Below are 72,089 nucleotides of genomic sequence, written 5' to 3'. Positions count from 1 at the left end.
CCAGTTTCAAAGGGATTTTCAACAAAACACTTCTCCAACTCCAGCTCTCAGGCTCACCAGGAATCTTTTGGCTGTAAGGAACAGAGGTCTCTCCACTCACCTCCATGAGGCTCCAGGACAGGGTGGGGTTTTGTGCTGTAGCACTGCAGTGGGCGCTGGTGAAATCCAAGGACAGACCCGGTCCTTCAACTGCAGTGGAGGCCTAGCCTCTGTTGAGTGTCCACTTCGCTGGGGCCTGTACCACATCATGGCCTCTGCCAAGTGGCCCTCCTCCACCTGACTCACTGCTTTGTTGTGTTCCTGGCTTCTGGCTTATAGAAGCTGTGTCTCAGTTCAAAGTATCCTATCCCGTTCACATTCACACGTAACAAAACACTGCCACTATCCTCAGCCTCTCCATGTCCAATCCCCACGCTCCCGAAAGAGAAATGTGTTTAGCCCCTCTCATCTTTTAGAGCCAGGCCACTGGCCTCACTGACCAGCCTACAGATGGACCACATCTAGGACCAGAGAAATAGTGTGACCTTGCATAAAATATGCTTGTGCCTTTCTGCAGCACCTTGAGCCAGACAGTGGGGTGTTTGGCTCAAGACTCAGGTAGAAGGTGCAGAGGGTGAAGGCCGCACCCCTTTCTTGGATGCTAATGTTGTAAGCTTTTTATTTTGATTTTCAATGAATTTCAGGAGCTACAAAGGCACCCTGAGAGCAAAGCTTCATGACTGTGAAAGATGGGGCTCCGCTGCACCTCACGAAAGTTCTGTGAGCCTCGGAGAGACCGACACCTTCCCGGGAACAGAAGGCGCGGTGGGCAGCGGGGAAGCTTTGATAGCGGGGAGCGGGGCGGGCCTGCCTTCCGGCGCCCCCTAGCGGAGCAGCGCCTCGGAGCGCTCAGCCAGGTGCATTCTCAACCCCGCCAGGGAGGTGAGAGGACAGACGGAGCTTCTCAGCCCCCCAGAACCAGACCTGAACCCTCGGCCCCTTGCAGTTTGCATGTATTCACCGCGGAGAAAAGATTCCGATTCATCAAGAACTTTTTCTAAATCCCATTCTTTCCATATCGTTTCCGCTCACACACACACATAAAGAAAATCAACAAGCTCTTCTGTGCCCAAACAGTGGCTGGCCTTTACTTCCAACTAGATGTGAAAGAAGCACCTGGAGCAGAGGCCGGTGAGGCCACGACTGAGAGTGGGGACTCCTTACACGCTGTACCCTGGGCGCCTCCCTTGCCCCGCTCTAGTCCCAGTCCTGCTTCTCAACCCCCTTGACTAGCAGAAATCTCCAGGGGACTTACACGGCACGGGCCCTCTTCTCTGCGGTGCCTGTCATAGCTGTAATTCTACCTTAGTTTCTGTAGTGATTTGGTTGTCTGTCTCCCCTGTTGGACCATCAGCTCCAGGACAACTTACACTGGATCTCCAGTGCCTTGCTTACTGCCAGGTATATACTAGACACAATAAATACTTGTTGATTGAATGAAAAAAAGAAAAGAAAAACTCAGCAAGATGACAAATCCTCCCGAGTAAGGTCAGAGTCACGACACTGCGACTCCCAGGAGGGCAGACCCCCTTCGGTGACTCTAATGGCCCCCAAACGAATGTTACCCAAAATGTCCTTGCCAAGAGAGAAAGAGCAGGCAGTTTCCTCAGATATATTCCTCCACCCAGCACATGTTTATGGAGCACATGCTGTGGGAACACAAAGTCTTGTGTATATAAAAAAGTTGAGTGGACTCAGTTTCTGCTCTTGAGGGGAAAAAAGCCAAGTGTATAAATGTCTAGAGTAGAAAAAAGGAAAGAGATGGCATTTGTTGGCTGCCTGTGATGAGCCAGGTACTGGAGGCTTCAACTGGCTGCATTATTTACAACAATCCAACTGCCACATCCTCTTATCTTCATTTTGCAGATAACTGAGTATGAGAAACTAAATACTATTTAAAATTCACACGTACCTACCTCTAAACCTTATATTTTTGTGTGTGGCATCATATGGAAGAGGTGTCAAGTGATAAGAAGGTTCTGAGTGAGAAGAGAGATAGAATTTGAGATAGGCTTTGATGTTAGGATTTCTACTGGCATAGATGTTAGCGATGTCCGAGGAGAAAACAGCAGGGTCTTAGAGTAGCTTACAGCTCATGTGTAATGTGATGTTTCATCATGTCTCAGCCTGAGACACTCTATGTCCAAACCCTCCCCACCTCCTCCCAGCTGATGGGGTCCCTAGAATCATTGCTTGGATCTGTAGTGGCCGAAGAATGGTCTCAGGTGGTAGAGGGCCTGCTGCTTCACAATTGCTGGGGGAAGAAGGGGTTAGTAAAAAACTCAGATCCTGCAAGAATGTGAAGCGGCTGGACTTTCACACGTTGATGGTGGGACTATAAAATGGTGTAGCCACTTTGGAAAACAGTTGGGAAGTTTCTTAAAAAATTAAACATATACCTAACATATGATCCACCCCTCTGCTCCTAGGCTACCCAAACCTACCCAAGAGAAATGAAAATATATGTCCATACAGAGACTTGAACATAAATGGTCATAACACCTACATTTGTAATAGCCCCGAACTGGAAACAACCCAAATGCCCATCAACAGGTGAATGAATAAATAAAATGTTGTACAATGAATCCCTGGAATACTACTCAGCAGCAAAAACGAATGATCTATACACATAGCAACGTGGATGAATTTCAAAATAGTTGAGTGGAAGAAGCCAGACCAAAAAAGAATATATACTGTATGATTCCATCTATATAAATTTCTAGGAAATGCAAATTAATCTATAGTGACAAGGCAGATCAATGGTTTCCTGGGGTTGGATGGGGCAGGAGGGATGGATTACAAAGGGCACAAGGAAGTTTGAGGGCCCTAGTTTGTTAGAGCGGCCATAACAAAATACCACAGACTGGGTGGCCTAAAACAACAGTTTAACAGGTGGCAATCAATACTGTGGTGGTTGCAGTTGATTGTGGTGACAGTTTCAAATTACACACTTTTAATATTAACAAGTTTATTGTACGTCAATTTTAACTCAATAAAGCTATTTTAAAGAACAGCAACAAACGTCATATCCCTGGACTCTACCCCTTAGAAACAGGCTAATTCGGGCAGTCAGGAGTAGAGCCTGCAAATCTCACTTTTCCAACTTGTCCTAATGACTCTAGTGCAGAGTCAGGTTTGGAAACAAATGATTTAGGTGGACCAAAGAGGACAGGGCAGATCCCAATGTTGACACCCAGCACTGTCATCCAAACCCAGGAATTCTCAGAAATGTTTGGGGACAATCAACAGTCACATTCCCTGACAAGCAACACCAAACAGGGAAACAGTAGAAGGCAGTTTGTGAAAGTGAGCCTTTCAAAAACGCCATCTCTCCACATCCTGAACCACCCCAGGGACATACAATCTAAGTATAATGGTGCATCCAGTGCCTCTCTCTTAAATAGAAATTCTCAGCCACAAAGTCCTTTCTCCTCTTTAGGAATCAACTCATGCCTTGGCCACTGATTGACACTCCTACCGATACTCACTGCACAGTGGTTCATGACCATAAGTCATCTGGGAAATAAAACATCCTTCCCCAGCTAGTTCATGTTGGGACCCTGCCCATATTATCTCTTAGTCTTGTTGAACATGCACCCATTGGCCAGCAGGTCGGGTAACGACTAGATCTCTACAGATCCTTCTCAACTATAGTAAACTTCCCAGCATGCACATGTGATCCTACTGGGGCTGTTCAGTAAAGCGCCTTCATATTGAAGACCATGCTGTAATAGTTCCGGTCTCGGTTCTAACACTTAGGGTAGAACATTGGCCGTCTGCTTAACTTCTGTTGCTTCAGTTTTCTTATCTATAAATTTAATATGAGACCTTTTGGGCTGGCTGCCCTAAAGTGCTAATGCTATTAGTGTGGCATGAGCCCATACCGCTAGGGAAACTCAATAGGAAAGAGCAGCATTGTTCCCATGAGGTGAGTTCCAGGGCCACGCTCTCTGCTGGAGATGTGGTATGGGTTTGCCTTCCAGAGGAAGGTCTCCCACCTCGTTGCCCTCTGTTATAGGGAAAGCACAAGAGGAACCAGCTCAACGAAGGGATGTGCAAACCACTTGGGCACCAGTATGGATTTGGGTGCCAGAGTTATATGGGAAAGCCAACTGCCCAACACCTAGGGACCTTGGGAAGTTGTAGCCATTCCAACCAGTAGAGGGGAAGAGACTAAGGATCCTGTGGGAGATTGAGTTTGATGCAGCACCTCCTGCCAGGAGAGGAGAGATCCCAGAGAGCTCATTGTCCAGGCAAAGCAGAGCAGAGTCTTAGGGTCACTTTGAACAATTCTGCAACTTGTGTCAGGTGGAAGAGGAGAGAAGAAGACCACGGAGATGCTTCAACTGTCTTACTTCCCTTAATTCTACAGTCTGTGTGGGGCAAATTCACGGCTTAACCTTGCAAATGTCCTCATTCTCCTTATAGAACAACATCCTCTAGACCTATCTGAAATAAAATAAATTAGAATTAAAAGAATAGGGCCTATTAAATGTAAAAAAAATAAATAAAATCTTCTAATCTAGTAGTCCACGCTTTAAGTCACTATTGAACAAGCAGGGAACAATCGGGCAAAAGAAAAAGAGGAAAATGTTGATGAGTCAATAGCTATAGAACAAGCTGAGTGTTATTAGCTAAGAATCATCTCCAAAAAGAATATGCTGGCCCAGACAGTTTCAGAGGCAAGTTCTTTCAAACCTTCAAGGAATTGAAAATGCCTTTGGTTTTTAAACTGTTCTGTAGGATAAAAACAAATGAAAATTTTCCAAGTTCATTTTACTAAATTAACACAATCCTGATGCCATGGCTGGTGGGAGGATTAATTAGCAGACATGTGCTGGAGCAACCAGTGAGGTGAAAGAAAAGTAGGGTGCGGTGTCATGAAGTCACATAAAGAAAGTGTTCCGAGAAGAGTATATGGGTGACAATCACAATAAGAACCAGAAACTGAACACTGGATTAGCAACATAAGGGTCAATACTGTCCTGACAAGCATAGTCTCATTGAAGAGGTGAGAACAAAGGCTAATTGGAATGGGTTGAAGGGAAACTGTGAGGTGAGGAAGTGGAGACAGTGACAAAGGAAAACTCTTTTGAGAAGTTCTGTGAAAGGGGACAGAGAGAGGAGGCAACAGCCAAAGATTGACATAGAGACAAGGAAGAAATATTTTTTAATAGCACATGCTAGAGCTTGTTTGTATACTGATGAGGGTGATCCAGGAGTAGGAGATTAGCTGATGGTAAAGAAAGGAGCGGAGATAATTATAGGAAAGGTGGGATGGAAACCAGGGGACCAGTGGTCTTGGATAAGAGCAGGGACCTTTCATCCATAGTAAAAGGAGGAAAATAGAGAGTGTGGACATTTAGGGGTGTGCAACTATGAAATGCATAAAGCTTTTGCAGTAAGAATATTTATTGAAATATTGTTTATAATAGCAAAAAATAAAAAACAAGCTAAATGCCAAAAGAAGCATTGGCTAAATGTACCAGAATATTATGCAGACATTAGAAGAGATGTTATATACCCACAGCTAACATTTTACTTAATGATAAAGACTGAATGTTTCCACCTAAGATCAGGAACAAGGCAAGGATGTCTGCTTTCATCACTCCCATTCAGTATAGTATCAGAAGTCCTAGACAGTACAATAATGCAAGAAAAAGAAAGCCATACAGACTACAAAAGAAGAAATAAAACTGTTATTTCCAAATGACATGACTGTCTTTGTAGAAAATACTAAAGAATCTACAAAAACATTATTAGTACCAATAAGTGGCTTTAGCAAATCCACAGGATACAAGATCGGCACACAAAAATTAATTGCATTTCTCTATACTAGCAATGGATGATTGGAAACAAATTAAAACATAATACCATTTATAATTGGTGGAGGGAAAAGGGAAAGAAGGAGAGAGTTAGGTATAAATCTTTAAAAAATGTACAGGATCTGTATGCTGAAAACTGCAAAACCGTAATGAAAGAAATCAAAGAAGATCTAAATAATTGGAAAGACATAACATGTTCATAGATTATTAAGACTCAACTCAGTAAAGATGTCAACTCTTAAACTGATCTACAAGTTTAACACAATTCTTATTAAAAAATCCTGATAGGATTCTTTGTAGATACAAACAAGCTAAATCTAAAGCTTATATGAAAAGGCAAAGTAACTAAATCACTAAAATGATTTTTTTAAGTATTACCTGAGTTTAAGACTTCCTATGGGGACTTCCCTGGTAGTCCAATGGTAAAGAATCCGCTTTCCAATGCAGGGGACGTGGGTTCGATCCCTGGTCAGGGAACTAAGATCCCACATGCCTCGGGGCAACTAAGCTCACACACCACAACTACTGAGCTCGCATGCCTCAAGGAGAGAGCCTGTGTGCTGCAAACTACAGAGCCCATGCACCCTGGAGCCTGCGTGCCACATCTAGAGAGAGAAAAATCTGCAAGCCACAACTAGAGAGAAGCCCACACGCCACAGACAAAAAAATAAAAGAAAAAGAAAAAGACTTACTATGGCTCTAGCAACAAAGATAATGTGGTATGGGCAGAGGCATAGACACATAAATCAATGAAACAGAACAGAATTTTCAGAAATAGATCCACACAAGGATGACAAACTTATTTTTGACAAAGATGCAATAGCAACTCAATGGAAAAGGGTCTTTTCAACAAATGGTATTTGAACAATTGGACATTCATAGGCAAAAACATGAATTTCAACCTAAACTTCATACATCGTACAAAAATTAACTGAAAATAGATCATAAATTGAGATGTAAAACTGCAAAACTTCTAAAGGAAAACAGGATAAAATGTTTGTGACCTAGGATTAGGCATAAAATTTTTAGATATGACACCAAAGGCACAATTCACAAAAGAAAGTTTTGATCCATTGGACTTCACCAAAATTAAAAATACTTGCTCTGCAAAAGACCCTGTTAAGAGGATTAAAAGACAAGACACAGACTTGGGGAATGGGGTTGCAAGTCACAGCTGCAAATATCAGACTTGCACGCAGACTACATAGAAAACTCTCTAGATTCTATAATAAGAAAAAAATCCAATTAGAAAATGGGTAAGAGACTGGAACAGACACTTCAGCAAAGAAGATATATAGATGGCCAAAAAAGTCCATAAAGAGGCGTTCAATATCATCTATTTGTAATGAACAAAAGTAACTCTACACTAGATCAAAAAACACAAAAACAAAAAACAATGCATTTTCTACAAATTCACTGGGACACTGTCTGTTGAAACCCTAAGTTGCCAAGCAAGATCTCTGTGCTGTGAGGAAGCTCAAGCCACATGAGGAGGCTTCAATTTACAGCCCCAGCTGAGGTCCCAGCCAATAGTTCACATCAATTGCTAGACACTGTCACTTCCATCCATCACACCTTCCAGGTGAGGCTTCATGCATCTTGAAGCAGATACAAGTCTTTTCCACTATATCCTGTCTGAATTCAAAACCTGCAAAATCCACGAGCATAATAGTTTTATGCTAAGTTTTGGGGTATTCATTACACAGCAATAGTAACCAGAGCAAACGGGTACTCTTAGTTCTCTCTGAAAAACATACTGACTGCAAATCAGTGAGTATGCTTACTAAACATTTACTACCAAGTATAAAGCTCCTCTCTGTTATGTACCCTTTCATTTCTTCCTACCAGTTGAGTTTAGTGCTTATGAAGACGCATTGTGTTGTTCCCAAACCTGTTTATGTCAGTTGTATTTATTATAATTATGCAATTGAATTAAAAATTATATAAACCAACAAAATCTTGGTATGAAAAGAAAAAGAATTATTATTATGAAACTAAGGTTAATGCTTTGAAAAGACTCAATAAGAGGAAATCAGTAAAAATTACTACAGTAGAATTTGTTGTGGACAAGATAACTGTAAAATATCGTTGGGGGGATTTTGAAACTCCAAAAGGATTCTGCATTCAGATTGCTTTTAAATGTCAAGTTCTCATTTCCCTTTAAAGAAATAAAATATATATGCTGTAATTGATACATTATATTGTGTGATTTATGTAAGAAAGTAAAGTTGCAATTCCAATCAGTGGACCCATATTTAAAAGAAAGGACTTGGCCCTACATCAAAAGATTGGCAAAGAAATACACTTTTATATGGTTTAAGTTAAAATAAAATGTTTAATACGCCAACCCTTTGACCCAATAAATTCACTCCTGGATATAAACCTAAGAGAAATGAAAACATATGTTCACAAAAATACTTAGGCAAAGATGTTCATAGCAGCATTTGTCATGATAACCCAAACTGGAAAACCAAATGTCCGTCAAGAGAAGAGTGGATAAACAAATTGTGATATGTTCCTACATGAAATAATACTCAAAAGTAAAAAGGAGTGAGTGAGATAACACGGGTGAACCTCACAGACATGATACTGAGTTAAAGAAGCCAGACACAAAAGAACCCAGACTGTATGATTTCATTTATATAAAATTCTAGCACAGGCAAAACTAATCTATAGTGATGGAATTCAGGAAACTTTCTGGGGTAATGAAAATGTTTGATATCTTGATAAGATTGTGGATCACACACCTGCCATTTTCAAAACTGTACAGTTAAGATTTGTATATTTTAATTATGTAAATTTAACCTAAAGAAAATGGAATTTTAAAACTCAAGTAGGGGATGGGAAGAAAATGAAGTTATAGATGAAGCAAGAATAGCAAAATGTTGATAACTGTTGAAAAGTATAATGAGGGTGCCTTAGACTATTGTGATTGCTTTTCTGTGTGTTTGGAATTTTCCATAATAATTTTTTAAGTCAAAATGTTTAAGGTATGTGTTATCCTCCAGGATTCCCAGGTTTAACCAACTTTTTCGATGAGCTGCCCAACTCCCTGCCCCAGACAGGGGCCTCTGCTGCACAGATTCCTATGTGCTCTCTCCAAAGGCTGAGTCACAGCACTGGCATGAGGTTGGCACAAGGGAGCTTTTAAAACCACAGCCAGAACTGGGGGCCTACTGCTCTCTGACACATATTCTAACACCTTAAAAATGTCTGCCTTGTTTTATAATTGATTCATGTCTTGATACATCATTAAAACTTTAAGTGAAAGGTGATGTGATATAACAGAAAAAAAAAAAAAAAACAGAACATGAATTTTGTTATCAGACAGAGCTAGGGTCAAATCTCAGGTCTGACATTTATGTATGTCCCTGAGCTTCCTTATCCTTACCTGTAAAAAGAGGGCAAAAACTGTGCACAGACTGCTGTTGTCTCTCCATTTCTGTTACCCTTTTTTCACAGTAATACAAGTCTTGAGATTTGCATGTGGTGTCACATGCCAGCCTTTCTTGCAGATAAGTGTGGCCCTGAAACTAAGGTCTGCCCATGAGAAAGAAAAGAATATATCATGTGACAGCTTCTAGGAATCTTCCTTAAAACAAAACTGGCATACACTTGTTCATTTTTTGTCATCCCTTTCTTCCATTTTGCTACCTAAGTGTGGTTGTGATGGCTGGAGATTCAGCCACCATCTTGGACACCTTAGAAATAGAGTAGTAATAAGCTGGCAGGAACCTGGGTACATTGAGACAGACACCCTCATAAACCAAAGATCAGAGTTCCTCAACATCAGCACTATTGACATTTGGGGCCAGGTAATTCTGTCTTGGGTGGAGGGAAGGGGCTATACTGTGCACTGTTAGGATGCTTAGAAGCACCCCTGGCTTCTGCTCATGAGATATAGCAGGGGTATCCTCCTTCCCTGACTTCAGGCAACCAAAAATGTCTCCAAATATTGCAAAAAGTCCCTGGGGGAGAAAATCACACCCACGGTTGTGAACCACTGCTAAAGATGGAGGTATAAATTTATACAACTTTTCTAGAAACGACTTGGTAATAAGCACTAGGAGTTTTTTTTTTTTTAATGTTTAGACCTTTTCCTCCAGAAACCCTACTTCAAAAATATAATCAGTAAAGTTATACACACATGAATAAAAAAGACAACCTCATTTAAAAATGGGCAAACAGAAAAAGGAGCTTCAAGATGGCAGAAGAGTAAGACATGGAAATCACGTTCTTCCCCACAAATACACCAGAAATACATCTACATGTGGAACAACTCCTACAGAACACCTACTGAACGCTGGCAGAAGACCTCAGACCTCCCAAAAGGCAAGAAACTCCCCACGTACATGGGTAGGAGAGAGTTTCTCTTGCCTCTTGCGTGAGGAGAGGGGGTTCAGAGCGCTGCTTAAAGGAGCTCCAGAGACAGGCGGGAGCTGTGGCTATCAGCGCGGACCCCAGAGACGAGCATGAGACGCTAAGGCTGCTGCTGCCGCCACCAAGAAGCCTGTGTGCGAGCACAGGTCACTACCCACACTGCCCCTCCCGGGAACCTGTGCAGCCCGCCACTGCCAGCGTCCCGTGATCCAGGGACAACTTCCCCAGGAGAACGCACAGCACGCCTCAGGCTGCTGCAACATCATGCCGGCCTCTGCCGCCGCAGGCTCGCCCCGCATCCGTACCCCTCCCTCCCCCCGGCGTGAGTGAGCCAGAGCCCCCGAATCAGCCGCTCCTTTAACTCCATCCTGTCTAAGTGAAGAACAGACGCCCTCAGGCGACCTACACACAGAGGTGGGTCCAAATGCAAAGATGAACCCTGGGAGCTGTGCGAACAAAGAAGAGAAAGGGAAATCTCTCCCAGCAGCCTCAGGAGCAGCGGACTAAATCCCCACAGTCAACTTGAGGTAACCTGCATCTGTGGAAAACCTGAATAGACAACAAATCTTCGCAAATTGAGGCGGTGGACTCTGGGAGCAATGATATATATTTTTTTTCCCTTTTTCTCTTTGTGAGTGTGTATGTGTATGCTTCTGTGTGTGATTTTGTCTGTATAGCTTTGTTTTTACTATTTGTCCTAGGGTCCTGTCTGTCCATTTTTTTTTTCTTTCATTTTTTGTTAGTATAGTTTTCAGCGCTTGTTATCATTCGTGGATTTATTTTTGGTTTGGTTGCTCTCTTCTTTCTTTTTTCTTTTTTAATTACTTTCAACTTTTTTAATAATTATTTTTTATTTTAATAACTTTATTTTATTTCATTTCATTTCATTTCATTTCATTTTATCTTTTTCATTCTTTCTTTCATTTTTTTCTCCCTTTTATTCTGAGCCATGTGGATGACAGGCTCTTGGTGCTCCCCCAGGTGTCAGGGCTGTGCCTCTGAGGTGGGAGAGCAAAGTTCAGAACACTGGTCCACCAGAGACCTCCCAGATTCATGTTATATCAAACAACGAAAATCTACAGGAGATCTCCATCTCAAAGCTAAGACCCAGCTCCACTCAATGACCAGGAAGCTACAGTGCTGGACACCCTATGACAAACAACTAGCAAGACAGGAACACAACCCCACCCAATAGCAGAGAGGCTGCCCAAAATCATTACAAGGTCACAGACACCCCAAAACACACCACCAGACGTGGACGTGCCCACCAGAAAGACAAGATCCAAATTCATCCACCAGAACACAGGCACTAGTCCCCTCCACCAGGAAGCCTACACAACCCACTGAGCCAACCTTAGCCACTGAGGGTAGACACCAAAAACAACAGGAACTACGAACCTGCAGCCTGTGAAAAGGAGACCCCAAACTCAGTAAGTTAAGCAAAGTGAGAAGACAGAGAAACACACAGCAGATGAAGGAGCAAGGTAAAAACCCACCAGACCTAACAAATGAAGAGGAAATAGGCAGTCTACCCGAAAAAGAAATCAGAATAAGGATAGTAAAGATGATCCAAATCTTAGAAACAGAATGGAGAAAATACAAGAAACGTTTAACAAGGACCTAGAAGAACTAAAAAGCAAACAAACAATGATGAACAACGCAATAAATGAAATTAAAAATTCTCTAGAAGGGATCAATAGCAGAATAAATGAGGCAGAAGAAAGGATAAGTGACCTGGAAGATAAAATAGTGGAAATAACTATTGCGGAGCAGAATAAAGAAAAAAGAATGAAAGGAATTGAGGACAGTCTCAGACACCTCTGGGACAACATTAAATGCACCAACATTCGAATTATAGGGGTCCCAGGAGAAGAGAAAAAGAAAGGGACTGAGAAAACATTTGAAGAGATTATAGTTGAAAACTTCCCTAATATAGGAAAGGAAATCGTTAATCAAGTCCAGGAAGCACAGAGAATCCCATACAGGGTAAATCCAAGGAGAAACACAACAAGACACATACTAATCAAACTATCAAAAATTAAATACAAAGAAAAAACATTAAAAGCAGCAAGGGAAAAACAACAAATAACATACAAGGGAATCCCCCTTGTTAACCCCCCTAAGGTTAACAGGTGATCTCTCAGCAGAAACTCTGCAAGCCAGAAGGGAGTGGCAGGAAATATTTAAAGTGATGAAAGGGAAAAATCAACAACGAAGATTACTCTACCCAGCAAGGATCTCATTCAGATTTGATGGAAAAATTAAAACCTTTACAGACAAGCAAAAGCTAAGAGAATTCAGCACCACCAAACCAGCTTTACAACAAATGCTAAAGGAACTTCTCTAGGCAGGAAGCACAAGAGAAGGAAAAGACCTACAATAACAAACCCAAAACAATTAAGAAAATGGGAATAGGAACATACATATCGATAATTACCTTAAATGTAAATGGATTAAATGCTCCAACCAAAAGACATAGACTGGCTGAATGGATACAAAAATAAGACCCATATATATGCTGTCTACGAGAGACCCATTTCAGACCTAGGGACACATACAGACTGAAAGTGAGGGGATGGAAAAAGATATTCCATGCAAATGGAAATCAAAAGAAAGCTGGAGTAGCAATTCACATATCAGACAAAACAGACTTTAAAACAAAGACTATTACAAGAGACAAAGAAGGACACTACATAATGATCAAGGGATCAATCCAAGAAGAAGATATAACAATTGTAAATATTTATGCACCCAACATAGGAGCACCTCAATACATAAGGCAAATACTAACAGCCATAAAAGGGGAAATCAACAGTAACACAATCATAGTAGGGGACTTTAACACCCCACTTTCACCAATGGACAGATCATCCAAAATGAAAATAAATAAGGAAACACAAGCTTTAAATGACACATTAAACAAGATGGACTTAATTGATACTTACAGGACATTCCATCCAAAAACAACAGAATACACTTTCTTCTCATGGAACATGGAGACAATGCTCATGGAACAATCTACAGGATAGATCATATCTTGGGTCACAAATCAAGCCTTGGTAAATTTAAGAAAATTGAAAGTGTATCAAGTATCTTTTCTGACCACCATGCTATGAGACTAGATATCAATTAAATGAAAAAACCTGTAAAGAATACAAACACATGGAGGCTACACAATACCCTACTAAATAACAAAGAGATCACTGAAGAAATCAAAGAGGAAATCAAAAAATACTGAGAAACAAATGACAATGAAAACATGATGATCCAAAACCTATGGGATGCAGCAAAAGCAGTTCTAAGAGGGAAGTTTATAGCAATACAATCCTACCTTAAGAAATAAGAAACATCTCAAATAAACAACCTAACGTTACACCTAAAGCAATCAGAGAAAGAACAAAAAAACCCCAAAGTTAGCAGAAGGAAAGAAATCATAAAGATCAGATCAGAAATAAATGAAAAAGAAATGAAGGAAACAATAGCAAAGATCAATAAAACTAAAAGCTGGTTCTTTGAGAAGATAAACAAAACTGATAAACCATTAGCCAGACTCATCAAGAGAAAAAGGGAGAAGACTCAAATCAATAGAATTAGAAATGAAAAAGGAGAAGTAACCACTGACACTGCAGAAATACAAAGGATCATGAGAGATTACTACAAGCAACTATATGCCAATAAAATGGATGACCTGGAAGAAATGGACCAATTCTTAGAAATACACAACCTTCCAAGACTGAACCAGGAAGAAATAGAAAATATGAACAGACCAATCACAAGCCCTGAAATTGAAACTGTGATTAAAAATCTTCCAACAAACAAAAGCCCAGGACAAGATGGCTTCACAGGTGAATTCTATCAAACATTTAGAGAAGAGCTAACACCTATTCTTCTCAAACTCTTCCAAAATATAGCAGAGGGAGGAACACTCCCAAACTCATTCTACGGGGCCACCATCACCGTGATACCAAAACCAGACAAAGAAGTCACAAGGAAACAAAACTACAGGCCAATATCACTGATGAACATAGATGCAAAAATCCTCAACAAAATACTAGCAAACAGAATCCAACAGCACATTAAAAGGATCATACACCATGATCAAGTGGGGTTTATCCCAGCAATGCAAGGATTCTTCAATATACGCAAATCAATCAATGTGATACACTATATTAACAAATTGAAGGAGAAAAACCATATGATCATCTCAATAGATGCAGAGAAAGCTTTTGACAAAATACAACACCCATGTGTGATAAGAAACCCTCTAGAAAGTAGGCATAGAGGGAACTTACCTCAACATAATAAAGGCCATATATGACAAATCCACAGCCAACATCATCCTCAATGGTGAAAAACTGAAACCATTTCCACTAAGTTCAGGAACAAGACAAGGTTGCCCACTCTCACCACTATTATTCAACATAGTTTTGGAAGTGTTAGTCACAGCAATCAGAGAAGAAAAAGAAATAAAAGGAATCCAAATCGGAAAAGAAGAAGTAAAGCTGTCACTGTTTGCAGATGACAGGATACTATACATAGAGAATCCTAAAGATGCAACCAGAAAGCTACTAGAGCTAATCAATGAATTTGGTAAAGTAGCAGGATACAAAATTAATGCACAGAAATCTCTTGCATTCCTATACACTAATGATGAAAAATCTGAAAGTGAAATTAAGAAAACACTCCCATTTACCATTGCAACGAAAAGAAGAAAATACCTAGGAATAAACCTACCTAAGGAGGCAAAAGACTTGTACGCAGAAAACTATAAGACACTGATGAAAGAAATTAAAGATGATACCAACAGATGGAGAGATATACCATGTTCTTGGATTGGAAAAATCAACATTTTGAAAATGACTCTACTACCCAAAGCAATCTACAGATTCAATGCAATCCCTATCAAACTACCACTGGCATTTTTCACAGAACTAGAACAAAAAATTTCAAATTTGTATGGAAACACAGAAGACCCTGAATAGCCAAAACAATTGTGAGAAAGAAAAATGGAGCTGGGGGAATCAGGCTCCCTGACTTCAGACTATACTACAAAGCTACAGTAATCAAGACAGTATGATACTGGCACAAAAACAGAAATATAGATCAATGAAACAGGATAGAAAGCCCAGAGATAAACCCACACACATATGGTCAACGTATCTTTGATAAAGGAAGCAAAATATACAGTGGAGAAAAGACAGCCTCTTTAATAAGTGGTGTTGGGAAAACTGGAGAGCTACATGTAAAAGAATGAAATTAGAACACTCCCTAACACCATACACAAAAATAAACTCAAAATGGATTAAAGACCTAAATGTAAGGCCAGACGCTATCAAACTCTTGGAGGAAGACATAGGCAGGACACTCTATGACATAAATCACAGCAAGATCCTTTTTGACCCACCTCCTAGAGAAGTGGAAATAAAAACAAAAATAAACAAATGGGACGTAATGAAACTTAAAAGCTTTTGCACAGCAAAGGAAACCATAAATAAGATGAAAAGACAACCCTCAGAATGGGAGAAAATATTTGCAATCGAGCAACAGACAAAGGATTAATGTCCAAAATTTACAAGCAGCTCATGCAGTTCAATATCAAAAAAACAAACAACCCAATCAAAAAATGGGCAGAAGACCTAAATAGACATTTCTCCAAAGAAGATATACAGATTGCCAACAATCACATGAAAGAATCCTCAACATCATTAATCCTTAAAGAAATGCAAATCAAAACTACAATGAGATATCATCTCACACCAGTCAGAAGGGCCATCATCAAAAATCTACAAACAATAAATGCTGGAGAGGGTGTGGAGAAAAGGGAACCCTCTTGCACTGTTGGTGGGAATGTAAATTGATAGAGCCACTATGGAGAACGGTATGGAGGTTCCTTAAAGAACTAAAAATACAACTATCATAAGACCCAGCAATCCCACTATTGGGCATATACCCTGAGAAAACCATAATTCAAAAAAGAGTCATGTACCACAATGTTCATTGCAGGTCTATTTACCATAGCCCAGGACATGGAAGCAACCTAGGTGTCCATCAACAGATGAATGGATAAAGAAGATGTGGCACATATATACAATGGAATATACTCAGCCATAAAAAGAAACAAAATTTGAGTTATTTTTAGTGAGTTGGATGGACCTAGAGTCTGTCATATAGAGTGAAGTAAGTCAGAAAGAGAAAAACAAATACAGTAGGCTAACACTTATATATGGAATCTTAAAAAAAAAAGGTCATGAAGAACCTAGGGGCAAGACGGGAATAAAAACACAGACCTACTAGAGAATGAACTTGAGGACACGGGGAGGTGGAAGGGGGACAAAGCTGGGACAAAGTGAGAGAGTGGCATGGACATATATATACTACCAGACGTAAAATAGATAGCCAGTGGGAGGCAACCACATAGCACAGGGAGATCAGCTCTGTGCTTTGTGACCACCTAGAGGGGTGGGATAGAGAGGGTGGGAGGGAGGGAGATGCAAGAGGGAAGAGATATGGGAACATATGTATATGTATAACTGATTCACTTCGTTATAAAGAAGAAACTAACACACCGTTGTAAAGCAATTATACTCCAATAAAGATGTTAAATTAACAAAAAAAAATGGGCAAACAATCTGAGTATATTTTTCTCCAAAGAAAATAAATGGTCAATAAGGACTCAAAAAGATTCTCAACATCATTAGCCACCAAGGAAATGAAAATCAAAACCACAGTGAGGTATCACTTCATATCCACTAGGATGGCTATAATTTAAAAGATAGAAAATAACAAGTGCTGGTGAGGATGTAGAGGAATTGGAACCCTCATACACTGCTGGTGGTAATGTAAAAATGGTATCACCACTTTGGAAAACAGTGTGGCAGTTCCTCAAAAGGTCAAACATAGAGTTACCACACCACCCAGCAATTCCACTCCTAGGTATATATCCAACAGAAATGAAAATATATGTCCACACAAAAACTTGTACACAAATGTTCATAGTAGCATTATTTATAATAGCTAAAAAGTAGAAATAACCTAAATGTGCATCAACTGATGAACTGACAAAATGTGATATTAGTCATACAATAGAATATTATTCAGCAATAAAAAGGAATGAAGTACTGATATCTGTTACAACATGGATAAACCTTGAAAACATTATGCTAAGTGAAAGAAGCCAACAAAAAAAACCCACAGATTATATGACTCCAGTTATACTAAAAGTCCAAAATAGGCAAATCCATAGAGACAGAAAGTAGATTAGTGGTTGCGTGGGGCTGGGGAGGGGGCATGTGGAATGGGGAGTGACTGCTGATGGGCATGGCGTTCCTATGTGGGGTGATGAAATATAAAAAATTTATTCTAATATTAATTGTGCCAATGTCTGCACAACTTTTTGAATATACTAAAAACGACCAAAGTGTACTCTTTAAATAGGTGAATTGTATAGTATGTGAATTAATAAAGCCATTATAAAGGTACTCAAAACATCAACATCAACAACTGTAAAAACGATGCATATAAAGGATGTATATTGGTGTAAGTTATTTATAAGATTTTAAAAATAAGGAAATACCTAAATGCAAAGCAAAAAAAAAGATGGTAAAATAAACGATGTTGAGTCATTTAAGTAACCATTGTAAATCATTTTTTGAATACTGATTAACACAAAGAAATCTCATGCTATAATCTTAAGGCAAGAGGCAGAATATAAAATCTGACACACACAAAGAGAAAATTTATAAAAGAAAATCCATAATCAATGAAGAATGGTTAATATTGGGTGGTGGGATAAATGGTGGTTTTTATTTTCTTCTCTTCTATATTTTCTATATTTCCTACACTGTTTTTTATAATCAGGAAAATTATTTTTTAAGGATTGAGAAAGAAAGTTTATTCGCAAAACTTACTTGAGACGCATAGACTATAAGAGCTGAATGGAAAATTATAGATCATGTGATAAAATCTTCTAACTTTACTGCTGAGGTGATTTTACTGAAGAAGCTAAGTGCCTTGGCCTATTGTCGGCCATCTTGTCAGAGTGTGTGAAAGTGAAACAGTTCCTCTCCTCTTCTCTCCTCCTCTTTCTCTCTTGATGATGCCGTACACAGATACACAAACACACACTCTCACAAAAGTAGCTCAGAAAAAGAGAGAATTGAAGGCTGGACCTTGAGGGCGTTATGCTAAGACAAACAAGTCAGACAGAAAAGACAAATACAGTATGATCTCATATATATGTGGAATCTTTTTAAAAACCCTAATTCATAAATACAGAGAGCAGATTGATGGTTAGCAGAGGCATGGTGTGGGGTGTGGGGGTGAGGGTGGTCAAAAGGTTATGAAATAAGCAAGTCCTGGTGATATAATGTGCAGCATGGTGACTAAAGGTAACAATACCGTGTTGTATATTTGAAAGCGGTTAAGAGAGTAGATCTTAAAAGTTCTCATCACAAGAAAAAATTTTTGTAAACATGTGTGATGATGGATGTTAACTAATCTTATTGTGCTGATCATTTTGCAATGTATACATGTATCGAATTATGTTGCACACTTGAAACTAATATTATGTTATATGTCAAGTATACCTTAATTAAAAAAAAAAAAAAAGAACTAAAAATAATTTGAGAGATTTCTTTCCCCAAATTGGATTCTGTTCTAAAACTCCTATAGGATTATAAAAAAAAAAAACCAACAGTCTCTGTCCTAGACCATTAGAGGGCAGTCACAAGTTAAAACAGACTGCGTCCTAAGCACAGTGGATAGACTACAATGAGAATAATCATCTTCTTTGGCATCGGAAGCAGACAAACATGATTAAAATCATGCTGACCTTGGGATGACCGTCTTCAGCTTTCTCTGGCAAGCTCTGGCTAAAAAAGTCTTTTTGAAGTAGGGCTTTCTGTTTCCCATCCCACAAGAACAAGAAATGGATGATGCCTCAGGGAACTGCCCCAGCAACAGCTCCCAACTTTTTCGGAGCAGCAGCCCATAATCACCTCATTTTCCTGCTCCAAGTGTTGTCAGAGGGATTCTTCCGCCTTTGGCATCCAGGGAGGTAATACAGATGGAAGGCTGGAAGAAGGACCAGCTGCTGATGCTGTTCCTCAGGCTCCCAAGACCTCCAAACAAAAAGAAGAGAATCAGGCAAGAAACAAGAGCTCAGTACTCCTCAGCGGAAAGAAAAGCTCTGTGAAGTTTGGCAAGCCTCGCTGTTCCCAAATGATTCCCAGATGATGGTAAATTTGGAAAATGGTCAGTGTTGAAATCAAGACACGTGGGCCTGGTTGCAAAGCCCAATTCCTCCCCTCTCTCCAGGACATGTGAAAGTGAAAAATACAGAGTTGGGGGCAATAGTGTTCACCCCTTGCCATTACTCCCAATTAAAGAACCTTATCCAGACAGTTAGGGCTATACTATAGTGCTTTAGCCTATATGCTGGAAGAGGATGCACGTTCATATCCCAGCTCTGTCACTCACTGGTCAGGTGAATCGGTATGAGTTACTCAACTTTTCTGTGCCTCAGTTTCCTCATCTGTAAAATGAAGGTAATAATAATATGATTTCCTACCTACTTCCTAAGTTATTATATAGGAAGGATTTACATAGTCCCTGACACATTATTAGTACTCAACAAATGTTAGTTATTATCTAGTGCTAGTGGTGATGGGACTAAAGATCTTAAAATACAGCATTTTTCTACCCTCATTTCATCCAGTCCAACATCTTAGGGCTTTTCCTATGAGGAAATGCTCTCTTAAAGATCCTCAAAAAGCTTGTTAGATAATCAATCATTCAAATCTACCCAGGATTAATACATTGGAAAAACCCCTATATCACACAACTAAAAATTTATCTCTAACATCTGCCCAAGGTTTTATTAGCTGAACTGCATTCCTTTTCTCACCTAAGCTGCTGGTTGTAGAAGTTCTTCCCCAAAGGCAAATTTACCAGGGATTGAAGTAAAGGTTTTGAAACACAATATCTACACTTTTACAAGTTGCTCCATCAATAGTTGAAATGCCAAGTAACTCTCCATAATTGATATAGGCCAGGACAAAAAAGATTAATTAGTGTGGCTCATTGTATTTTCCAGAGGTGGTCACAACAATATTTCCTATTATATGTGATACTTCTCCCATCAAGAGGTGGGGTTTGTGTCCCCTCCCATTGAATCTGGGAGGGCTTTCAAATGATGCCATGTGACTTCCAAGGTTAAGTCATATAAACAGTATGGCTTCCGCCTAGTTTTCTTTGGGATGCTCATTCTTGGAACCCAGCCACCATGCCGTGAGGAAAACCAAGCTGCATTTAGAGAAGCCATGTGTAGGTTTCCACCCTGCAGCCCCATCTGGGGTCCCAGGCAGCAACTCCCATCAATTGCCAGACATGTAACTAAGCAACCTTTCAGATGATTCTAGCTCCGGAAGCTGAATGATTTCCAGTCATTGAGTCTTCCCAGCTGAGCCCCCAGATATCATGGAGCAAAACAAACCTGCCCACTGGGCCCTTTCTGACCCACAAAATCTGTAAGGACAAGAAAATTGTTGTCATTTTATGCTACTAAGTTGGGCATCACTTATTACACAGCAATAATAACTGGTACAGCAAGCAAGCATGATTGTCTCACGTTTAAGTAGATTAGCCTTTAATGTCTGTAAAATACCTCCCACTTTGCTGATATCATAAATTCCACAATGAGATACTTACTCTTTTGGCTTAAAGTTTTACCCCTTTTGAAACATAGAGTGAAGTGTAGTAAGAAAGAAGCCCAATGTCCTAATCCAGGAGCTACCAACTATTAATGGTATGACTTGGACAAATCACCTAATATGTGGGGCTTATGTTGCATCCCTTTTCTCCAGATCCAGCCTCTACCCTTCCCCCTCCCCACCCCCAACTTTGTACCTCAGGAGATTAACCTTATGGTTTACATCAGTGAGCTTCCAGTTTGTTGTGACCAATGGGAGGCACCAAGAGAGGCCCAGAAGACAGCAGGAGAATGAAGTTTGGGTATCATTTCAGTAAAGGTAAAACACCCCTGTTTTTCCACTCAACCCTCTCTCTACTCTCAAGTAATTCTGATCACCAACTGTGTGGGGAGATTTTCCCACAGCAAGCAATTCTTGGACACCCGCTGGATGTCCTACAATTCAACTCAATTCTGACACTATCTACCTGAACATAGCATCAGATCCCACAGGTTAAGGGCTCAGTCCCTCAAGACTGCTCCCACTTCATATATCAATTGCAAGTCCAGGCTGTTATCTGGGCTTCTGACCAATTGGCTGTAAATCAGAAGTTCCCACAACGCCTCCTCAGGTTTGATCATTTGCTAGAATGGCTCACAGGACTGAGGAAACCAGTTTACTTACTAGATTTCCAGTTTATGTATAAAGGAATACAACTCAGGAACAGCCAGAGGAAAGAGCTGCATAGGTTAAAGTATGTGGGAAGGGGTGTGGAGCTTCCATGCCCTCTGTGGGCATGACACCTTCCCAGCACCTCCACATGTTCACTAACCCGGAAGTTCTCTAAACCCCATAGTTATAGTTCATATTATATGGAGGCTTCATTACATAGGCATGATTGATTAAATCATCGGCCATTGGTGATTGAACTCAGTCTCCGCCCTTCTTCCCTCCCCAAAGGTTGAAGAGTGGGGCTAAAATTTCCAACTCTAATCACATGATTGGTTCCCCTGGCAACCAACTGTCATCTTTAGGGCTTTCTAAAAGCCACCTCATTAACTTAAACTCAAGTGCAGTTGAAAGGGGCTCATTATGAATAACAATTGACACATTTATTGCTCTTATCACTTAGGAAATTCCAAAGAATGGGAATGAAAGTGAAATATATATTTCTCATTCTAAACCACAGTATCACAATTCCCCTCTGCCTCTCTATGGAGTGGCCAACGCCTGGCAGCATCTCTCAGCCAAAGGTTGCAGTTCCTCTGAGGCAGTGCTTCTTACACAGTTCCCTTTCTCTCTCTCTCCTAGTATTTGGTCCTTTCCCAGCCCCTTCAGGCCTTGGGGTAGTAAAAGCACCCCTCTATCACTAGCTCTGATGACTTACCTACACCCTTCCCACACATTTGCAATTAATTCCTCAAATTGCTCAAACATGCCTTTTGTTTCCTCTTGGGATACTGACTGATAAGGAGTTTTTGATTCTTCTTTGTAAAAAAGAGATTCCACCCATCCAGGCTGCTTCAGAGATCGAGCAAGATAATCAATGTGACAGATTATGTCAGGTCCAGGCTCAGTTACCTCCAATCACAAAAAACAAAAACAAAACAAAAGCACACTGAGTATTTCAAACAGAGGGAATTTAAGAGAGGGAATTGGTAACACCAAAGTTGAAAGGCTGAAAGAGCAAAAAGAGGATACTAAGTAACCCAGATATCAGTAACTGCAGGGCTGGTGGAACAAAAAGGAGGAGGTGGAGTTTCTGGGAACTGGATGCTTAGAGGGGGACCCCTGCATGGTTAAGGCTCAGATACCTAAAGAGGGCTTTGTGGGGCTGGTGCTCAGATCCTTACAGGCTGCCTCTTGATTGGTGCTGAGTCTGGCTAAAGCTGATCTCTCTGCAGAGTGATGGCAACAGAAGTACAAACACGAAGAAATTTCCCTAGCCCTTTCTACCTCCCTTTACTCTCCCAAATTTGCCTCCCCTAGGCAGAATCTAACCCAAAGCCAGCTGGTGTGAGTGTCTTAGGACTCGAGTTTGAAGCTTCCCCAGCCCATCACCATAGATCAGAGTATAAACGGTGGAGCTTAGGACTGAAAGACACCAGGTTAATAATCAGTACATAAAAGCGTCCTGTATTATAGTTGTTATTGTTACCCATAACTGAGAAAATATAAGTAGATATCTATACTTTAAAATGGATAAATTTTCCCAGTCTTTTCCTCAGAGAAGGTCTAATAAGAGCTATGATATTATAGTCCACTTTCTAAGCTTACCAAGGTTTTAAATGTTCTATCCTCTGCTTTCTTCCAGAACATCAAAATGTCCCATAAATTTCAACCAAATCTCCCAGAATCCTTTTAAAACTGGAGCAGCAGCACATAATCTTTGCTCACACCATAAATGCAAATGACATTCTCAGAAAAGATAAGTGCCACCAAGCATTGGCAGTGCCTAGAACACGATGATGTCTTGGGGAAGCACTCTTGACCAATGCCAGACAATGCAGGGTCACCAGCTGGCATGATCCTCCCCCAACTCCCTCAAGAGTTGAAGGATAGTAGTTCCCTAACACACCACCTCATATGCATTGACAATTAAAGCCCTCAGTCCAGCAACCCAAGGGCTGGAGACCTGTAAAAACTCATTTCTAGAGATACCAACTCCTGTATTAGAGCAAAGGTTTTTTAAACTACTTTTAGCAACATATTTTCTGTTTTTATTTTTATAAACACAGTCTTCCATAGAACCCCAAATAAAATTGAAATAGATAAATCTGGTGCTGCATTAGTTGAAATAAGGGGTCCCCAGAAACTGTCCTGATGTAGCTGTTGTCCCCACCCCTTCTCCTAGACAGTTTTCTGGGTCTCTGAGGAAGCCAGTTTGAGAACCAGTGAGGGCTCTAGGACTACAGCAGTCTTGATAAAGTTTAGTAATTTCAGAAATTCTTTAATATAGCTATAAAAGTAGATTACTAGGTATAATTGTTACCAATATTCAAAGAATTGGAGGCTTTCTTCGCACTACATTATATTATAATCCCATACAGAAAATTTTCCAGTTTTACCTATAGACACCCTCACCTTCTGTAACTATTAAAACCCCATCGCACAACACATGTTTTTACATCACAGCTCTCCCAAAGATCTCCAGACTTGAGTAAAATTGCAAAACAAAGTTGAATTTTAAGTACTGGATCTGTGTCATGGGCCCTCCAGCTTCAGGGAGGTGACAAGTACGGGTCTGTTCCTGGGTCCTCTGTGGCCAACGCAGAACTTGGTGAAGAAAGCAATGCTGGGTGGCACATCAGCCCACCAGGACTATCTGATGTTGGCATTCTGCTTGAGGTAGTCCATGTAGCGAGTCAGGAGCATCTTCTGAAACACGCTGCTGTAGAAGGCCCATGACGGGATCACGCTCAGAATGCTTGCCTTTAATAGACAAAAACATAAGTGTCTGGGAGAAAAGAAGAGCAAGGAAGTTGCAAGAAAACATCTCAATTTATATTCATCATCTTTAAAAATGTATATCTGATGACTGAATTTAAGTCCCAAATCTTTCAAGTAGTTGTTAAAGTTTAAATGTCTTGTGACATTTTCTCAGCAAACAGGGTTTTCTCAGGAACGTCAGAACAGTCAAAGCAGTCACTTGGCAGAACAGTCGTGAGGTATTTCTAAATTAATAGAACTCTGTACATAGTAACACCCTCCCTTTCTTCTTTCTCTTAGTGAGCACTTTCTCTTTCTGGTGCTTGATCTCCCAGTGTCTTCATATTCTTTCTAGCAAGATTCTACTAAAATGAGATTCCAGGAAAAAAATCAGAAATGCTTTCCATCACCTGGCACAATGCCTGAGGCACAGTAGGCACTAAGCAAATACCTGAATGCATAAAAGAGTGAATGAACAGGAGAGTGGCCAAGATGGTGGAGCAGGAAGATGCTGAGCTCCCCTCCTCTCACAGGAACACCAAAATTACAACTATTTACAGAACAACTACTGATGAGAGAGACCTGAAGTCTAGCAGAAAAGATCTCCTACAACTAAAGATATAAAGAAGGAACCACAAAGAGATGAGTAAGAGGGGTGGAATGTGGTATAATCAAGACCTATTCCCCCAGGCAGGAGACCCACAAATGGGAAGATAATTACAATTGCAGAGGTTCTCCCCAAGGAGCGAGGGGTCTGAGCCCCACATTGGCCTCCCCAGCCTGAGGGTCCTGCTCCAGGAAGATGAGGCCCCAGAATGTTTGGCTTTGAAAGTCAGTAGGCTTATTTTCAGTAGAGCCAGAGGGCATTAGGATATAGAAACTCCACTTTTAAAGGGCACACAAAATCTCACACACTCTGGGAACCAGGGCAAAAGCCCAACCACCAGTGCACTGGCACTGGCCCCAGGACCCCCAAGGCCCCACAGCCAGCTGTCAGGTCCAAACCTGTCCACCAGCAGGCCAACACCAACTCCAGGACCCCCAGGGCCTTGCAGCCAGAGACACTGGGACCAGGCTCTGCTCACCAGGGGGCTGTCACTATCTCCAGGACACCCTGGGCCTCAGCCCTGAACACAAGCAAGCCAACACCAGTTCCAGGACCCATGGGCCCTGCAGCCAAAGACCCCAAGACCTGGTTCTGCCCACCAGTGGGATGTCACTAGACCTAGAACTCAGTCTTACCTACCAGCAGACAGACACAAGTTCCAAGAACATGACAGCCCCACAGCCTGACATGTCAGGACCTAGCCCACCCATCAGCAGACTAACACCAGCTCTGAGACACCTTGGGCCTCACAGCTGCCCTGGGATCAGGCCCCACTCACCAGAGGGTTGACACCAGCTTTGGGACACCACAGACTCAGCAGCCAGCCATGTGAGGAACCAGCCCCACCCTCTAGTAGGCCAACACTAGATTTGGGATCCCAAGCCCTGTAACCAGCCACCCTGAAGTCTGACCCACACACCAGTGAGGCAGCACTAGCCCCAGGACACCCTGGGGCTCCACAGCCAGCCACCTAAAGACCCAGTCCCACCCACCAGTGGCCAGTAGCCTCCGCAAAAGACAGAACTGGAGGCCAAGCTAGCCTACCAGACCACCCACAGTAATCAGCCTGCCATGACAGAAGAGCCTGCACAGTCCACATGGGGGCACTCCTAGAGCATATATCTTTGTTGACCAGAGGGGAGTACACTTCTGGGATACATAGGACATCTCCCACAAAAGACCACTTCTCCAAGATCAGGAAATGTAACCATCCTACCAGATACATAGAAATAAAAACAGTAAATTAGGCACAATAAGGCAACAGAGGAATATGTTCCAAATGAAGGAACAAGATAAAACCCCAGAAAAAGAACTAAGTGAAGTGGAAATAAGCAATCTATCTGATAAAGAGTTCAAGGTAATGATCAGAAAGATGCTCAAAGAACTCAGGAGAAGAATGGTGTAAGATGAACGGAGTGAGAAGTTAGAAGTTTTTTAAAAAAGAGTTAGAAAATATAAAGAACCAAACAGCGCTAAAGAATACAATGACTGTAATAAAAATACAGTAGAAGGAATCAGTGGATTAGATGATACATAAAAATGTATCAGCAAACTGGATGACATAGTAGTGGAAATTACTGAAGCTTAACAGAAAAAAGAAAAAAGAATTTTTAAAAATGAGAACAGTTTAAGAGACCTCTGTGACATCAAGAATACTAACATTAGCATCACAAGGGTCACAGCAGGAGAAGAGAAAGAGAAGGGAACAGAGAAGATATTTGAAGACATCATAAGGGCTGAAAACTTCCCTAACCTGGGAAAGGAAACAGATATCCAGGTCCAGGAAGCACAGAGAGTCCCAAACATGATCAACACAAAGAAGACCACACCAAGACACATTGTAATTAAAATAGTAAAAATAAAGAGAGAATATTAAAAGCCACAAAGGAAAAGCAACAGTTACATAGACGGGGACTCCCAAAAGACTAACAGCTGACTTTTCAGCAGAAACTCTGCAGGCCAGAAGAGAGTGGCACAGTGTATTGAAAGTGAAGAAAGGGAAAAACCTACAATGAAGAATACTCTACCTGGCAAGGTTTTCATTCAGATTTGAAGGTGAGAAAAAAGGTTTTACAGACAAGCAAAAGCTAAGAGTTCAGCACCATGAAACCAGCTTTACAAGAACTGTTAAAGGGACTTCTTCCCTAGGCAGAAAAGAAAAGGCCACAAATAGAAATATGAAAAGTACGAAAGGAAAAAATCTCATCAGTAAAGTCAAACATACAGCAAAGGTAGTAAATAAACCACATATAAAGCTAGGAGGAAGGTTAAAAAACAAAAGTAGTAAAATCATCTATATCCACAATAAGCAGTTAAGGGATAAACAGAACAAAAGGATGCAAATTATAATGTCAAAAACAGTAAATATGAAGGGTGGGGAGTAAAAATACAGGATTGTTAAAATGTGTTCAAACTTAATAGATCATTAACTTAAAACAATCATGTATATATAGAGATTGCTATATATAAACCTCATGGTAACAACAAACCAAAAACCTATAATAGATATGTTCACACAAAAGAAAAAGGAATCAAAATATAACACTAAAGATAGTCATCAAATCACAAGGAAAGCAAGAAAAAGAAGTAGAAAGGAACAAAAAAGAACTACAAAAACAACTCAATTACAATTAACAAAATGGCAAAAAGAACATACATATCAATAATTACTATAAATGTAAATGGATTAAATGCTCCAATCAAAACACATAGAGTGGCTGAATGGATATAAAAACAAACCCAGTATATATGCTGCCTACAAGAGACTCATTTCAGATCTAAAGACACATACAGGGAATTCCTTGGTGGGCCAGTGGTTAGGGCTCAGCACTTTCACTGCCATGGACCTAGGTTCAATCCCTGGTTGGGGAACTAGGATCCCACAAGCCACGCAGTGCAGAAAAATTAATTAATGAATTAAAGACACATACAGACTGAAAGTGAGGGAATGAAAAAAGATATTCCATGCAAATGGAAATCAAAAGAAAGCCAGGGTACAAAACATACATCAGAAAAAATACACAACGTTGTAAAACAACTATACCCCAATTTAAAAAAAAGAAAAAATACACTTTAAAACAGAGACTGTAATAAGAGAAAAAGTAGGACATTATATAATAATCAAGGGATCAATCCAAGAAGAAGATATAGCTATTGTAAATACATGTGCACCTTACATAGGAGCACATACGTACATAAATATTAACAGACACAAAGCAGAAATTGACAGTAACACAATAATAGTAGGGGAACTTAACAACACACTTACATCAATGGACAGGCCATCCAGACAGAAAATCAATAAGGAAACACAGGCCTTAAATGATACAGTAGGACAGATGAATTTAATAGGTATATATAGAACATTCCCTCCCAAAGCAGCAAAATACACATTCTTTTCAACTGCACATGGAACATTCTTCAGGATAGATTACATGCTAGGCCACAAAACAAGTCTCAGGAAATTTAAGAAGACTGAAGTCATAGTAAGCATATTTTCCAACCACAACTCTATAAGACTAGTTATCAACAAGAAAAAACTACAAAAACCACAAACAAGTGGAGGCTAAACAATATGCCACTAAACAACCAGCGGGTCACTGAAGAAATCAAAAACTGCCTGGAGACAAATGAACACAAAAACAGAATGATGCATAATCTACGGGACACAACAAAAAAACAGTTCTAAGGGTGAAGTTTATAGTGATACAAGCCTACCTCAGGAAACAAGAAAAATCTCAAATAAACAATCTAACCTTACACCTAAGGAACTGAAAAAAGAGAACAACCAAAACCCAAAGTTAGTATAATGAAAGAAATAATAAAGATCAGAGCAGGCATAAATGAAATAGAGACTAAAAAATTAAAATAACAACAGAAAAGATCAATGAAAGTAAGATCTGTTTCTTTCAAAAGATAAACAAAATTGATAAACCTTTAGCCACACTCATCAAGAAAATAAGAGAGAGAACCCAAATCAATAAAATCAGACATGAAAAAGGAAAAGTTACAACCAACACCTCAGAAATACAAAGGATCATAAGATATTACTATGAACAATTATATGCCAATAAAATTAACAACCAAGAAGAACTGGACAAATTACTAGAAATGTACAATCTCCCAAGACTGAACCAGGAAGAAATAGAAAATGTAAACAGACCAATTTTCATAATGAAGTTGAATCAGTAATCAAAAAATTCCCAACATCGCCCAAAACAATAGAAATAAAAGCAAAAATAAATAAATGGGACCTAATCAAATTTATAAGGTTTTGCACAGCAAAGGAAACCATAAACAAAACAAAAAGACAAAGACAACCTATGAACTGGGAGAAAATATTTGCAAACAATGCAACCAATAAGGGCTTAATTTCCAAAATACACAAACAGCTCATATAACTCAATAACAAAAAAAACAGCCCAATCAAAAAATAGGCAGAAGACCTAAATAGACATTTCTCCAAAGAAGACATACAGATGGCCAAAGATGCTCAACATCACTAATTATTAGAGAAATGCAAATCAAAACTACAATGAGGTATCACCTCACACCAATCAGAATGGCCATCATTAAAAAGTCTACAAATAATAAATACTGGACAGGGTGTGGAGAAAAGGGAACCCACCTACACAGTTGGTAGGAATGTAAATTGGTGCAGCCACTATGGAAAACAGTATGGATGGTCTTTAAAAAACTAAAAATAGAGTTACCCTATGATCCAGCAATTCCACTCATGGGCATATATCTGGAGAAAACTTTAATTTGAAAAGATACATACATCCCAATGTTCATAGTCATCACTACTTACAATAGCCAAGATATGGAAGCACCTAAATGTCTATTGACAGATGAATAGGTAAAGAGGATGTGGTATATATGTGTGTGTGTGTGTGTGTGTGTGTGTGTGTGTGTGTGTGTATAACTCAGCCAAAAAAAAAGAAATAATGCCATCTGCAGCAACATGAATGGACCTACAGATTATCCTACTAAGAGAAGTAAGTCAGACAGAGAAAGACAAATACCATATGATATCACTTACATGTGGAATCTTAAAAAAATGGAAAAAATGAACTTATTCACAAAATAAAATAGACTAACAGATGTAGAAAACAAACTTATGGTTACCAAAGGGGATAGCAAGGGGGAGGGAGATAAATTAGGAGTTTGGGATTAGCAGGTACAAACTACTATATGTAAAATAGATAAATAATAAGGTCCTACTGTATAGCACAGGGAACTATATTCAATATCTTGTGATAAACCATAATGGAGAAGACTATGAAAAAGAATATATATATGTATATGTGTATATATATATATATATATATATATATAAAACTGAATACATATGTATAAAACTGAATCACTTTGCTGTATACCAGAAATTAACACAACATTGTAAATCAACTATACTTCAATAAAATTTTTTTTAATTAAAAAATAAAAACTCCCAATAAACAAAGGTCCAGGACAAGATGGCTTCACAAGTGAATTCTACCAAACATTTAGAGAATTAACACCTATCCTTCTCCAACTATTCCAAAAAAAATTTCAGAGGAAGGAGCACTTCCAAACTCATTCTGAGGCCAGCATCACTCTGATACCAAAACCAGACAAAGATATCACACAAAAAAAGAAAATTACAGGCTAATATCACTGATGAACATAGATGCAAAATGTCTCAACAAAATATTAGCAAATTCAACAATACATTAAAAAGATTATACAATCATGATCAAGTGGGATTTATCCCGGGGATGCTAGGATGGTTCAATATCCACAAATCAATCAATGTGATATACCATATTAACAAATTCAAGAATAAAAATCATATAATCGTCTCAATAGATGTGGAAAAGGCTTTTGACAAAACTTAACATCCATTTATGATAAAACCTCTCAACAAAGTGGGTATAAAGGGAACATACCTCAACATAATAAAGGCCATATATGACAAGCCCACAGCTAACATCATACTCAATGAGGAAAAGCTGAAAGCATTTCCTCTAAGGTCAGAACAAGAAAAGGATGCCCATTCTCATCACTTTTATTCAACATATTAGTGGAAGTCCTAGCCACAGCAATCAGATAAGAAAAAGAATCAAAAGGAATCCAAGTTGGAAAGGATGAAGTAAAACTATCACTGTTTGCAGATGACATGATACTATACATAGCAAATTCTAAAGAGATCCAAGCAAACCACTAGAACTCACCAATGAATTCAGTAAAGTTTCAGGATACAAAATTAATATACAGAAACCTGTTGTATTTCTATACACTAGCAACAAACTATCAGAAAGATAAATTAGGAAAACAATCCCATTTACCATCACATCAAAAAAATAAATAAAATACCTTTTAACTAAGGTATTTCTGTACTCAGAAAACTATAGGACACTGATGAAAGAAATTGAAGATGACACAAAGAGATGGAAAGATATAACATGCTCATGGATTGGAAGAATTAATATTGTTAAAATGACCATACTGCCCAAACAATCTACAGAGTCAATGCAATCCCTATCAAAATACCAATGGCATTTTTTCAAAGAAGTAGAACAAATAATTCTAAAATTTTCATGGAAACACAAAAGATCTTGAATAGCCAAAACAATTTTGAAAAAGAAGAACAAAGCTAGAAGTATCATGCTACCTAATTTCAAACTATACTATAAAGCTACTATAATCAAAACAACATGATACTGTCACAAAAACAGACACATAGATCAATGGAACAGAATAGAGAACTGAGAAATGAACTGACACTTATATGTGCAATAAATCTACAACAAAGGAGAAAAGAATATACAATGAGGAAAAGACAGCCTCTTCAATAAATGGAGTTGGCAAAACTGGACAGCTACATGAAAAGAATCAAACTGGACTACTTTCTCACACCAGGCACAAAATTAAATTCAAAGTGTATTAAAGACTTAAATGTAAGACTTGAAACCATAAAATTTCTAGGAGAAAATATAGGCAATATGCCCTTTGACATCAGTCTTAATAATATTTTTGCATATATCTCCTTAGGCAAGGGAAACAAAAGCAAAAATAAACAAATGGGACTACATCAAACTAAAAAGTTTTGCACAGCTAAGGAAACTATCAACAAAGCAAAAAGGTCACCTACTGAATGGGAGAAGATAGTTCCAAAAGATTTATCTGTTAAGGGGTTGACATCCAAAATACACAAAGAACACATACAACTTGACATCAAAGAAACAAACAACTTGATTTAAAAATGGGCAGAAGCCAGGACATGGAAACAACCTAAATGCCTCAACAGAGGAATGGATAAAGAAGATGTGGTACATTTATACAATGGAATATTACTCAACCATATAAAAGAATGAAATAATGCCATTTGCAGCGACCTGGATGGACCTAGAGATTGTCATACTGAGTGAAGTCAGTCAGAGAAAGATAAATATCATAGGATATCCCTTATATGTGGAATCTAAAGAAATGGTACAAATGAACCTATTTACAAAACAGAAGTTGAGTCACAGGCATAAAAAAAAAAAACTTGTGGTTACCAGGGGGGATAATAAGGGGAGGAATAAATTGGGAGATTGGAAATATACACACTACTATATATAGAATAGATAACTAATGAGAACCTACTGAATAGCACAGGGAACCCTATTCAGTACTCTGTAATGACCTATATGGGAATAGGATCTAAAAAAGAGTGGATATATGTGTGTGTATAACTGACTCACTTTGCTGTACAACAGAAACTAACACAACATTGTAAACAGCTATACTCCAATAAAAAATTAATTAATAAAAAATAAAAATTTTTAAATTAAAAAGAAAAAAATGGGCAGAGGATTCAAATAGACATTTTCCCAAAGAAGACATATAGATGTCCAACAGGCACATGAAAAGATGCTCAACATCACCAATCATCAGGGAAATGCAAATCAAAACCACAATGAGATAGCACCTCACACTTGTCAGAATGACTATTATGAAAAAAACAAGTAACAAGAGCTGACAAGGATGTGGAGAAAAGGGAACACTCATATGCTATAGAAAACAGTATGGAGAGTCCTGAAAAAATTAAAAATAGAACTACCAAACCATCCAGCCATTCCATTCCTAGGTATTTATCTAAAGAAAATGAAAACACTAATTTGAAAAGATATATGCACCCTTATGTTCATTGCAGTACCATTTACAGTAATCAAGATATGGTAGCAACCCAAGTGCTCATCAATAGATGAATGGATAAAGAAGATGTGATATATATATATAATGTAATTTATAATTAATTGTAATAATTTGTATAGTAATAATTAGTATATGTAATAATTTATATATAATATATATAATATTACCCAGCCATAAAAAAGAATGAAATTTTGCTATTTGTGGCAACATAGGTGGACCTAAAGGGAATTATGCTAAGTAAAATAAGTCAGACAGGAAGACATATACTGTATGATTTCACTTATATGTGGAATCTAAAAAACAAAACAAATGAACAAACATAACAAAACATAAACATAGATCCAGAGAACAAACAAGTGGTTGCCAGAGGGGAGGATGGTGGGGGGAGGAGAGAAATAGAGGAGGGAGATTAAGAGGTACAAACTTACAGTTGCAAAATAATTGAGTCACAGGCATGAAATGTACAGTGTGGGGAATATAGTCCATAATTATGTAATATCTTTGCATGGGTGAGAAATCAAATTTAGACTTATCATGGTGATCATGTTAAAATGTACAGAAGTATCTAATCACTATGTTGTGTAACAGGAACTAACATAAAATTGTAAGTCAATTATTCTTCAAAAACAAACAAACACATAGCAAAAGAGATCAGATTTGTGGTCACCAAAGATGAGGGTATGGCATGGGTCCTTGGGGGAGTGGGAAGTGAATGAAGGCAGTCAAAAGGTACAAACTTCCAGTTAAAAGATAAAAAGGTACTAGGGAAGCAGTGTACAACATGATAAATATGGTTAACACTGTTGTATATTATATATGAAAGTTGTTAAGAGAGTAAATCCTAAGAGGTCTCATCAAACGAAAAAAAATTTTTTATCTCCTTAATTTTGTATCCATGTGAGATGATGAATGTTCACCAAACTTATTATGGTCATCATTTCATGTAAGTCAAATCATTTTGATGTACACCTTAAACTTATAGAATGCTGTATGTCAATTATATCTCAATAAAACTGGAAGAAAAACATTCTTTTAAAGAGTTAATGAATGGAAATGAGTCATAGCAAGGTGTAAATTATTATCATGGAGTATTTGCTTTGAAAAGGAGGGGAAGCCTCAAGTTGAGGCACAAATGCGTATTGCTTTTCAGGCAAGAGGCACAGGCCTTGGAAGGTTCTTGCCCTCAAATTACACTTGTGTCCTATAAGGCAGGTCCAGGCCCCCAGAAGTAATCATCTTGTCCACAGTGTGATCCGGTTAATCCAACATTCCTCAATCTACCTACAAAACAACAGAAGTTCAACTAGAGGAAAACTTGAGCCTTGTGGGCAGCTTGAACCTTCAGATTTTTGCAGTCCTCTGAGGTATCCCAAAGCAGGAAACTAAAGATGGTTTCTGGGAACCAAAGTAGAGCTCTTCATCCACTGGCCAAGTCTATGAATCAGTGCAACATCTTCTTCAAGAACTTCATTTTTCTCCCAGACAGAGCTTTTTTTATTTCACAGCAAAATCAAGCCCTTCCATTAGCTTTGTCTTGAACTAAATGTTTTGGCTTACTGAAGTCAGCCATAAATAAAATAAACTGAAATCCCAGGTCCCCAGAAAATGTTCTAAAAGGCCCCCTCTCCCATCCCCATCTTTATCTACCTTCTCCCAACCTGGAGGTGCCATGTAGAAGGAAACAGAAAATGTTTGGCATCAGACAAAAGTGGACTTAAACCCTTGCATCACCTTTACCAGTCAGGTGGTCTTGGGCCCTCTGATCCATCTGAGCTTCATCTGATCTGATCCAGCTCTGAGCTTTGGTTTCCTCAATGTAAAAGGGGAGCCAAATGTCCTGTCTCACAAGATGTTTAGGAGAATTAAATGAGGTAACTATGAAGCCCCAAGTTCCACACGGATTCTTAGGTAGAGGCTCCAGTCCCACCTCAACTGCTGCCCCAAAACTCCTTGAGGGTAGAGAGCATCCTGTCTTTGCCTCACCTCTTTGAAATGGAAGACTTGCTTGTTTACTGGTTGATTCTACTTGATTACCCATAACTTTAGATTCAACGATCTTTCTAAACCCTGGCAAATTCAAAATTGGTTTTAATGGTTTTAATGATTTATGTGTTTTCCTTTGTTTTCTCTTTTGCTTCACCAGGCACAAAGACTTTTTCCTACTGTTTTTGGCATCTGTTTACCAGTAGAGATTAGAATTTGTTACATAAGAAATCAAAGAGAAAAGAAAAAAAAAATTCAACTTTTGACATCTAGAATTGGATTACAGTATGTATGTAGCAAGACAATAGTCTTGCAAGCCATGCTATTGTCTCAAGAAAACATTTTCTAAATGCTAATGGATTCCATTTAAAACATCAATATCCTGGAGGACTAAAAGTTCTGCTAAGGGGAGGAGAGGATGTCTTATCCACTGGAGCTACCTAAATCCCTCTGAGATGGACAGGATGTGACCCTGGGAAAGCATACAAAAAGCCTGTACTTTTTCTGCCCTGGATATGGTGGGAGGTACAAGAGAGAAAGAGGAAGACGTGGCCAGATGTGTGTCCTCTGATGTGTGTCCTCTGAGCTTACGCAGGAGGGCTGGGGGCCTGGGGTGAAGGATAGGAAAGTGTGATAAATAAGTAATGGTAGCAAAGGAGGGTTTATTGCCTCCACTCTGCTGGAGTGCAGCCACAGAATATTATCTCAGTGTGGCGAGGTAAGTGCTGAGATTTGGTTTTCCAGCATCCCTCAGGTTCAAATTGGTGCTGATGCAGAGTAGAGAGCCAGAGGGCCTCTGTGAACCAAAGCTGCAGATGGACAGCTGGCCTCTGGCTGGATGAGGGAGGTAGCAGAGATTCAGGCATGTTCAGCCATCAGTAGCTGGGGAATGCATTGGCCTAGCCAAAAGGACAGAAGGAGTCATCCCCACAACCCCACAGACATAAACCAGCAAGGTGAGCAACCAACAGATTGATTAGGGACACCAGCCACACACACTTAAGGACCAGCAGGAGATCATAGGGACTCTTTCCCCAGTGTCATTTTAGTGAGAGAGGCCAGAAGAAGGGACACTCAGGCAAGACTGAACATTTTTCTCTAAATAATGGACAGCATATTTCCTAAATGGACAGTTTAGATTATCAGATCAAACTTAAGTTTAGACTCATTAGACATTCTACTAATTTGTTTTCGTGCCACGCAGCAAGTAGTGGTCTGAAGAAAAACCAGATCAGCAATAGGCAAAATAAAGATCTTATATTCTTTCTGCTTGTCCACTTGGCACTGTGTGTTCAAATGGTGATTCTGCACATTGTTGAGATTCTACAGTAAAAGTAGCAAGTAATCAGCTAAGGCAATTCAGTATCTCTTGCCAGAGTCTCAGTACTGAGTCCCAGGAGACAGCTGAACGCTTTGGGAGGATTTAGTGCATTGACCCATGAATCTCTCTAGCATCAGAGAGAGACAGAGAGAAATAAAGAAGCCTAATTCCCATGGTAGAAAAACATATGAGGCAGAGGAGAAAGTTGACATATGAAGGGAAAGTCGAAGATCCGTCTAAAATTCTTTGGTGACGCTGGAAACAGAACTACCCTGACACTGTTTGTTTGTTTTCAGTATTAGTGTGAAACTCAAGTCTACCTTTGTTTCATGTTTGTGTTTTTTCCTAAAAGTAGCCCAGGGATGGTAAGAACTCCTCGTGCCATATACTTCAGACTTTATTTCCACGTTTGATGAAGTCCGTGGTGTACAGGAACCAGATTGTACTTTCTCACGAGAGCCAATTGTGAGCTCTCCTCCTGAATTCATGTGCAGTGACCACACACTGGTAGCTTAACATCAGTCATGGAAATCAGCAAACGCTACAAATCAAGGTGTTTTGTTTTATTTTTGGTTTTTTCCTGCATAGTTAAACATTTACTGGCACAGAGGGCCAAGGATATCGACAGCTCCTACAGGGAAGCACCCTGTGTTTTGGCCTGACCTTCACAAAGCTCTGGGAGCTGCCTTACTTTCTGAGGGCAGAGGTGAGGCAGTCAAGGGTGAGATTTGCCAACTTCAGAGTTATCTATAGGCTGGGCACCCAGTGCTTCAGCTTCTCCTTCCCCTTGCTAGATACGCCTTTTCACAGGCTGGATTACCTTCAGCAGCATACCTCTGGCATCACTATCCTTGCGTGACAGAGAACGGCTGAAAGCTCCAACAGCAAGGAAGAGCTGGCTAAGCCCTGCTAGGGCCCCCTGCTTGTCTGTCCTCCCTTGCTTCAAGAAAGGAGAAGTTATCAATTACCAAGATTTCATGGGCGAGGCAGCCACAGGTTTCGTCTCCAATCGTGACATAATTCAGTGATTCTTTAACAAACTCATCAGCAGTCTTGGTTATCATGTTGGTATTTAGATACTTTGTCATTGGGGTTGAAACAGCATACGGGGTGAGCACCTACAATGGGAAATAAAGACCGTAACACAGGAGCAATCTGCCCAGCCCTGAGAAACTAATACCCATTTTACCATCCCTTCATGTTCCAACTCTGTTCCCCCCCTAAAAAGTCTCAGGATACTATATGATAAGAGAACAGTTAAAGGTATAGAACGAGCACAGAGCTGGGAATCAGAAAGGCCAGTTTCTGGCTTAACGTGGCAACTAACTCAAGATGAGGCCTTAGCCACACAACACCAAGTGGTTCAAATGCACACAGGGTGAATGAGGAGCTCTGTCTTAGAGCATGTTCCCCAACTTAGAAAGTGAAAATGCAGGACACCCAGTTATATTTGAAGACAAACAATGGAAAAATTTTCAGTTTAATTATATCCCAAGTATTGCATGGGATGTACTTATTCTCAAAAGATTATTTGTTATCTGAAATTCAAATTTAACTGGATGTCCTGTGTTTTATCTGGCAACCCTATCACAGAAGTTTATTTCTAACACATATAACCAAATTGGAGCACTTTCAAGTACTTTAGATTCCCACTTTCACACTTCGGTTAGGAGCCAGGAGTGGCACATACCTCATAATCTTTCCTGTCATGGTAAGAAAAATAAACAACAGAAGACTGTACCCTGAAAACCCAATACCATGTTTCCACTGGTGGTCTCACCACCTTGTGGCCTGGCATGAGGCTTCATAATGGGGTTTCTTACTTTATTCCCAGACACAGAGACCTTGGCATCTTTAGGGAAAAAAAAATATCCATGCTTGTTTTCTTTTTCTTCACATCACCTTTGAAATTTTTGTCACATCACTTTTTTTTTCCTCATCACACTTGAAATTACGTTGTTTCATAATTTAATCCAATATATGTCAGTCAATTCAATTCAATTGGTTCTCATGGAAATGAATGCGGTTATTAATTTGCATAACATTTTTCTTCCAAAGATCTCAAAGTGTATTCTTAGAAAAATATAAGACGCTTGCATTTTCAAACCCAGTTTTCAGATAGGGAAATAATAAAAAGTGTTTCCATTCTTACAGTGAGTTTTGGTTGACAAAACACCTTTATGTATAAAACAAGGGCTCAATAAATATTGGTTAAATTTGCATACTTATTTATTCATTAGATCGTCACAGTAACCCAGAGAAGCAGCTATTATAAACCCCTTTTTACAGATGGGGAAACAAGCTCACAGAGTTTAAGCAGGCTGTCCAAAACACTCAGATAATAAATGGCAGCAGCACTGGGATTTGAAAATCAAACCCAAGAGTACAGTACATACTTCCTCAGGAATTTTACAAATACTTACTGAGCACCAATTACATGCGTGTTTGGAGAGACCAGTTGGTTTTCAGAATGTCACAGTGTCTTTTCCAGGACTTGGAGCAGCTCCGAGGCTTCTGCATGAGGGAAGGGGCTCCCTCCCCCTTCCTCACCTCCTCCCACACCTTCTGCCCCGCAGAACCCACTAACTTAGCAGCTACAGCATCTCTGGCCCACAACTATCAAGATCGAGATGATGCTAAGACTTGATACTCAACACTAATATCTAGTGTTGTTCACCAAATATTTCTAGTTCTTCTTTCTTCCAGACACATGATAGAATTGCACTTCCTGGGTCCCTATGGTTGGGTGGGACCATGTGACCAGACCTGACCAATGAGTATGAGCAAAAGTGACATGTGACTTTTCTGAGCCAGAGCCCTTAATTATCTTTATTCTTTTTTTTTTTTTTTTTTTTTTTGGCTCCATTGGGTCTTTGTTGCTGTGCACAGGCTTTCGCTAGTTGCAGCGAACGGGGGCTATTCTTCATTGCAGTGCACGGGCTTCTCATTGCGGTGGCTTCTCTTTGTTGTGGAGCATGGGCTCTAGGTGCGTGGGCTTCAGTAGTTGCAGCATGCGGGCTTCAGTAGTTGTGGCTCGTGGGCTCTAAAGTACAGGCTCAGTAGTTGTCAGAGCCCCTAAATATCAAAGCAAGTCTCTTGAACTCCTACCACTTTTTCTTTGACATGTCAACTGACAATATCCAAGATGGCGGCTGCTCCATCAGCCTGGGTCCCTGCGTCACTACAGTGAGCTAATCCCCTCTGACAGTTCACAGTGAATGTGTAGCATGAATGAGAAATAAATCTTTGTGGTTTTAAGCCAATGAGATTTTAGGGATTATTTTTTACTGCAGAAAACTTAGCATATATAAGGTAGAGCTGTTGCAAAAGGAATCCGTCCTCAGCTGGGAGCTGGAGAATGGATAGAAGGGAATAATCTCTGATAGGTGAGACTTTAGTTCAGCAGGGCAGAGAATGGGACTGTAGTCTAGTGACAAGTCTGTTACAATCACTCACTACAACTGGGAAGATGATGTTATTTACAAAGCTCCTACTATTAACTCATATCTGCCTGTTGAATAAGCTTCATGCTATAGCTGGTTAATTTATATTGGGATACTCTCACCTGGGTATTTTAATTGAAAATCAGTATGTGCAGCAGTAATTTTAAAAATATAACTGAGTGTGCCTTTTTCATTCCTAATAGTATGTCATCGAACTTCTTCCCAAACAATTAACCGTAAACTGTTTATTCCAGGTTCCAGAAACCACTTAGAGTTAATTGTGTTGCTGAAGGAAGCACATCATATTGCTCAGCCTACAGACAGCAGTGACAACCCAGCTTTGTTTACAGTTAGGACAAGGTCAACTCCGTGACCACTCTGTCATTGTAGGGGAAATGGAGAGCAGAGCATCTCTTCCCCAAGTGCTCAAGAACCAGAGTGTGGAGATCTCTGTGTTCCATCACAGGTGAACAGCCCCCAAGTGAAGCACCCTCTCCCCTTTTCCAACATTGACCAAGTGCCCAGTTTTCTTTTGTTCCTTCTCCACAATTCCTCCCACATGAGCGTGTCTCCTCTATCTAGGTCGGAGAGTAAAGGATGCTTAGACAAGACCCTATTTCTGTCCTGATGCAGCATTGGGTAGCAAGCATTTCTGAGCACTCACTCATCCCACCCCATTTCCTTCTCCAGCACCCAGGGCACGGTGAGGGCAGCAGCAGGCAGAACCACGGTGGCTCCGCTGCCACCTCTATGGTCATAGGGATTCACATGGTGTCATCCAGACCCTCTCTCCTGGTCACACATGCACAACCTGTCCTGCAGGAAGCAGTGGCCCAGGCTCCATGGGGATCCAGAGTTCCCATTCCCAAGGACTCAGAACTGTTGACCTCACCTGGATAATGATTCCTTTCTCTTTATATTCTGCTTGCAGTGCCTTGGAAAATGTGCACACAAAAGCCTGGAGCAAGAAGGAGAAACACCTAAGGACTTGATTCTCTGTCAGAGCCAATTCACTCAGATTTCAAAGGACACCACAGGGAGCTTATCTTCTTCACCTTAAAATGCAGCAGTTTGTCTTGATGGGAGTTAGAACTTCATTTCTTGGTCTGGGAAGAGCTCCCGCAATGAGAAGGAACATACGTTTTGTAATAAATACATACCTAGGGCCACTGCATATAGATACGCTACCCGGGGGGAGCTCTGCCTTGTCTAGAGCACCCACAGTTCCAAAGATTTGTTTTATGGCTAGGGCAAGAGGACACCTGGTGAGGCCTCTGGGATGGAAGGAAACTACAATGTTACTTGCTGGCCAGAGGAGCACAGGGCTCCCAGGCAAGGAAGTGAGTGGGAGCTGGAATTCCATGGGGGCTGCGCTTGCCCGGCTGTGCTGCTGCGAGGCTTCATCAGCCCAGGGGCAGCATCTTTTTCTAATTTGCACCCAGATACTGGCTGACTCGCTCCTCCCTGTACCCAGAAGAGTGCCTCTAGGCAAATCAGTCCATCGCCTTGCCAGATGATCCAAAGGAAAATGCTAAATGGGAAAAACAAAAGGAAGAAGGAGAAGGAGGCTTGGACTACATCTGTCACTCACCTTAGAAGCCGAATATGTGGAGTACAGAGGCCAGGGAAAGAGGGCCACCCCAGAAGATATGTTCAAGATGAGACCTTTCCGCCTAAAAGGCAAGAAACAAAGTTTCAATAGTTTTGCTGCCTGATTACACCTTGAGAAGGAAGAAAATAAAGGGGCTCATGTGAATGCTGGGAAACTTCCACCCTCTCTAGGTTTCCATGTGTGCTAAGTGTTCTGCTTCCAAGAACTGTCAGTGGAACTTCACCTCAATCATGAACTACACCACACAGTGATGCCACTCGGCGGTCAGTTGACTTCAAGAGCTTGTGACTGGAAACAGGGGCTCTGCTACAGCAAAGATCCACCACCAAAATGCAGAGAACCAACTCAGCTCAGACAAGACTCAAGGAGGAAGTGATCCTTCTCTCTCAAATGTGACCATATGAGCTCAAGTTCCCTTCTGACTCATAAAGATGACCCACAACAGGACAGATGTCATATGCAGAATCCTGTCTTGGGTGGAATTTGACAGTCCATCATCTGCTCACACAGGCACTCCTACATAAGTCTCTGGGGTTCTTACTTACTCTTTTGAAATTCAATATCCTTAATCCTTCCCAACTAGATGGATTCAATCCAGAAAAATTAAGAAACTGAAAATTGGAATACAAGGCCAAGCCCCTTCTTTCTCTAGGGAAGATAAAACTATTAACCATTTGCTTTTAGTGAATACCACCTGAGAAAAACCAGCTCCCAAATGGGCATTGTAATAGGGTGATTTAAAACATGGAATAAATAGAGACACTGATGGGGTGGTGATTTTTACCCCAAAACTGGAGTATTCATTCTGACAAGAGCTGAAATGCATAATAACAAAGAGATGATCTTGGTCTCAGGCCAACTTCTGAAGTGTCTTTTACACTCACTGTGAGTTAATTTTTTTAACACAATGCCTGCTGAAACTACTGTTCTCTTCCTCCCTCCAGTATATGCTACATTTGACCTGCAAATATGCTTATCTGCTTGCAAAGCTGGCCTGGTCCAACCATAATCTCCATGTCCTTTCATCATAGTTTTATCATTTGTTAAAGCAGCAGCAGATGAACCATATCCCCCTGGTCCCCAAGTCAGCTGATTGCCAGGCCAGGCAGACCATGGCTTTTCCAAGGAAAGACCTTACCTTGATTCCATGTGTTTCAGAATCAGCTGTGTCATCTATAAGAGAAGGGCAAAGTTAAGCTCTGACAAAGGAACTATGTAGCAATGTGCCGTGGGGACTTAGGAAGTAGGTGTTGGAGGAAACGAGAAAGAGCTTCATCTTCTCAGATGGCCTTGAAAATCTGCTGACACTCACTGGAGGTAATTCTGACAACACTAGAGTCTGGCTGGAACCCATAAAAGGCAACTTAGACAAATGGCAAACAGTTCAGAGGCCTCTGGTTTCTTCTTCATAAAACTGAAGTCTTCCTGGAAAATGAAGGGAGTGAAAAACTATGGAAATTGGCTTATGTCTGTGGGACCAACACTGAGGTTCCCCAGATACCCTTCATTCTGGGAGAGAGGCAAAAGTAGTTTGGCCATTACAAAACTCACACAAGAGTTAGAATTAGGGGACTGTCAGGAAACCTAACAAGTGTCCATGAGTGTCTCACATACAAGGTATGAGATGGAGAAGGACATCTCTTCAATTCAACAGCAGCCTCATTGGCAGCCTGCAGGTGGTCTGTGAAGTAGCTCCCTAGACACAACATGTCTGTTGGCCTGTTGGAATTACAACAGCATTGAAAAATCCCTTCCCCACCCCAACCTACTGTCCCTGGAAGAAGTCTTCCCTGCCAGTTCTGGAGCTTAAATATTTCATTAAGAAAGATTTTCATGTCATAATTTTAAGGCATCCATTTTAAGAATTAAGAAAGAGGCAAACCCATGGACTGAAATGTTCTTGAAAGTACAATTGAGTGGAATCAGGCCCTGTCTTGGGAGCAGGTTTGAGACAGAGAGGATCCAAACAGATGGAGAGAGGCAGAGAAATAGAGGACACTGGGGACCAGAAGACAAGTTTGCTTAATTTTTCATGCTGTCTGGGGCCCTGCATTTCCTAGGAAGGCCCCTAAGCTCATCCCTGGGAGCCTCCAGATAATGTTTTCACTGCTCTGGAGAAGCGGCAGGGGTGGGAGTGGTGAGGGCTTCCTAGACTGGACTGCCTTCTGAAACCCTGGATTTTGAGGGAGGTGAGAGAAGGATGAGGACTAGATCATGTCAACACCCTTTCCTTGCTTCTCCCAACTTCATTAAGGATATAATTGGAGCATTGTTGGACAGCATTTCTCAGTCTCCCAAAAGCCTGACTGGGTGAATGATCCCAATCAGAGACACAACACTGGACTTTGTGGGTCCCTGTCTCAAAGGTTCCAGTATTTAGTCTCTTATCCCACGTTCCCTTTGCCCTCAAACTCATTCTCCCATCTCTGCCTTTGATAGAGAACTCTAGTGTTTCCAGATGGTTCCTTTGGAATAATTAAGTGATACTAGTCATGCTTCCAACCAGCGTGGCCAACTTGGGCATTGCAGACTTAGAAGCTAAACTTCAATTTGTTTTCTTTGTTACTTAAGGAAGTTAGTGTCTACCAAGATATAAAATAATTTTTTTGAAAATCAAAGCATTTCTCTGCTAAAAGAGTCAGAGGGTTGTCAGATACATTTGGGAAACCCTGTGATCAAATGGACCAAGAATGAAAGATCAATGTATCCATTAATGTGAAAGATTTTAGTGGTAAGGCTGCAGACAACAGTGGAACATATAAAACCTTCAATTACATCAGCTGGGGATTTTAAAAAGCCATTGATTGCTCAGCATAAAAAGAATGTATGTACCAATAAAAACTGAGCAGGAAACTATAAAATACCAGTATACTTACAAAAAAAAAAAAAAAACAACCAATGGTGAAAATAATTTTTGTCAGCTCAACTGCAGCCACATGAAAAAAAAATTTTTTTGGTCTGTTCAGCATCCATCCCCCCTTTTTATGTTGATAGGAATCTATTTTCCTCTGGGAAACCAGTTCTCCCCGCCAGTCCATGCTGTGAAGACGAGACAGCCCCCTGCTGCTCCCCAATAAGGGTCCCAGTTCCATGAAATCAGTCATACCTGATTCATTGCTGAAGTTCCATTGGACCAGCCAGAGTGGTTATGAGGGCTGCCAGGCACAGCTGTGAATTTTGTGTACCGAGCAAGGTGCCCAGCTGTGGGGGTGAGTGTGGGCTGAAAGCCCAGGGTTCACTCACAAGCCATTTAGAGGGCTCTCATCATTCAGAGGGAAGGGAAATATTGTGTTCACACAAAAGCATCATCTACTCACCAAGCATGGGGCTATGTCCACTCTTAAGCAGCACCTTTCTCCAAATTGTCTGCCCAGACAATTTGTCTCCCTTTTTCTTATTCACACAAAGACACAGCATAGGATAGCTTTGTGGTACTCATGCCTATAAATGCGTATGCAGTTAATTCTAATAAAAGGACCTGAGTGCTGAATGGCACCTGACACATCAATTAGTTCAATACTCTTTTAATAGCAGATGAAGAATCTGAAGTTCAAAGGGGCTAAATAGCATGCCCAGTGCTGTCCAATTAACTAGTAACTGATCTGGGATCAGAATACATATGAACTTGAACTTCACTTCAACAAATAGTTTTTGAACAACAAGAGTCTATAAAATCCAAGCCACACCCTCTGTCCTTTTTCCAAACTGAGTGAGCTTTCCTCTATTTACAAAGACTAAAATCACAAGAAGATACTAATTTTTTTTAAGTTGCTTTGGAATCCTGAATAAGTTTCATCATCATCAGGCCTAATATGTTCTGACATATGACAAAACTGAATGCAGAAAAAGGATTCATATGTTAGGGAGAATGAATCCACTGTATTTTCTTGATGAAAACAGACAAGACAATTAAAAGGCTACTACATGGTCTCTCAGTTCAATTTTAAAGTACAGTTCAATTTTAAAGAATTCTGCATCTACAGGGAAGGGGCCAATTCTCCTGAGTTGCCAAATCCAACAGCTACTACATTTTAATGCGCTGAGCACTTACATTGATCACATACCTTCACTACCGAGGTGATGTTACAGTGGATGAGGCTCTGTAATAAATAATCACAATCATGAATCAGCCGGATCATTTGAGAAATTCTCTTGAAAAGTATTCAGTGCTAAACAACCATGAAGTGGGCAAGTGTGTCTGATTGGTTGCCTCAGCCTGCAAATTAGGCTCCTAGTTGATATTCAGAATGCACTAGAATGGGGAAACATCTGACACCCACATTATGATTCTATAAGAATGTGATCTCGAATAGAAGTCAATTAAGAGTTTCCTTGAAAATTTCGGCAGGAATACGGAAACAGTTTTTCAAAGGGAGATGGTTAATTTCCAGCTGAAGGAAGGGAGGTTAGTATATGTGGTCTAGAAGACAATAGCATAGAGATTAGAAAGGTGAATGGTTGTATTACACAAGGTATACAGGTTCCGGGCTACAGAGGGCAGTCAAAGAAACTGCTAGAATCACCCAAGACAGACAGAGAGGAAAAGAGGGTCAGACATATAGACAAGTACAAATGCAGACATAAAAAAAGAGAAGCAAGAACGGAACCTGCTTAATGGAGAGACACCAGCTTGTGCCGGAAACAGGGACCATGGAGTTAGACGTGTGGCCGGTGAGGATGTTCAGCAGGGTCCGAGCAATCTGGCATTATTTGTCCCCGCAGTAGACGTGGGGCCTACACAGAACCTTACGAATACTTCGGGATCGGGGAATAGAAGCATGCTAGCCTGTTCAGAATTGTTATAACCCCACGACTTCAAAGGTCAGGGCTTGGGGAAGTGTCGAAATATAGTGCCTTCAAAGACTGTTAAATGTGTAGTAAATTTGCTCATGGCCAGCAAGGGCAGTCATGGGTCCGAGTCAAGCTGGCTGAACTCACAACAACCCCAACCACAGAGTCTGTGCGAGGGCCTTCTCTCACACTGAAAGTGGAACGAATCTTATTACCTGGGAAGACAAAGAAAGCCAAAGAGCTGGCCTTCTCCCACTGAATCCACAGCTATGAATTTGTTAGGCAGAATTACCCCCTTAGAAAGCAAAGTGCAGAGCCCCGAAAGACTGGCATAGGTAAATTTTGGTGTGTGGAGAAGAGGGAAGATGTCCTTATCCTAGAGATAGTCATGAACAGCGGTACCCTTGACTGTGTATCAAGTACTCAGGCGAAAAGAAAGGGAGACCTCCAGTCATCCACCTGGAATACAGAATACAATCCCATTACCCCCTCCCGGCCCTGGTGATTACCCAGCCAGGGGGCTCAGGGCCACGTGAGAGGAAAACATCCACAGAAGAGTATAGGCCTACCTGGATGTCATCCGGTGTGTTAAGGAAATGACGCGGGAGAAGGTTTGGAAGCATGCCGACATTGTTGACTGACCAAAAGAGGCAAAACATAAAGATGTCAGAAGAGCCCATGGCAAATGTCTATTGAAAGCCTTAAAAATGGTCATACTCCACCCAGGAATTCTTGGGAAGTTTTCCAAGGAAACATGTACAAAAGATTTATATACAAGGTTGTTTGTTGCAACATCATTTGATAACAGTGAGGAAACTGGAGAGAAAGAAATTGTGGTCCTATAATACAATGCACATAAAATGAATCAGGGTGGTGGGATGCAATGGAGTCATTCAAATCTATGACTGCTCAGAGTTTTAAAAACCTGGGAGAACACTAGTGATGTATGATTTTTTTTTTAATGTTGCAAAACAGTACGTAAGTTTAATCCTGATTTTGAAAATATGTGTGTATGTATCTGGAAGGATATATACCAAGATGCTATCTCAGGCTGTCAGGACTTCAAGAAATTCATAGCTCTTTTACATGCTCATCTGTTCTTTCCAGTTTTCCTGCAACACGTTTTACACTTTTATTAGTAAAAATGTAATTATTCTAGAAATCAAAATCTTCTATCTATGTACAATATGAACACTGTACTGTGATGTGGTTACAAAACAGATTGTCTATAAATTATCTCAGAAAAAAATTGTATCTCATTTCCCAAATGAGAAAGTCAGTCCTCAGATAACCACACTGACTCACTATTTCATGGATCAATTGCAGCGATGTTTGTTTGCTAAACTAATTCCTTTAGGCCAAAGTTTCCCTCTTCCTGCCAAATGTCAATATCAGTTCAGTGAAAGAAAAATATTTTAATACTAGGAAGTATGGTTGGGAAGATTGAAATATGTAGATTTGCTACATTCCAAAGTCATATACAAATTTGTTAATCCAGTAATTCCTCTTGAAGAACTGAACTTTAATATTTGGTTTAATGCTACAGCTTACAGTCATGGGTTAAGTTTAAGCTACTATTGAATAATCAAGTATCACTAAGATAATTGTTTCACTGATTTATTACAACAAGCTTTGCATTTTGTAATTCACTTACCTAAAATTCCAATTTCTAAGTCTTTAAGTTTTTCTTTAATATACTCATAGATGTCATCTTTGGTAAAATCTGCTTGTATAATCTTCACACTACTTCCTATCGTCCACTCTGCATTAGAGACAACAGTTATTTTTTAATGAACAGGAGTCCAAATCCCCCCCTTGCCCATGTTCTCCCAATGCTCCTGTACTACCTGAACAGACGCTTAAGAGCACAAGCCCATCACCTTAATTAGAAACAAGAAATAGCCTCGGATAAATGCTGGGATGTGTTAAAAGATTTGTGAATGATGGTTTCTGTGTGATTCTAAGAGTCACTACAGTGACAAGTAAAGACATTATAACAGATTTAATGCAGTGGTTCTCAAAGCAAGGTCCACAGACCACAGCATCAGCATCACTGAGAACTTGTTAGAAACACAAAATCTCAGGCTCCACCCCAGACCTACTGAACCGGGAAACCCTGGGAGTTGGCCTGGTAATCTGTTTTCACATGTGCTCGGGGTGACTGTGGTGCATGCTCAAGTTTCAGACCCCTGGACTAAGGGCTGTAAGAGCAAAGTGCAATGCCTCTGCCCAGTGAGTGTCAGGTCCTCGTCACATACACTCAGAAACCCTTTGTATTTGTCCAACACTTTAGCATTTATAAAACATTTACATGCACAATATATTTTTTAATCCTCTCAACAACCTTGTAAAGTAGGCATTTTCTCCATTTTTCAGAGGAGAAAATTAAGGCTCAGAGAAGCTTACTAGCTTGACCAAGGGCACCCAAACTCTGCTCCCTCCAAGTTCAATCCTCTTTCCACTGTTTTATGTGAACTTGCCTTGTGCAGGAGCTCTTTCTTAGATATAAAAGCAACAGGCAGATTTCACCAGCTGCTGCCTGCTTAGCTTTGGAATTAGACCCAATATTTCTGGGGCAAGTGATCTTAAGGCAAAGTTTGGGGGCAGTTCAAAGACACTACTTGCTTTTCAAAAGGATGATAAAAAGTACACTTTAGCACTGTAAGGGAAACACTGAAGAATGTCCTAGTCCTGGGTCAAAGTTATTTCTGATATCCAGACAGAAAACAAAAGCAGAATTCACTGGTTCAAGGGCACTGAGCCTCCTCGTTGTGACTGCTCAACCCCACACCTCCCACGGCCTTCTCTTAGCCCAAATTCTCTCCAGGGAAATAAGGCTCTCCCCCAGACAGCCTGCTATGGTCTTCATCTTCACGAGTCTTCATAGTTGAAGACTCATTCCTTTGAGTTAAGGAATTTATTAATTACTAAATTAGTAATTATTATTAAAATGCAAATGCCCAGAAAGGGATATGATGATCATTATTAAGTAAGAACACGTCAGAGTGGATCATAATAATAAAGCTTTATAATATAAATGCTGTCTCTTGGGGTTGTATAGTGTACAACCTTCAAAACCATACATGGCAGCCCTGGATCAAATCTTTTTTTTTTAATCTAACAACTAGCAGTAAGCATTGTCCCTCACCCTACTGCAAGGAGCACAGCATAGACATAGGGAAGTGAAGTCCCAAACATAGATTCTGCTTTTGAAGGGAGTAGCGGAAGCAATCAGACAGCTGAGGCCTCTGGATGAGGGAGTCTGATTCTAGATATGGAGACGCTAGACCAAAGAAGAGAGTAGACCTATTTGTGGGGTGAGTCTGCCCCTGCTTCATGCAGCCTGAAGAACCCCTGGTGAACTAAACTGAAGTGAACTAAAGCCACTTATATCCTGCACTTAACTTTGTAAACTGGGATCCCCTAAGGAGGCTGGTACCCCAGCCTCCAGACAGCAGACGTAGGGATGCTGACAGATGTCTCTATGGGCAGGACAGGAGCAGACTTGGCTGGTGGGCTCCACAAACATCTCCCTTATTTCTTGGGGTCACTCACCAATCTCCGCAGCAATGGCCTGTAGTTTTTCCGGTGTCCGGCTGATAAGCACGACATTGAGTCCCTGTCTTGCTAACTGAGGGTAGGGACGGGAAAACGAAAAAGGTGATGATAAGCAGACAGGGAAGGCTTGTTACATTAAAGGTGAGTTGGGGCATCACCCAGTTGGTCACAGTGTGATGTGCTTGCTTCTCCTGAGTTTAAATATGCAGAATGTGATAAAGGTTTCTGGGCTATGAGTAAAACAGCCACACTGGGCCAGGCTAAACGTAACATAACAGTAGTTTATTTGCATGTGTTTATTATGTGCCAGGAACTATTATTCTAAGTGCTTTTTTGTACAGATCCACAATCTGAATGCCCTCCTATCTAAAGCACCTATGATCAGAGGTGTGGTGGAATTCAGAATTTGGAGGATTTTATACTATAATTTATGTAACAGGGTCTAGAGTAGCATCCCATAATAAAAAACAATATTTCTGCAGCGACTTGTGAGCTGCCTCCTATTCACAAGAACGTTCTTCCTGTGGTTCTCTTCACTTGGGCACAGTCGTGGGCCTGAGCCCTTTCTTTCTGTTTTCTGGCTCCCAACAGGACAGAAAATGGAATAGGAAACTGGAGGGTAAACAGATGCTTCCCTGAGATCAGAAGGAACTCTCTTCAGATTGGACACTGCTTCGACTCATGGGGGCTGAGCGACAGTGTGCAGAAGTGGTGTGCTTGAGCATAGCATAGGAGACAGGTAAATGCAGTGTGCTGGGTGGTCATGGACAGGCCCAGACTCCTCATACCTAAAAATGCTACAGGTGAGAAAAGATAGAGCTTTGCCTGAAGACAAGTGGAAAAACCAATGTTCATTTAAACAGAGACAGACAACATTTGAGTTAGTGACAAAGGGCCCAGTTAATTGAAATCCTTCTCTATGGTTTTAATTAAATGAAACTGTTATATTTTTAAATTGTGGTAAAATACACATGACATAAAAGTTACCTATATGGAATGTTTCACAATTATGGAATGTTTCACAATTAGTGTGTCATCCTCACACAGGGCCCGTGCTAATCTTCACTGTATCGCTTCAGTTTTAGTGTATATGCTGCCAAAACAAGCACTATGCCAGATTTTAACAAGGAGTTACATTATAGAAAACACATAAGAAGCTGAATTGAAGACTTTACTCTATGGTCTCCAATAGCCAATATTCAAACCTGTGGTATCAGAATCATTCAGGAAGACATCAAAAATAAACACCAATTCCCACCACAACCATCCAATTAAGAATCTCTGGAGTTGAAGCCTCAGCATTTACATCTTTTTCTATTTTGATTTATTAAATTATACTATTAAATACACAAGCACATTCTCACTGTAAAAGGTGTCACTAAGCCACCCCCACGGTTCCATTTCCCCACCACCACTAGGCTCCCGCTGTCTTTAGTTTGGTGTTGATCCTCCTTTCTAACTTTCTCTCTGCATCTACATGCATCTATAAGTACATACAGAAATAGAAGTTTGTTCTGTGGGATTTCTTTCTTTTCACACTTTATAAATGGCATTATAAGCTTGTCTTTTTAACTTAACGATGTGTCTTATCTCTAAGTATTGTATCTATTTCTACGTCAGTCCAGGCTGAGCCACATTTTTATTGCTTCATAGTTCACTTTTGGGTGAGCATTTAAGTTGTTTTGAAGTTTTCCTATTACCAATATTGCTACAGTGAAAATCCTTCAATACTGCTCTTTGTATATACAAGTGAATTAATTCCTAGAGTAGATAGCCAAGGAGAAGTGGAAATGCTGTGTTAAAAGGTACATGCTTTTTAAATTTTCACAGTATTGGCAAAATATCCTCCCTTAAAACTGTACCATCAAAAATACAGTTTCTACTTCTCCACACTCTGGCCCATATTTTATATTAGCAAATTTTTCAACCTAAAAGTCAAGAAATTACATCACTTTACTGTTTTGCTTTGCACTTTTCCAACTATCAGTGGGACTGAATTTTTTTTGTATGTTTATATGTGAATTACCAGCATATACCCTTTTTATTAAATTTTTTGTTGAAGTATAGTTGATTTACAACATTGTGCTAATTTCTGCTTTACAGCAAAGTGATTCAGTTATACATATATAAATTCTTTTTTATATTCTTTTCCATTATGGTTTATCATAGAATATTTTGCTCATTTGTTTGTTGTTTTTCTCTTTTTGTGACTGGTTTATTTCACTAAGCATAATGTCCTCAAGGTTCATCCACGTTGTAACATGTGTCAGAATGTCCTTCCTTTTCAAGGCTGAATAATACTGCATTGTATGCATACACCACATTTTGTTTATTCATCCATCATCAATGAACCTTTAAGTGCATCTTCTGTTTTTAATTTTCCCAGTTTGTTTATTTATTTTTTTAAATTTTTATTGGAGTATAGTTGATTTACAATGTTGTGTTAGTTTCTGCTGTACAGCAAGTGAATCAGTTATACATATACATATATATATCCACTATTTTTTTAGATTATTTTTCCATATAGGTCATTACAGAGTATTGAGTAGAGTTCCCTGTGCTATACAGTAGGTCGTTATTAGTTATCTATCTTATATATAGTAATGTGTGTATGTCAATCCCAATCTCCCAGTTTATCCCTTCCTACCCTCCTTTCTCCCCTGGTAGCCGTAAGTTTGTTTTCTACATCTGTGACTCTATTTCTGTTTCGTAAATAAGTCCATTCGTACCATTTTTTTTAGATTCCACATATAAGCAATATCATATGATATTTGTCTTTCTCTGTCAGACTTACTTCACTCAGTATGACAATCTCTAGGTCCATCCATGTTGCTGCAAATGGCACTATTTTATTCTTTTTTATGGTTGAGTAATATTCCATTGTATATATGCCCATTGACAGAGGAATGGATAAAGAAGACATGGTACATATCATAGAATATTGAATATAGTTCTCTGTACTATACAGCAGGACCTTGTTTATCCATTCTGTATATAAAAGCATACATCTGCTAACCCCAACCTCCCAATCCATCCCTCCCCTAACCCCCTCCCCCTTGGCAACCACAGGTTTGTTCTCTACATCCGTGATTCTGTTTCTGTTTCATAGATAAGTTCATTGTGTCATATTTTAGATTCCACATACAAGTGATATTGTATGATATTTGTTGTTTTCTGACTTACTTCACTTAGTATGTTGCAACTCTACTCACATCCATGTTGCTGCAAATGGCATTATTTTGTTCTTTTTTATGGCTGTGTAGTATTCCATTGTATATATGTACCACACCTTCTTTATCCTTCATCTGTCGATGGACATTCAGGTTGTTTCCATGTCTTGGCTCTTGTGAATAGTGCTGCTATGAACATAGAGGTACATGTATCTCTCTGAATTATAGTTTTGTCTGGATATAACTAGAATATACCCGTTGCCCATTCTCCTGTTGGGTTGTCATTTTCTTATAAGTTTGTAGGAGCTTTATTTTTACATATTCTTGGTATTAATTATTTGCCTACTATATATGCAGTAATTATTTTCTCCTTTGATTATGGTGCCCTTTCCATACATTACATAATATTAATTTTAATGTTACCAAGTTTGTGAATATTTTCCTTATTTTTTTTTAGAATTTCCTTTATGATTTTCCCTAACTTCAAGGATATAAATACATTTTCCTGTAACCCTTGTAGTTTGTTTATTTTTGTTGTTGTTGTTTATTTTTGAGAATAGTGTGAGGTTGAAATCATCTAGCATTATTTTTTTCAAAATGGGTGGCTCATTGTCTTGGCAACATTTTTCTATTTGTCCATCTTTTCCTGATGTGAAATGCTTATGCCAAATTCTCATATGTACGTGGATCTGTCTCTAAGCTATCTGTTCAGTTCCACTGGCCTATTTGTTAACTTCTGTGCCAGTGCCACTTCTGATAATCGTATAATAGGCTTTGATATCTGGTGTCTCATAGAGGAAGTCCCTATGATTTATTATTTTCTTTCAAAATGTTCTTGTGTTATCTTCTTAGTTTAATTTTCCAAGTAAATGATAAGATTATATTTTTTAACATTTTATATTGAAATTAGAGATATTTAAGGGGAAAGTTGCATCTTTGCAGTAATCAGTTATCTCATCCGTAATATGCTATTTATTCAGATCTTATGCATTCTTCTAAAACTTTTAGAAGTTTCTTCATGTAAATCTTGGACATTTCTTGTTAGTTTGCATTGGTTGGGATAACTTAAGCTGCTGTAACAAATAACGCCGAAATTTCAGTGGCTTCACGCAATGAAGTCTGTTTTTTGTCTTATATAACAGACTCTATTCCACATAGTCCTTCAGGACCCACAGCTGAGAAAGGCATTGCCACCTTCAACACTAGGTTTCTAAGATTGCCCTGGCTGTTGATATCCAGCCAGTGTAAGGATCTAAAGAGGGTAGAGAAGATATATCCCCTCCCTCAACCACCTTGACCAAGAAATGACACACATCGTTTCTGCCTGATTTCATTGGTAAAATGTCACATAGCCCCAGCTATATGTAAGGGAATCTGGGAAGTTCCCTGGATGGATAGCCACTTACCAGCTACAACTTTTTACAGTGGAAGAATAGGGATTTGGGGGGAAACTTAGCTGTTCCTGCCACCAATATCCTATGTTTATCTGTTGCCATTGTGAATTAAATTACTATGGATAACTAAATTGGGTCAATTTATATAATGGAATACTATACAATACTGAAAATGAATGAACCATGTTCTATACACATCAGCATGGATGAATTTCAAAAGCACAATATTGATCAGTACAAAGCAGATTACAGAAGACATATGAATCAATTTACATTAAGTTCAAAACAAGTGATGCAACCAAATGTTGTTGAGGGATACACGCATGTGTAACAACTTTTTTTAAAGTAAGGAAATTATTAACACAACATTCATGATAGTGCTTACATCTGTGGGAGTGAGGAGGGGAAACACAAAGGCATGACATATGTGCCTATATGACAAACTTCAAGGAAGCTGGTGATGCCCTATTTCTTAAGCTTGGTGATAAGAGACACTTTACTCATTTTAATTTTTTTTGTAAACGCACTTAGATATTAGGTACACTCTTGTTTGGTACATCTCTCTCTCTCTCTCTCTCTCTCTCTCTCTCTCACACACACACACACACACACACGCACAACCATGACATACTACAATGAATTTAGGTTACTCAAAGCCTGGTTCAGAAAGTATAGGGTTTAAGTCAAGACACACAGGAACAAAGCAATGAATCCAAGGAAACATAAAAATAATTAAAAGCTGCTGCTTTCATTTAAGGGAAGATGAAAGAGAATAAGCTTAGAGTGCAGCTGGAGTAATTTAGACTAGAGTAATTTAGACTTTAGGAAGAAGAATTTCCTTGCTGAAATGGCATAAGACACCATCATATATTGACAGTAAATGTATGATAATATTCAAGAATAGAGCAAAGCAGTTGGTTTTTCTTGGGTTGGGCTGAGCCAAGGGATTTTAATCCAAGGGGCAACACTGTGCCATTACCTGTAACTGCCAGGAGCACTGTCTTGAGAAGCATTCTAACTGCCTTGTCTGTCACACTGGAGATTGCAGCATCCATACCATCCCAGACCTTGGGGGTGGCACTAGAATTGCCCAGATATGGAGAAATTAAAACAGACAATCTTTAGTCATATATTTTGCTTCTAGCATTCTGTGGGCATTAATAGCCAAGAATGCATGTTTATATATATTAAAGTGATGAAAAGTAAGTTTTATAATGTTTAAATATATATGTATATAAATATTAAAATTTATAGTAATATAAGATGGGTTAAAATTGGTTCAATCATATAGAGGACAATCTGGCAATGGTACCCAGTATTTAAATGCACATACCCATTGAGCCAGCAAGCTTACTGATAGGGATGTATGCTTGGATATGTGTAAGTTTATCTTCAAGGGTGTGTCTTGAAACATTATTTGTAACTACAAAAACAAAAAGCAACCTTAGTGCCCATCCCTAAGAGGCCGATAAAAGAGACATAGTACATCCCTGGGATAGGATAACCCTGAAACCATTAAAAAGAATGAAGTCCATCTGTGTGCCTTTGCTGTGGCAAGACCTCCATATTACATTATTTAATGAACAAAGCAAAGTTTAGAAGAGGGTGTATGGTTATGTGAAGCAGGATCCCATTTGTGCTCATGTGGGCAAAAACTAAACATACAGGTGTAAATTCTGCTAGGAGACTATAAATTCCTCTCCTTCTTCCTGGGCATGTGACTAGATGACACTCCTGGCCTTTCTTGCCCTATGTCTGGCCACAGGACTGAGTGCTGCCAGTGGGCTGCAGGACACAGACGTGCTTATGACCCGGCTCCAACCTTGAAGAGTAGCGCAAAGGCTTATAAGATAGACAAGAAGCAAGACAGAAGGAACTGGACAGAGCCACCCATTAATCAGGAAAGTCTCTGGATTGTTACGCTGAAGTTACTCTGTACTATCAACATCCATGTCAACATGTAAGTATGAATATAGCCATGGTTTTCCTTTACCTTTTCTGAAAGGAATCTCAAGACATTGTGAACACTGGTGACCTTTACAGAGAAGGGCCAGGTAAGGTCAGGGGTGAGGGAGGAGAGGCCTTTATTTCCCTTTGTATGCTTTTCTGTGCTGCTTGAGTTTTCTAATTTTATACCTGTATTATTTTATCTTTAACAGGAATTATCTGGGCAAAGAGATGATGGCCTTTTTGCTGTTTTCTTCCTTACACTTCTTTGAATTAAAAGTGTATACATAAATATCATTAGCCATCAGGGAAGTGCAAATTAAAACCCCAATGAGATATTACTACACAGCTCTCAGAATGGCTAAAATAAAACATAGCAACACCAAATGCTGGTGAAGATGTGAAGAAAATGGACCACACATACAATGCTGGTGAGAATGGTACAAACAATCTGGGAAACAGTTTAGCAGTTTCTTAAAAAACTAAACATGCAACTATCATACCAGCCAGCAACTGCACTCCTGAGCATTTATTCCAGAAAAAATAATCTTACATTCACACAAAACTTATATACAAATGTTTATAGAAGCTTTATAAATATTGCCCAAAACTGGAAACAATATGCTGTAATAAACCATAATGGAAAAGAATATAAAAATAATGTATACATATGTATAACTGAATCATTTTGCTGAACAGCAGAAAGTAACGCAACATTGTAAATCAACTATATGTCAAGAAAGAAATAATGAAAGAAAGAAGGAGGGAAGGAAGGAAGGAAGGGAGGGAGGGAGTAAAGAAGGAAGGAGGGGGTGGGAGTGTATATAAAACGGCCACACAAGGGATCCTTGCGGTAATGGAAATGTTCTATATCTTGACTGTATCTATGTTGATATCCTGAGTGTGATGTTGTAGAATAGCTTTGCAAGATTGGGTAAAGGGTACATGGGATCTCTCTGTATTCTTTCTTACAACTGCATATGAATCTATAATTATCTCAAAATTAAAAGTAAAATTTTAAAAAAAAGCTAAAGGAAGCTAAATAAATACAAGAAAATTAGGTAACAGTGCTTTTTTTAAAAAAATATTACTTTATTTATTTATTTATTTTTATTTTATGGCTGTGTTGGGTCTTCGTTTCTGTGCAAGGGTTTTCTCTAGTTGCGGCAAGTGGGGGCCACTCTTCATCGCGGTGCGCGGACCTCTCACCATCGTGGCCTCTCTTGTTGCGGAGCACAGGCTCCAGACGCGCAGGCTCAGCAATTGTGGCTCACGGGCCTAGTTGCTCCGCGGCATGTGGGATCTTCCCAGACCAGGGCTCAAACCCGTGTCCCCTGCATTGGCAGGCAGATTTCCAACCACTGCGCCATCAGGGAAGCCCCGGTAACAGTGCTTTTTAAAAGAGAATTGGGGATGTGAAGTGAGTAGATGCTGTACGGGGCTGTATGGTGCTTAGCTGGGGCTGAGATGAGCTGGGAGGCCAGAGGGGCTGGCGCTGATTGGGGCCAGCTGGGCTGCTTTTTGTACAGACCAGAGCAGCTGCACATGCTCCTAAGGACTGGGCAGAGCTGACTAGAACCCTGAATGGCTGGAACCCTGGCAGGCATTAAATATTATGTCTTTCTCTGACCTAAGCCTATTTGGTTGTTCATAATCACTAGGTTTTCTTGTTGCCTCCAGTAATTAGAGATAAATTTTGGCTACAGATCTCCTCCCCAACAACCAGCCAGCAGATGGTATGTTATAAAATTCAAACAAGACTCAGACCAAATCCTACCAACAGAAACATTCATTAGTAAGCTGGCATCAAAATAGTCATGAACCTATTCTTATAGCTCAGTGGAGTCCCAGCTCTCTGTCCCTTAGGCACTCTGTGAAGGCTCATCCCAGGTAGATATGATAATATTCTGGGGGCAGGGTGCAGTCAAACTTCTAGCAGGGTCAGGTGACAGAATCCTCCACTATCAGCAGGACATGGGGCCAAATCAGTTCAAGGCCAAGAACACTACTCTGCCATGCTAGCAGATATTACATCCTTGTTCATAGGAGGGCAGAAGTGCCTGTACAATATTTCTAGCTAATCCACATATCTTGGAAGGCACTTCCTCAGGAAAATTATTTATAACATCTCTTAGGCTAAGGGGCAAACCCTCTAATGAAAGTTAAGTTAGCTAAGGCACAGATATTGATGAACTCTAATTTAGCATCTTTAAAAATTAACTAAAACCTGGATTTAGCCAAGGTCCTGGCAAAAACAGCACACTCAAATTGGGTAACTAGAAGAGAGTTTAATAAAAGGATGATTTACAAAGTGTGACTAATGTGTAGAGAACCCACGAGACTCTGGAGCTACTAAGGGCAGAGCTGTTGTCACCTGTGAACCTGAAACGGTTGGGGGATGAACAGTTACCAGAACCAGAGGGTGGAGAGAGCTGCCTGACAGAGCTGCGGCCTTCAGCAGAGGGATACAGCCAGCCCACAGGGAGAGAGCAGAAAGGAACCCAACCTCACACTCCTCTCTCTCTCTTACCTGTTGCCAGTGTCCCCCAACCCCCACCAAACCCCACGGAAACCAGAAGCCATCTGAGGCCCTTGGTGCACGGCAGCCTCCTAGGGCACACAGCAGGGCAAAGAAAGGCAGAGGGTGAATCCCGAGGGGCAAGTAGAAGAAACACAACACACACCACCTCTTGGTGTGGTGGTGTATTCCATTCCTAGGTAATCTACCCAAGAGAAACAGAGGGACTTCCCTGGTAGCACAGTGGTTAAGAATCTGCCTGCCAATGCAGGGGACATGGGTTCGAGCCCTGGTCTGGGAAGATCCCACATGCCGTGGAGCAACTAAGCCCGTGCACCACAACTACTGAGCCCGTGTGCCACAACTACTGAAGCCCGTGAGCCTAGAGCCCGTGCTCCCCAACAAGAGAAGCCACAGCAATGAGAAGCCTGTGCACAACAAAGAGTAGCCCCCGCTTGCCGCAACTAGAGAAAGCCCGCACACAGCAACGAAGACCCGATGCAGCCAAAAAAAAAAGAGAAATGGAAACATATGTCCATGAAAAAAAGCACATAAGAATGTTCATAGCAGCATATTATATAGCCGAAAAATGGGAACAACCCAAACATTCATCAGCTAGTAAATGAATAAACAAATTGTGGTATATCCATATGATGGAATATTATTCTGCAATAAAAATGAAAGAATCACTGACACATGCTACAACATGGATGAACCTCAAAAATCCTGTGCTAAATGAAGGAAGTCAGGCACAAAAGACTACATATTGTGTGGTGGCATTCATATGAAATGTTCAGAAAAGATTAGTGGCAGCCTAGGACTAGGGATGGGAATGGGGGATTAACTGTGACCAGTTGTGAGTGATCTCATTAGGATCTTATTAGGATGATGGAAATGTGCTAAAACTGGATGGTGGAGATGGTGAACACCTTGGTTAATTTACTAAAAAATCATTGTACCATACACTTAAAACAGGTGAGTTTTATGATACGTGAATTATATCTCAAGAAGCTGTTTAAAATAAAAAACTGATTCACGTGCGTATCATATTATGCATGCTGAAGTATTTTAAAGTAAATTATATTCAGTCTAACAGCTGATCTTCAGCCATAAAGTATTATAACAAGTCCCACCCCTAGCCTGGAACCTATATAGTGAGGTTTCACTTTGTAAAAAGACAATCAATCAATATCTAGACATATATAGAATGTAATTAGGGGTGATACTCTACATCTGTTGTTCCTTTAAATAGTTGATTTTCTAGTATATTTTTAAATGACATACAAAGAAGTTTACTCAGACATTTTGGCTGGAACACAGCTATGGAAAAGAAACAAGCCACAGAAAATGTCTCAAAGACTTTTGTGTCAATTTTGACTGACCTTAGGTAAAGAAAGCTTCATTCAGACCAGACTGAGCAAAGGAGAAGGTGGGAAGCAGGTTCCCTAAGAGAAACTCATCTTCAGCTGGGCCCGTATCACACTTCCCTCTGAAAAACAGCCACCACGGAAAAACTAAACCAAGAAGAGTGAACCCCAAGGTAAACTATGGACTCTGGGTGATAATGACATGCCAGTGTATGTTCACTGTAGCAAACTTCCCACTCTGGGGTGTGTGTGCAGACAGGGGTATATGGGAACTCGCTGTACCTTCTGCAAGATTTTGTGGTCAATCTAAAATTGCTCTAAAAAATAAAGTCTATCTTAAAACTTTAAAAATAAATAGAAAATTAAAAGATAAAAAAATAAGAACTGTCCCATTTTAAGGCCAGTGATATCATAAAGTCTTCTCTTTCTCTCCTGGAAAATTCCCCACCCCGACCTCCAGCCCTCATTTTCAGTCTGGGAATCTATCAAAGGATGGCTAAAGAATTAAGCACCTTCGTCTCACAATTCACTTCATCAGCCTCCCGAGGGGGAGATTGTCCATTAAATGGAAAACAATTTGCATTTTCAACACAAAGGATGCTCTCTGCCTTGTGTGCTTCCAGCCTCTCCTGAATTGTGCCATTTCTCTCAAGAGCCATAGACGTTTTAAAGGTTCCATTTGAAGTGGTCTGAGCCAGGAGAGGGGCACAGAGAACACTTGGTTGTCTGGGCCAGCATGTTCCCTTTGTCCTTTTGAGCAGGGCTCAATCTTCTTTCTAGAATGTCCAGGCTGACGGGCTCCATACGTGGGTTTTGCCACCACCCCCCTTCAGGGAGTTAAACCCCAGAAGCACGCCCTCTCCCAGAATTCCCTGCCAGGCACTGTGCTAAAGAAGAATGGCTGCTGCTGTGATGAATAGACCATTTTCCTTCTGCTGTGTGTTAGGGCCTAGGTCAAGGAAGGTACTTGTTGCTGCTAATCTATAACAGGTGGTGGGAATGCCAGGGAAGACAGGGCTTCTTCTGTGTGGCAGTAGATAAAAGAAAGGGCTTGAATTCAGGTGCCAAAGGAATGGAAATGGTGTGAAATACAGAGTGAAGCAGAGGCTTCAGAGGCATGAAGAGCAGGCCCATTCTTGTCCTTCCTCCTCCAGCCCATCCCTCTCCACAATTTTTTTCACCTGATTCCAATAATGCTTGAAATTCCTTTAAAAGGAGGCAAAGTCACTATTGCCACTCTAAATACAAATACAGATTAGGTTAAAATGTAATATAGAATAGGCTACTGGAAAGTTGTAGTAAAAGTCCCTATTTCTACCATGAAATGCAAATAAAACATGCAACCCGGACATAATACATAAAATAAATATAAGAAGACTCCAAAAGATAATGAGAAGATCAGCTATGGGCCTTGAGACCTGAGGAAACTGGTGGTGAGTTTCCTGGGTTTTCTTTTTGCCTCATATATCCCAGACTTATTGCTGGAGAAGCTGGATATTCAGAAACACCAACAGTGCAGACATAAAAAGTCCAAATAAAAGCCTGCTCTCTCTAACCAAAGAACCAAAAAATGGCAGCCTAGCAAGGCAGAAAACTTTAGACAATAACTGTTGTACTCCAAACAACTCAAAAAAAAATCTATGTTCCTTTTGCCACCCCTGCCTCCAAAGGCTGAGTGGGGAGCTGACACTTCCACTCTGGTGAGGCTGAGTCCTAACAAGGACTCCAACCCCCTGCCAGGTTGGCATCAGAGAAGGATGAGCAGGGAGCTGGGACTTTCATTCCAGCCACCCCACCCGCCATGTCAGCAGAGACCTGAACATCCACTTCCACCTGACAGTGCCAGAGCACCCCTTCTGCTCTCTCCCCTCTTCCTTCCCCTGGGATGACGACAGAGGAAGCCTAGTGGAGATTCAGGATTTATACCATCACCACAATGATAGTGAGACTACCTCCTCCACGTACTGCTTGTGGGGAGCAGTAAGGATGCAATCTTGCCCCAAAAATCCAGAGTGGCTTATGAGAAGCCAGAACTCCTACACCCATCCAGCAGTAACAAGGAGGCAGCACCCCCCAAAGGAGGCCAGGTGGAAAACCTGGGCTTCTACCCCACCTGGTAGGAAAAAGCACCCCCTCCTCCCCCTGTTGAAGCAATATCAGTACAGACCTAAACCAGAAGATTTAAATATGATTCAGAGTCTCATAACATAAAACCAAAAATGTCCAAGATTCAATTAAAAAAAAAACCTCATCACACCAAGAATAAGGAAGATCTCAATTTGAGTAAGATAAAAACAATGGACAAATGCTAACATCAAGATGACACAGATGTTAGAATTATCTGACTAGAATTTTAAAGCAGCTATCGTAAAAATGCTTCAGAGAGCAATCACAAACACAATTAAAACAAATGAAAAATAGGACATTTCAGCAAAGAAATAGTAGATATAAAGAAAAATGAAATGGAAATTTTAGAACTGAAAAATACAGAAAGTGAAATTAAAAACTCAACGGATGGGCTCAATAGCAGAATGGAGAGACCAAGGAAAGAATCCATGAACTTAAAGGTAAAACAACAGGAATTACCCAATCTAAACAGAGAAAAAATGCACTGAAAAAAAATGAACAGCATCTCAGAGACCCACTAGACTATAAGAAAGGTCTTACATTTGTGTCATTAGAGTCCCAGAAGAAGAGAAGAGGGCTAGGCAGCTAGACAGAAAGAATATTTGAAGAAAGAATGAATGAAAAATTTCCAAATTTGTGAAAAGGTATAAACCTACAGATTCAAGAGACTGAGTGAATCTCAAACAACATAAACCCAAAGAAACCCACACCAAGAAACATAACTAAACTCCTGAAAACTGAACACAAAGAAAAACATCTTGAAAGCAATGAAAGAGAAACAACACCTTACCTATAGGGGAAAATGATTTGAATAACATCAGACTCATCAGAAATCATAGAGGCCAGAAGGAAGTGGCACAACATTTTTCAAATGCTGAAAGGAAAGGATTGTCAACTATAAATCCTATATTCAGCAAAATTATCCTTCAGGAATGAAGGGGAAATGTAGACAGTCTCTGATGAAGGAAAACAAAGAGAATTTGTCACCCGCACAGCTACTGTAAAAGAACAACTAAAGGAACTTCTCTAAACAGACAGGAAATAACAAAAGAAAAAATCTTGGAACATCAGGGAAGAAGAAAGAACAATAGAAAGAGTAAAAATATGGATAAGTACAACACATTTTCTTTCTCAAAAAGAAAAAAAAAAGCAATATATGGGAAAGAAAACACAGATTAAATATGCAATAATAATAGTGGCTAAACTTGGAGGGCTTACTCTATGCAAAGCATTTTGCCCACCTCATCCCGTTTAACTTTTACAAAAGCCCAGATGGAATTATCATCACCTCCAGTTTATTGATGTGGAAATTCTGCAGTGAGCATATTGGAGGCAAAGTTTGAACAGACAGACATCTGATCCATTCCCAACCTCGAATTTTTAACCATTACAATCCACAGCATTCCAGACTCTGAACTGCTTTCCTTGAAGCAGCAATTAGCAGGGAAACAAGAACAGGCTCTCTGGGAGAGAGGGAATCCTGCATGAAAGAAAGGTAGGGATCCCAGAAAATTGTTTAACACAGCCTTAGAAAAGAACAAAAGGAAACAAAGAATAAGATTCTACAAGAAGAAGAGCAAAACAAGAATTAGTCTAGAAGAGAAACAGAATTTAGAATTTGAAGGTTCTTGGGAGACATCTTTTGTGCTCATAAAGACCTGGAAGCCCAGAAAGGATGTGTAACTTGTCCAAAATCTGCAGACAGTTAGTGTCTGAATGAGGACTGGAACCCATAGCTCCTGACCCCCAGGCCATTGCTTTTGAAAAGAGTAAGGAAATGAATTGCTAAGGAGAATCCGCACATGGGTCTCCTCTAAGAAGAAAGAAAAGTGTCTGAGTCTTAAGATATCAAGGGGGCCACAGGTATATCAGGTCAGCATGAATTTGAGGAAAGAATCTGGAAAATCATATAGAAATAACCTGAGTTCTCCAGAGAACTGAGAGGTAAGGCCTTGGATCTTGTGGATGAAAGATAAGACCCTTTCCAGAAAACTGGTCTAAGGTGAAAAAACAGTTATATAAGAGGTGATATAGTTTTAACACAAATAGCTAGAAAAGCTTTCCTTCTGATTTGGGGTATGGAAGATACAAGGCTTTGGAAGGGTTGGCACATGGTCTCTCCAACCTCAACACTCAAATATAACCACTCGTCTACTGAGTGTTGGGCACTACTGATCATCAGAAAGTTGCTATATACAAATTAGGATAAGAGCAAAGACGAACTCTTTAGCTGGAAGAAAAAAACAAAAACAAAAACAGAGTTGAAGCAGAATGTCAGTACCAAAGAAATTATCTTCAGAGCATGGAGGATGGGGGGTAGACCCAAAAGACCAGCACTAGGAGCTTTTAAGTGGTATGGTTCAGCTCTGTTAACTAAAAAGAAAACCAAAAGTTTCTATCAGGTACCTCCAATATACCTTGCAATGTTCATTTCACAGAAGATGGTTTGACCTCTCTCATGACACAGGCCTTTAGGAACAAGAAAACACATGAGTACTACACTATTGTTGAATGTAGTTTTCATAATTGAAGTGCTTTTCATTACGTTTTTAAGGTGTTGATTTTTAACAGCCATCCTCATAATTTCTAGGATTCTATTTCTTCTATCGTATTTTACATGGTTCTAGAGGTTAGTATAATAGGCACAAGGAAGAAAGAAAATATATAGGAATTCCAGGAAACAATACTTCATTAGTGAAAATGTCGAACTTGTAATAATACTACTAATAATGGCATACAAAACTACATATGCTGTAAACACATTTTTAGAAAAGCGTAACTACCTACTGTCTATCTATCTATCTGTCTATCTATCTATCTATCTACAGAGAAACAAAAAGCCTGGAAGGAAACACTCAAGGACTCTAATCACACTCCAGTGACTCTCAGCCCTATCAGATTCTCTCTTTATATTATATTTTTTAATGCCCATTAATCTTGAAGTGAAAGTTTTATATATATATATATATATATATATATATATGTGTGTATATATATATATGTGTGTATATATATATATATATATATATATATATATATATCCTACCTACACAAATGATTTTTAAATCAACATATGCCCTAGCTATAATGTAAAGGGTAAATAAAAGGAAAGTAGTTTATAATTTTTTTATTGCTTTAGGTATATAAATGCTTATGGTACAATTACCCTAGAAAATAACAGTGCCCCCATAAATTCCTAAAACAACTCCTAAGGGGAGATACTGCCACCTTTGAATATCATTGTATTTTTTTTAAAAGGTAGCCAGGCGATGAGATTATGATTTTTAAATTTCCTTTTTTATAGAAAATAGTTTCCTTCATAAGGGAATGTCCATTGCTTTTATAATCAGAAAACTAGTGTTTGGGGTGGGAGTCATGTGACTATGATGTGTTTAATAAAAGGGGAGGAGAAAGTCTCCATGGACACAACTTACCTCGAATGAATACGCTTTCCCAATCCCATCTCCTGCTCCAGTGATCACTGCAAAAAGCAGAAATGGTTTTAAAGGATAGAATTAATCTTTAAACCCCTTTCTCACTGGCTACATGTTATTGCAGGCCTACTCTCTAGGACACAATATTCCAAAGCACCGCCCTTCTGCTCTCCAGCCCTACTCCGCTCAACTGTGAAGTTCCCAGCCTTGACTCCCTTCACTAAATGTTCAAAATGAAGCTTTTTTTTCTTTTTTTGGATGGGGTTGTGGGGGAAGGGTTGGTGAGGCTATGAAAAACATGCTCCAAAATGAAACAAAGAACGTTAGCCAGGGAACATTTTATTCAGACCCCATAAGGGTTTAGACATTTCTAAGCCTGAATTCATCAAGGACAAGCAGTGTACGCTATTATCTCTCTACCCACACACCCAATTATCACTGTAAGGACATTTCAAGGTTCCTACTGAAAGTTGAGTTCTCCCCACTTCCTATCCTCACTCTCACAGGACAGCAGCAATCAAAGCCCATTGAAGATAGAGAACTTAATAAAGACGAAAATACAGAAATACAAAAAGAGGATGCAATGACATGAAGGAAGCTAAAGAACTTGTGCTCACTGGATCTATTGATTAATAGATAACAACGAGATGGGCCTTCTAGTCCTTTTATAGCCAACAGCACATACATATTTAATGACTGAGCTCTAGGGTAAACTTCATTTGTGTGAATGTCACAATTTCAAAACACAGTACAATTCAGTATATACATACCTGCAGTTTACCTTTGCACCAACAATCGGAGGATATGCTTTCCAAAAGTGTCTACAAAAGCTATGTATACATTTAGTTTACTTGAGAGGGAGAGCAGACCAAGCTGAAAAAGCTTCAGGCAGCACACTGGCAGAAGCACCCTCATTTTAATAATTACCAGTGATTTTATTTGTTTATTTGGGTACTTTTAAGTGACTCCACGTATATGACTTGTTTTACTCTGTAGAAGTACTTTGCTCAGGGTTGTTGTCTTCTGCCTCACCTTCCCCTCCATTACCGGCATCCTCAAAATCACCCCGTACAAGGCCTGAACTATAGTCAAGATAACGTCAGTAAGTGGCTGGTACCTACTGAGTGTTTACTTTCGGCCGTGCACTATATTTTTGGGTTTTGTTTTTAGTCACTTAGACCTTATTATTTACAAGTTAAATTACACAGCGTGAGATGGACAGGAGGGAGAAGAGGGGAGGAAGCTGGCTCCTGAGGTTCTTGGCCACCTCCATCCCCTCCTCAGTGCATAGCAAAGTCTTCAGTGCTGCCTCTGCCCCGGTGTCCAGATCAGGCCTCGGAACACAGCTTCCAAGCCAGAAATGAGGTTCTGGCTCTGACACCCCAGAGCACCAGGGCTCCCACTAGCAGCTTCTTCATGGCGGGTGGTGGGAATGTGAAGGCATCAGTTTGTCTACGTGAGGGTGACAGATGAGGCCACTGGAATTCAGGGAGAAAGTGGAATAGGCATTGTAGGTCCAACAAAGCTCTTCCTGGTCCGGCTTACAGAAATGCAGAAGGAGCATGTGGATGGGCAACCCCACAGCCACCATCTCATCTGATATTCAAAACAAGCCTATAATTCAGGGAACATCATTTTCCTTAGTTTATATTTGAGGAAGCTAAGGGAGAGAAAGTTCTTAACCCAATCAAGGCCACACTGCTAAAAATGATGACTACAGGATTTGAACCCAGGCTCTGACTTTGGGGTCACAAATCTATAAAGAATATCAGTGATGGGACTTCCCTGGTGGTGCAGTGGTTAAGAATCCACCTGCCAATGCAGGGGACACGGGTCGAGCCCTGGTCCGGGAAGATCCCACATGCCGCGGAGCAACTGAGCCCGTGCACCACAACTACTGAGCCCACGTGCCGCAACAACTGAGGCCCGCATGCCTAGAGCCTGTGCTCCGCAATAAGAGAAGTCACCACAATGAGAAGCCCGCGCACCGCAACGAAGAGTAGCCTCCACTCGCAGCAACTAGAGAAAGCCTGCATGCAGCAAGAAAGACCCAACGTAGCCAAAACAAAAAGAATACCAGTGACAAAATTAGGAAATCAACCACATATGACCGCATATGCACTTCTTTTAGAACGTGTGTTCTCAGAAGGGCTTTGCTGTACACTGATGGGCAGAGTTCTAAGCCCCTCAGAGCACAGGCATTTGAATCTGTGTGATGCAGAGTATTTGGATCCAGAACATTCAAGTTCAAACTGCTTAGCAAGTTCACTGGAGACATCATACTGCCCTGAGAGGGAGTGCTCACACACACATATTCTCTCTCTCTCTCTCCAGATTAACAAGCAACAATTAAAAATGCATTTTTTCATGCCAAACAATTTCCATATAGTAATTTTTTTAGCTTTGGCAAATAAGGATACAGGATGCCTAGTTAAACTTGAATTTCAGGTAAACAACAAATAATTTTTTCGTATAAGAATGTCCCACATAATATTTGGGGTGTCATATACTAAAAAATTTATTCTTTATTTATCTGAAGTTCAAATATAACTGAGTATCCTGTATTTTATCTGGAAGCCCCATAAGGTTGTTTACAATCTTTCCTATTTAGCCTGGCATTGTATTTCTAAAGCCACATAAATTCTTTTTTTTTTTAAATCATTGGATTTCTTGGTGCCCAACTGTAGTGTGAAACCTGACAGTTGGGTTTTTGTTTTTGTTTTTTTCTTTTTTGTAATGCAAGTGCCTGACTTTGATTGCCAATGAGGCATCAACTTCAAAGAGGCATCAACTTTAAAGATGGTGATTTCTAATAAAAGCTATGCTGCCCACACGATCATGTAAAGAGTCAGGCCACCTCCCCCAAATGAGGTTCCTTTGTTTTAAAAATCTTGATTGATTTCAATAACTGACCATTTGGACCACTTGTTTCTTTCTCTTCCTGTGCTTTAAATTCCTGCTCTTATGTTTTAAATTCACCATTAAAGAGTGAGCATGTGAAACCCTAGGCCCCCACCCCAGAATAAAATAAAAGAAGAACTCCAGGCGCATTCACTCTCTCTCTCTCTTTGCACCCATGACCTTGCTATGTGGCACCAGGTGTCCTACATAATTTCCAGGTCCTGTAAGTAATAAACCTTTTTTTTTTTTAAAGTTTCCTGATGGTTATTGCTGAAAGCCATCTTGCAATCACAGTAAGAACCACAAGGGCCAGCCTGACCACAATATTGGTTATTGATAGACTGATACCAGCACATAACACCAACTTTGAAATGCAAACTTAGCATTTCATTCAAGGACATGCTGAAACCATAGCCTCACGTCCTTCACCTTAAACTCAGTATGGAGCTGAAATTCTGTATGGAAGTTCCAGGAGCTAAATCCCATTGGGAGGCAGCAATTAATCAATCTACTTGGGACACAAACCAGACCCAGATTCCATATATTACCATTTAAAAAACATGTCTCCACAGAGATCTTTATTGCCTTGATTTTGTATTACCCTCACTTCTTGAAAGGGCTCAGAGAAATTTTTTTTAATAAAATGAATTTAAATTATTGGATTTCAGAATGTTGAAACACCCTTTAAGAAAATGGAAGCACCCTGGGCTTTTGAAAATCTGGAGAAGAGGATACATAATTTTCTGCAGCATCTATTATTTGTATCATCAGAAACTCCAAAAATAAGAAAACCCAACTAGTGAAAATGAGAGGAGAAGCACACAGGCAAGGACTGAGTCACATTGTTCCCTAATTATCCTCCTGATGCCCCACATCTCATTTCTCAGACAATCCTAATTTCATTCGTGCTTTCCAGCCTCCCAAATTAAAATAACCCAAAGGAATTACATCTTTGCTCTCAAAAGGAAAAGATGCAATATATCTTTTGAAACCTAAGTGATAATAAGCAAGAACAACAAAAAAACAAGAGATGGAAAACTTTCTTTACCTGCCCACTGTCCCATTGACTTCAAGAAAGACCTTGGTGAAACCTTCCAGAAGTGCAGGAAAATACATTTGGAGAATCTCACACATTTCACCAGGTGGACCAGGCACACCAGCAGCCCTACAAAAATGAAGAACTGTTCCAGAACCTCCCCCATGATGGCACCGCAGCAGATGCTGTTTTGGACCTGGTTGGGGCCCTCACAGCCTCCAGGGGCGAGCGTGACTGCTCTGGAGGAGTGTCAGTCAGTCCCCTTCTGGAGTCACTGGACACATTCCAACGCGTCACTGTGTCGAGGCATTCAGATTGGAGTAACTTCTTTACACAATCCTCTGATTCACAGGCTTCAGAATAAAATATTCTTCCTAATATCTTTATAGCACTGTTGGGCTTTTGTGACACAGGGGAGTTGGAGAAGAAGTAAAAGGTGGACATAAAGAAAGATAAAGCCTGGACAAAGAAAAATGGCAGCCCAGCATTCCCTCCCTGAATTTGGAAGCTAAAAAAGATACTTAAAAGTATGCAAAATCCTGTAAGTCATTCATTCAGCAAATATTTATTGACTGCCTACAGGTGGCATCACTCTTTGAGGCGTTGCGAATATAAAATAGTAAACACGGCCAGTCACTGCCATGGGGGAGCTGAGAGTCACAGTCAATGTGCGAATAAATAAGATAATGTCAGATATCAGTGCCGTGAAAAAGTGCTACTGAGTGACTTGTTAGAGTGACTAGTGAGCACAGGAAGAAATTCTGTGAAGAGGTGGTATTTTGAACTGAAATTTGAACGAAAAGGAGACAGCAAAGACAGCAAACCTGCAAAGATAGGTTTCCCCCTCCAGGCTGAGGGAACAGCTAGTGCAAGTGACCTGAAATGAGAAAGATACATGTATTTGAGGAACAAACAGCACTACATAGAGGAACTGGTCTGTAGAGAACAAAGGAAGGAAAGAATAAAGTAAGGTGAAGGCATGGGGAGGAGCCAGACACTCCTGGTGAGGAGTTTGGACTTTATGAGCAACAGGAAACCACTGAAGAGACTCAGACAATGGTGTTATCTAATCCGAGTCACTCTGGATGCTGAGAGAAGATGACCTTTTGGAGATGGGGATGGAGAGTGGTCGTGAAACTGAAGCAGGGGGAGCGAGAAGACTATGACAGTCATCCGAGAAGAGTGCCCCCATGTTCATCCTTTGGCCCCCTTCGCCTTCTGTCCACACTTACTCATTTGGTGACGTTACCCAATCTCTTGACTTTAAGGACGCTGTGCACTGAGGACCCCCAAATGTATAAGTTCAGTGGTAACCCAGGCTGCTCATCCAGACTTGCATTTCCAACTGCCTACTTAACACCTCCATTTGAATGCCTAATAGTCATCTCAAGCTTAAGTCTAGTACTGGTTTCTGATATTACCAGCAAATGTCAAAACGTGTTCCCCTTGCAGACTTCCCTATCCCAGAACATGGCAACTCTTATGTTCCAGTTGTTCAGGTTAAAAACCTTAGAGATATCCTTGACCCCTCTCTTTCTCTCACATCCTGCAGCCAATCTGCCTCCTGTTAACAAACAATTGTATTTGTTTTCAGTTTTAGATTATGCTAAACAACATTGCTATGGATATTCTTTTTTTTTTTTAATTAATTTAATTTTTTTTTTTTTTTGGCTGTGTTGGGTCTTCGTTTCTGTGCGAGGGCTTTCTCTAGTTGCGGCAAGTGGGGACCACTCTTCATTGAGGTGCGCGGGCCTCTCACTATCGCGGCCTCTCTTTTTGCGGAGCACAGGCTCCAGACGCGCAGGCTCAGTAATTGTGGCTCATGGGCCCAGTTGCTCCACGGCATGTGGGATCTTCCCAGACCAGGGCTCGAACCCGTGTCCCCTGCATTGGCAGGCAGATTCTCAACCACTGCGCCACCAGGGAAGCCCCACTATGGATATTCTTGTATTTGTCATTTCCCACACGTGTGCATGTCTCTCTCACACACACACACAAATACACATGATTGCAGGGTCATACATGTTATACATGTACAACTTCAATCTTACTAGTGTGTCAGTCCCACTCAGGAGGCAAACCACACAGCAATTTGAACATGGACTATTCAATATTAAAAAATTAGTTGGGAATTAGCTACTAAAAGGGCATAAAAGAAAACTCAAAAGAATACTCAAAGGCTGAAGAAGAGTATTTAGGAAACAAATGAACTTGGAAGGGAATTCCTGGAGCCAAGGCTGGGATTCAGACCTCACTGGAGAGAGTGTGGTTGCAGCCAGCTGGTTGATGATGAAGTTCTCTGGGTTGCCCGAGACAGAGCTGTTCACAGTCAGGAGGA

The 72,089-nt window shown here is 40.2% G+C and overlaps 1 protein-coding gene and 1 non-coding gene across 2 annotated transcripts; both read right to left on the bottom strand.

Annotated features, from left to right (window-relative positions):
* Positions 1–23,959: 23,959 nt before the first annotated feature.
* Positions 23,960–69,917, bottom strand: HSD17B3 (hydroxysteroid 17-beta dehydrogenase 3). Its single transcript, XM_059926311.1, has 11 exons — positions 69,764–69,917; positions 65,815–65,861; positions 49,855–49,930; positions 47,954–48,061; positions 46,869–46,936; positions 45,573–45,608; positions 42,647–42,681; positions 41,488–41,569; positions 40,789–40,854; positions 37,422–37,571; positions 23,960–24,364 (listed from the first exon to the last, which is right to left on the bottom strand). Exons 1-11 carry the CDS (start codon positions 69,915–69,917, stop codon positions 24,254–24,256), a joined length of 933 nt encoding a protein of 310 aa, XP_059782294.1. The 3' UTR covers positions 23,960–24,253.
* LOC132368344 (U6 spliceosomal RNA) lies at positions 50,861–50,966 on the bottom strand. Its single transcript, XR_009504076.1, has one exon. It is a non-coding gene; the product is annotated as a U6 spliceosomal RNA (small nuclear RNA).
* Positions 69,918–72,089: the final 2,172 nt, after the last annotated feature.

The sequence above is a fragment of the Balaenoptera ricei genome, chromosome 6 (assembly GCF_028023285.1).
Source record: "Balaenoptera ricei isolate mBalRic1 chromosome 6, mBalRic1.hap2, whole genome shotgun sequence".
Taxonomy (NCBI): Eukaryota; Metazoa; Chordata; class Mammalia; order Artiodactyla; family Balaenopteridae; genus Balaenoptera; species Balaenoptera ricei.
The sequence above is the reverse complement of the archived record's forward strand: the minus strand, read 5'-3'. Positions and strand labels throughout refer to the sequence as shown.

What these genes read in the sequence shown, in the direction of transcription:
- HSD17B3 (XM_059926311.1), bottom strand. Translation starts at nt 69,917, where the DNA reads ATGGGGGAGGTTCTGGAACAGTTCTTCATTTTTGTAGGGCTGCTGGTG. An exon ending in GGAAAGCGTATTCATTCGAG is followed by an intron (nt 49,931 to 65,814) that starts GTAAGTTGTGTC and finishes CCCTACCCTCAG; the next exon opens with TTAGCAAGACAGGGACTCAA. An exon ending in ACATCACCTCGGTAGTGAAG is followed by an intron (nt 42,682 to 45,572) that starts GTATGTGATCAA and finishes CTTCTCTTATAG; the next exon opens with ATGACACAGCTGATTCTGAA.